The sequence below is a fragment of the Staurois parvus genome, unplaced genomic scaffold (assembly GCF_062004578.1).
Source record: "Staurois parvus isolate SC_StPar_1 unplaced genomic scaffold, SC_StPar_1.0 ptg000162l, whole genome shotgun sequence".
NCBI lineage: Eukaryota > Metazoa > Chordata > Amphibia > Anura > Ranidae > Staurois > Staurois parvus.
Window position 1 is genome coordinate 7,142,717 of NW_028317958.1, and position 58,722 is coordinate 7,201,438.

At 43.1% G+C, this 58,722-nt stretch overlaps 2 protein-coding genes and 1 pseudogene across 2 annotated transcripts in view; all 3 read right to left on the bottom strand.

Moving 5' to 3' along the window:
• PXK (PX domain containing serine/threonine kinase like) overlaps nucleotides 1-5,399 on the bottom strand; it is a 126,719-nt gene extending 121,320 nt beyond the window's left edge. The window contains exon 1 of the mRNA XM_089676028.1: nucleotides 5,233-5,399. Within this exon, the coding sequence (XP_089532154.1) occupies nucleotides 5,233-5,334 (102 nt within the window). The 5' untranslated portion in view covers nucleotides 5,335-5,399. The remainder of the gene's footprint in view (nucleotides 1-5,232) is intronic.
• A 10,374-nt stretch (nucleotides 5,400-15,773) lies between these two features.
• LOC149463047 (hydroxyacyl-thioester dehydratase type 2, mitochondrial-like) lies at nucleotides 15,774-17,426 on the bottom strand (annotated as a pseudogene).
• A 214-nt stretch (nucleotides 17,427-17,640) lies between these two features.
• On the bottom strand, nucleotides 17,641-35,978 carry LOC149463048 (ribonuclease P protein subunit p14-like). The gene is made up of 6 exons (XM_089676034.1): nucleotides 35,878-35,978; nucleotides 30,948-31,028; nucleotides 30,518-30,602; nucleotides 28,270-28,346; nucleotides 18,401-18,495; nucleotides 17,641-17,776 (listed from the first exon to the last, which is right to left on the bottom strand). The coding sequence occupies exons 1-6, from the start codon at nucleotides 35,976-35,978 to the stop codon at nucleotides 17,745-17,747; spliced, it is 471 nt and encodes a 156-aa protein (XP_089532160.1). The 3' UTR covers nucleotides 17,641-17,744.
• Nucleotides 35,979-58,722: the final 22,744 nt, after the last annotated feature.

The window sequence follows — 58,722 nt, forward strand, 5'->3', positions numbered from 1 at the left end:
CACCATAAAGCCCCTTTTGTTTTTAAAAGCCCCAACATTACTTAAAGCAGACTTAAATAAGGTTTTGGTTAAAATGTATGTTTTTTTTTTATCAGGACGAGTAGATTGTCATGAGGGACAAGTAGATTTTTTTTCAAAAATTTCCACATCCCTGTATCCACTGTACCCCTTACAGCTACAGCGCCATTATCCCGTATACCCCTCATAACTGCAATTCAATTATCCTGTACACCTCACAGCTCCAGTCCTATTAGCTGTACACCACATACAACTACAATAATATTTTCCCATATACCACACACAACCCTCAGAGGTACAGCACCATTGTCCAGTATACCCCACACAGCCCTCATAATTACAGCACCATTATCCTGTGTACCCCACACAGCCCTCATAATTACAGCACCATTATCCTGTGTACCCCACACAGCCCTCATAATTACAGCACCATTACCCCGTGTACCCCACACAGCCCTCGTAATTACAGCACCATTACCCCGTGTACCCCACACAGCCCTCGTAATTACAGCACCATTACCCCGTGTACCCCACACAGCTCTCATAATTACAGCACCATTACCCCGTGTACCCCACACAGCTCTCATAATTACAGCACCATTATCTCGTGTACACCACACAGCCCTCATAATTACAGCACCATTATCCCGTGTACCCCACATAGCCCTCATAATTACAGCACCATTATCCCGTGTACCCCACATAGCCCTCATAATTACAGCACCATTATCCCGTGTACCCCACATAGCCCTCATAATTACAGCACCATTATCCCGTGTACCCCACACAGCCCTCATAACTACAGCACCATTATCCCGTGTACCCCACACAGCCCTCATAACTACAGCACCATTATCCCGTGTATCCCACACAGCCCTCATAATTACAGCACCATTATTCTCTGTACTCCACACAGCCCTCATAATTACAGCACCATTACCCCGTGTACCCCACACAACCCTCATAATTACAACACCATTACCCCGTGTACCCCACACAGCCTTCATAATTACAGCACTATTATCCCGTGTACCCCACACAGCCCTCATAATTACAGCACTATTATCCCGTGTACCCCACACAGCCCTCATAACTACAATGCAATTATCCCATATACCTCACATCTCCAATGCCAATAACCCATACACCTCACACAACCCTCATAGCTATAATACTATCACCCCGTATACCTCACACAATCCTCACAACTACAGCACTTGTATCCTATATACTTCACACAACTGTCAGAGCACCAGCACCATTCTCCTGTATACCTCACACAGCCCTCACAGCTCCAGCACCATTCTCCTGTATACCTCACACAACTCTCATAGTTAGGAGTACTGTTGTTCTGTATACCTCATACAACCCTCACAGCTCTAGCACCATTATCCCGTATACCTCACACTACCCTCACAGCTCCAGCACCATTATCCCTCATACAACCCTCACAGCTCCAGCACCATTATCCCGTATACCTCACAGCTCCAGCACCATTATCCTGTATACCTCACACAACCCTCACAGCTCCAGCACCCTTATCCCGTATACCTCACACTACTCTCACAGCTTCAGCACCATTATCCCGTATACCTCACAGCTCCAGCACCATTATCCCATATACCTCACACAGCCCTCACAGCTCCAGCACCATTATCTCGTATACCTCACAGCTCCAGCACCATTATCCCGTATACCTCACAGCTCCAGCACCATTATCCCGTATACCTCACAGCTCCAGCACCATTATCCCGTATACTTCACACAACCCTCATAACTACAGCACTATTAGGGCTCATGTACACTGGTTTATTGTAAAAACTGTTTCTCCTGACAAGAAAAATCAGAGTTAAAAACACGTATTTTTCAATTGTGTTTAGACACTTTTAGACACATTCAGGTTCTTTTGAGCGTTTTATTTATTTCACTGGCCAGAATTTTTATTTATTCTGGCCATTGCAATGAAAAGTCCCTGAAACACTAATAAATCTTAGGCACGTCTAGATACATTTGGATGCATTTAGGCACATTTAGAGTTTTTTATGTCCAAAAGCTCCTCTCCTGAACTCATTCTTCTGCCTCTAAACACTGCTACTCCTACACTCTTCTAAAAGCCTTTGAGTGCATGGAGACATATAAGCTTTTATTGAGGGGGGTTCAAGGCACAGGCAAAAAAAACACACCAAAAGCCCCACAAATGTCAGTTTAGCAGCAATGTGCATGAACCCTTATCTCGTACACACACACAACTCTCACTTTGGTTAATGTACTTTCAGTTTCCATTCTGCACACATCCTGGGCTGATGTCAGCTGTAGTTGGCAGTACATAAGATATAAATCTTGGCTCTGCAATCCCATACTCCTCCTCTAAACCTGAAAATATGGGCCTACTTACCGCACTGTGCTAATGTGCACGCTACAGCAGCACATGGCATTGTATGTTATAGGCGTCGCTACACTGCATCTTAGTGCATGTTAAAAATGCATGTGTTTCATAGACCACAGCACACGGTATTTGCTACCTTTCACTCTGTTAAATAGAAGACTAGAAGCATTTTGTTAGATGTGTACGACAAAAGCAAAAAATACCTGTTGGTCCTGCCAGAAATCAGAGCAGCCCTGTGCACGCTGCCTGCATCATCTCAAGGAACCTAATTAGTTCTCCTTGCTCTTAGATCTTAGGACTGCAGAACAATTATCCTTTCTGATGTGAAGAACAAAATAGGGGGATCGTTTGGGCAGTTCAGCAAACGACAATTGGGCAGGGCTGACACCGCTGAAGCTTCAAAAATGCTGTGTTTTCAACCCACAACAGGATTGAGATGTGGATTACATTTCTGGCAGCAGATCAACGGGTATTCTTCTGTACTTGACAGGTATTTAGAGGGATAAAACACAAGAAAAGTGCAGTATATCTTTGCAATACATGACAATGTTTTCATTTTGCCCTGACACACACATAAAGCAGAACCACCCCTGGGTCATGACATAACGGATGTACTAAGTCTTAGATGATTAGAACTCACACATTAGAGTTTTCACCCATATAAGATATGCACATTAATAAGCCCTGTGATTCTATCGGTGTCCTATGTGGAGATAAGACACACTCTACTGCAATTATCTTCATTATCTATCCCATAGAGATACAAGACAGAGAAAGTTCAAAGTTCTCCCTGTACATAAGTCCTGTTTACCTATAGAGGATCAGTCATTCTCATCTTCATATTTTTTTTCTTATTACAACTAGATGTATTCCAAACACCCCATCGCCTGGTATATATATACAATTGGTTGTAGATGAACCGAGATCACATAAACCATTTATAACAGATTGTAACATACTGCATCATATGTATATCCTATATATACATAACCAACAACATATTCATTACTGGCAGCATCATGTGTATATATTTTACAATGTACCATAAATTATATACCATACATCCCTTGGATATACTAAATACTGTCTGTCATTTGTATATAGTATACTGTATGTACTATATAATGTCCTGCATGATATATATATATATATATATATATATATATATATATAGATATATACACACACATACACACACACAATATATATATATATATATATATATATAAAGCACTGTATGCTATATGTAATTCACTAAATGTACTGTACATCATATGTATATACTATATAGTATACTGGTTGTCATGTATATGTGCTATAGAATGTACTGTACATTTTATATATATATATATATATATATATATATATATATATATATACATATACACATACTATATAAAGTACAGTATATCACATGTACATACAAAATGTACTGTATGTCGTGTGTACTATATAATGTACTGTACACAAGTATATACTAGAGTAATGTACATCATATGCTAAATGTACGTCATGTTATATAAAATATATTGTGCATCATACACACACATACTACATAATACAATGTACAACACATGTATGCACTATAAAGACATAAGCTGTGACAGATAGGTTATGGGGAGCATCCTCTATATACCCTGTGTATACATAATCCTTATATAATTTATTATGATGAAGGGGAGATACACATCACATGCAGACAGAACTACAATTCTGCATCAGAATACCATGTCAGTGATCTATGGTGTGCACCCTCCATGTGTCAGTGATCTTTGGTGTGCACCCTCCATGTGTCAGTGATCTATGGTGTGCACCCTCCATGTGTCAGTGATCTATGGTGTGCACCCTCCATGTGTCAGTGATCTATGCTGTGCACCCTCCATGTGTCAGTGATCTATGGTGTGCACCCTCCATGTGTCAGTGATCTATGGTGTGCACCCTCCATGTGTCAGTGATCTATGGTGTGCACCCTCCATGTGTCAGTGATCTATGGTGTGCACCCTCCATGTGTCAGTGATCTTTGGTGTGCACCCTCCATGTGTCAGTGATCTATGGTGTTCTCCCACCATGTATCAGTGATCTATGGTGTGCACCCTATATGTGTCAGTGATCTATGGTGTGCTCCCACCATGTGTCAGTGATCTAAGGTGTGCACCCTCCATGTGTCAGTGATCTATGGTGTTCTCCCACCATGTGTCAGTGATCTATGGTGTGCACCCTCCATGTGTCAGTGATCTATGGTGTGCACCCTCCATGTGTCAGTGATCTATGGTGTGCACCCTCCATGTGTCAGTGATCTATGGTGTGCACCCTCCATGTGTCAGTGATCTATGGTGTGCACCCTCCATGTGTCAGTGATCTATGGTGTGCACCCTCCATGTGTCAGTGATCTATGGTGTGCACCCTCCATGTGTCAGTGATCTATGGTGTACACTGAACATGTGTCAGTGATCTATGGTGTACACCCTCCATGTATCAGTGATCTGTGATGTACACCATCCATGTATCGGTAATCTATAGTGTGCTCCCACCATGCAAGTGTGATCTGTGATGTACACCCTCCATGTATCAGTGATCTATAGTGTACACCCTCCATGTATCAGTGATCTAGTGTACACACAACATGTGTCAGTGATCTATAGTGTGCACCCTCCATGTATCAGTTATCTATAGTGTACACCCTCCATGTATCAGTGATCTATAGTGTACACCCTCCATATATCAGTTATCTGTAGTGTACACCCCCCATGTATCCTGTACAGGAATGGTAGAGATCACACACGGAGTACACGCAGCCCTCCATGTAGCCCATACACACATACACTCACAGTGTGGGACTGCAGGCTCTGGCTGGCCTCTATGACGGCGGTGAGCGGTACGGTGTCATCCAGAGACAGCTTATTGGACGGCCGCTTCTCCATGAACGCCATCCCGGCAACCCCGAGACAAACCTACTGAGCGCAGGCCCGGCCACTCAGGGGGGCGTGCCTTGGGGGCTGTAGGTGGGGCTACCGTGACATGATGGGCGTGCCAGAAGACAGTGTCACGAGGAAGAGGGTTGTGACTTGCCAATGGGGCGTATACGGGAGGGAGGAGCTGACACCTCAGCTGGGTCCTAGAAAGAGGGTGATTTCCCAAAATCAGTTCATTCGACTTGTATTGTTTCTTGGACTAATAGCAGTGTTGGGCAAAATGCTTCTCCGGAGCCGCGTGTTATATGTCAGCATTTATTCATGATATTAGTTAAAGATGCCCTCAATATATGAAACAAAAAGGACTTTTTGCCACAAAGTCAATAGCTTGATATGATATTTATTTCACATAGAATTCCAGAGGAAAAAAAGCTAAAAAAAAAAGAAGTGCAATCAATTTTCATTTCTTAGGGTAGAAAAATAATGTTCTATTAAAACCAAGGAGTCAGCTTCTTATCCCTCTAGCAGTTCCTCTGCCCAGATAAAAAGAGATTTCAGATTCCACAGTTATTAATGTCCTGTCCATATGAACAATGTGCACCATTTCACACTGCTGGCAAAATCTATGACTGTCGTCTCATAATGACGCTGCAAAGCAGCCTGAGAGATTCAGCCATGGTCAGGGGCGGACTGACAACTCATGGGGTCCCCGGGCAATAGGGGATCATGGGGCCCCTGTGTCCTTGCCCAAACTCAAAAAAGCCTATGAAAAAGGTACCAGGGGCATCTCATGGGGCCCCCTACTGACCCCAGGCCCTCGGGCAATGCCCGAGTTTCCAAATCGTCAGTCCGCCCCTCGCCATGGTACTCTTAAGTTGAAACAAAGGATATAAGGTGTGTTCCCGCCAGCTGTCACCTGTCACACCTCATCTGTTTTCACACTACAGAAAAGTATTATTGGCTACAGAGCATGGGAGTATAAGGTGTACCTATGAGTATATGGATCCATGTAAACTGACTGCCAGGTGGTAAGGCTGCTGAGCCCAGATGTCTGCCATTATCCTAAAAATATAGACAAAATACTAACGAACCCCAAAAAGTTGGAGAGCCTCTATTATTGAAACAGCAAACAAATCTCTCATAGTTGTGATTTGGACTTTTCCTTCCTGCTCCCTTTGACTCTAAACCAGGGGCAGACTGACAACTCATGGGGCCCCCAGGCAATAGGAGATCATGGGGCCCCTGTGTCCTTGCCCAAACTCAAAAAAGCCTAGGAAAAAAGGTACCAGGGGTATCTAATGGGGCCCCCTACTGACCCCGGGCCTTCGGACAGTGCCAGAGTTTCCAAATGGTCAGTCCGCCCCTGCTCCAAACTGATCTACAAGTGTGAGTGGAAGATTTATGGGACAGTATGGTGATGAGCGGTAGGGGAAGGGGCAGGCCAAATAAAAGACCATAAGATATCTCGTCACTGTTTATATACTGAGCATGAATGGAGGTGCTTTTAGGAATATAGCTCCATATGCCCACAGGTTTGATTTAAGTGTACCTGTCACTTTTAAACTGGTATGTCACAAAAAAGGTTGGTAGGGGAGCTAAGCATTGCCCTATTGTTTTCTTGCTTTCGTTCTGTCTTGTACTGCCCATAAACATTTGAGCGGACAAGAAGCAAAAGCACTTAGGCTAGACAAGGCGACTGTAGATATCTACAAAACAGTCACTAAAACTGTAAAGTCTGAGCTTACATTTTAATTTCAATGCTCATGCTGCTCAATGGGACAGAGTGCCAATCAAGGAAGGACATATAATATGTCCAATCAACCGTTTCCCTCAAGAACAGTCAACCAGCCTCATATGGAGGCACCAGCCTGGTCCAGCCATGTTTATGGGCTAGTTATAATGAGTTTTAACTTTCTATTGTAAGCCAAGCATGCAGAAGGCCTGCCTGTGCTACTTTGGCAACCCCATGAGGCTTGGCTGTGGGAAGCTATGGATACCCATGCAGATGCATCATATAGTATTGAAAACCAATCTGTCCAGCTATGTCAGCTCAAGAAAAGGTTTCATGACTGCGGCCACCTAGAATTTTTTCCTTCAAATTCCCTAGTAGTCTCCTAGATTGTAAACTCGAAAGATAAGGGCCCTCGATCCCCTCATGTTTTGCATTGTATTGTATTGTTATTGTTCTGTCCCCCATTGTAATGTACAGCGCTGAGCGAACTATTGGCGCTTTATAAATACTGTATAATAATAATAATATTAGTAGACTGTTTACAAGGGAAGAAAATACTGACCAAACAGAAGCACTGACCAACAAACACTACATTAGAATGGGAAAGGGTTAGAACTTCTGATAATGTTTGTATTGCTGTCTGTGCCTTCCAGTCCTGGTGACAGCCATTCTCACGTCACCCCATTTTACCCATTCACCACATTTCTTGCACAAGTGTCATAGAACAGGAAGTGGTGTAAATCTCCACAGTGGGTCAAAGACACCTCTCTGCTTTCTGGCATTTTGGCTAAGTGGTTAGCACATCTGCCTGGCAGTACTAGGGTCGCCAGTTCAAATCCCAACCACGGCACCATCTGCCTGGAGTTTGCATGTTCTCCCTGTGCCTGCGTGGGTTTTCTCCAGGTACTCCGGTTTCCTCCCACACTCCAAAGACATGCTGGTAGGTTGTTTCCTGTCCAAATTGTCCCTAGTATGTGTATGTATGAATGTGAGTTAGGGACCTTAGATTGTACACCCCTTGAGGGTTAGGGACTGATGTGAATGTACAATATATATGTAAAGTGCTGCGTAAATTGATGGCGCTATATAAGTACCTGAAATACATAAAATAAATTTTGCAGAAAGCTTTTATTCTTAATTAATCACATTTATTAACACCAACAGTAATAATGTGCTACTAATGATAGCAGCTCTACAGCAATAATTCACCTTTTTTTAGTTCAAAACCCCTGATGATGTGGATACATTAAAACCCAGAAATGCATTGCCTATGATTACTGCAATCAAATAAATTTGGTATGGTTTGATCCGTGTACAGGGCTCTGTGTGTCCGATCTCCCTGTGTACAACAAGGCTCTATGATACTGAAGCCGAGCTTAGTATTGAGGCTGAACTCCAGGCAGATATAAAACACATACAAATAGACATTATTCACCACTTGCTGTCTGGAGCAATTTTGCCATTTTCATGGACATGTAAATAAATCAGATTTTTTGCTATAGAGTTGCTTAGATTAGAACCTCTAAACATTCTCTAGTTGCTGAAAGCAGAAGCTCTGAACAATACAATGGGGGTTGTCGCACTTTTCTATATCATGCGATATTTGCACAGCAGCCTATATGCAAGAAAAAATACACATAAAGGAATTTCAGAGCACACAAACACTATTTTGTAAAATCTAAAAGAGGATGTTGTGCTTAGTAACTAGATACCAAACATGTCAAGATTTAAAATTGCACACAACTATGAAATGGCACCAAATTGCAATACTTATAATTGTCCATAAGCGACACTTTAAAAGCATTTATAGGTTACTAATATTAATAATTATTAATAATTATTATGAATAAAATAACCTCATTTAAATCGAAACGAGAACAGTGCTAGAAAACACACACAGGTTACAACAGAGTCCATATAGGATACACATATAGGCAGAAGTTGGTGCTTGGAAGAGAGCCCAATCCAGAGGAGAAACCTTCACATTCCACCCAATATTAAAGCCTCTTACCAGAAGATTTGACCGCCCGAAGGACTGTTCAAATAGCGCTGCAATCTGGCCCAAATGATGTAATGCGAACTCCTGAATATGGACTCCTTCCAACGACTTGGCAGACTGGTCCCGGACTACGTCTTTCTTTTGACAAAATGCGTAGGTTAGTGTCATGCGTGTGACGTTATCACGCTCCTGAAGGACAGCGGCCATTTTGTCGGTTTGAAACAACACAATTGATATGCTGGCTTTTACTGGAGTTTGTGTAAGTGCAATTTTATATAAAAAATTTTGTGCTTGAGTTAATTACTTGAGTCAGCATCTCTTCTCTACATGGTGTTTTGTTGCTCGATGGGAGTTTTGGTATCTGAAGAACTTATGATTTGGAGAAGTGTCTGAAAAGTCCACGATCAGTAGATCACTGGTGCAATGTTGGCTTCTGCAGATATGTCCTTTGGCTTTTAGTCCATATCTCTATACAGGCTGTTTGTAAGACAGAGAAAATGTCAATGGATTACATGAGAGCTCATCAGTGCTCCTGCGGCCCATTGAAACTACAAGTCTGTCTGCCACGGTGGAAGACAGTACTTGTAATTTATTCATTCACAGGAATCTGAGTAAATGACATGGCTGTGTGGGTAAAGCCCTGCACAGCTGAGCTTTTTTCAAAAAGTGACAGTGGATGCGGGAAGAAGAACCTCCACCCATTGTCATGAGGGAATGGGATAGGGGGGAGAGGCGGCAGAAGGTGGAACATGTTACACCCTAAATTCAGGTGGAACATGTAACTTGTTCCGAAGGCGACCTCATCCTCTAAGGCAGTGTTTCTCAACTCCAGTCCTCATGGACCCCCAACAGGTCATGTTTTCAGGATTTCCCTCAGATGAAACAGCTGTGGTAATTACTAAGGCAGTGAAACTGATCAAATCACCTGCGCAAAATAATGCAAATCCTGAAAACATGACCTGTTGGGGGTCCATGAGGACTGGAGTTGAGAAACACTGCTCTAAGGGTGAGCTCTGGCACTTAAACTGCTTTCACTCTGGTGTTCACAGCAATAGCTCACATGGGTGGTGCAATCACTGTTAATTATGCACATCAGACCTATGTGTGCATTTGCACATGAGCTCAGGGGGTCAGAGGTGCTTGATATTTGTTATACAGTGAAGGAAATAAGTATTTGATCCCCTGCTGATTTTGAATGTTTGCCCACTCACAAAGAAATGATCAGTCTAAAAATCTAATGGTAGGTGTATTGTAACACACAAACAGAATAGCAACAAAAAAAGTCAAAAGAAATGCATGTCTAGCAAATGATGCACTGATTTGCATGTTCATGAGGGAAATAAGTATTTGATCCCCTTCACAAGACATGACTTAATACTTGGTGGCAATCCCTTGTTGGCAATCACCGAGGTCAGACGTTTCCTGTAGTTGGCCACCAGGTTTGCACACATCTCAGGAGTGATTTTGGCCCACTCCTCTTGGCAGATCCTCTCCAAGTGAATAAGGTTTGGTGGCTGACATTTGGCAACTCGAACTTTCAGCTCCCTCCACAGATTTTCAATCGGATTAAGGTCTGGAGACTGGCTAGGCCACTCCAGGACCTTAATATGCTTCTTCTTGAGCCACTCCTTTGTTGCCTTGGCTGTGTGTTTTGGGTCATTGTCATGATGGAACACCCATCCACGACCCATTTTCAATGCCCTGGCTGAGGGAAGAAGGTTCTCACTCAAGATTTGATGGTACATTGCCCTGTCCATCATCCCTTTAATGCGGTGCAGTTGTCCTTTCCTATCCTGCAGAAAAACACCCCCAAAGCAGAATGTTTCCACCACCATGTTTGACAGTTGGGATGGTGTTCTTGGGGTCATAGGCAGCATTCCTCCTCCTCCAAATACGGCAAGTTGAGTTGATGCCAAAGAGCTCGATTTTTGTCTCATCTGACCACAACACTTTCACCCAGTCTTTCTCTGCATCATTCAGATGTTCAGTGGCAAACTTCAGACAGGCCTGGACATGTGCTTTTTTGAGCAGAGAGACCTTGGGGGCACTGCAGGATTTCAATCCTTGTCGGCGTAGTGTGTTACCAATTGTTTTCTTGGTGACTGTGGTCCCAACTGCCTGGAGATCATTGACAAGATCCTAACGTGTAGTTCTGGGATGATTAATCACTGTTCTCATGATCATTGACACTCCACGAGGTGAGATCTTGCATGGTCCATCAGACCTAGGGAGACTGACAGTTGTTTTGTGTTTCTTTCATTTGCGAATGATTGCACCAACTGTTGTCACCTTCTCACCAAGCTGCTTGGCGATAGGTGTGTAGCCCAGTCCAGCCTTGTGTAGGTCTATAATCTTGTCCCTGACATCCTTGTACAGCTCTTTGGTCTTTGCCATGATGGAGAGTTTGGAATCTGATTGATTGCTCCTTTGGACAGGTGTCTTTTATACAGGTAACAAAATGGGATTAGCAGCACTCCCTTTAAGAGGCTGCTTCTAATCTCGGCTTACCACCTGTATGAAAGACACCTGGTAGCCAGAAATCCTGCTGAATGATAGGGGATCAAATACTTAGTTCCCTCATGAACATGCAAATCACTTAGACATGCATTTCTTTTGAATTTTTTGTTGCTATTATGTCTCTCAGTGTTACAATACACCTACCATTCAATTTTTAGACTGATCATTTCTTTGTGAGTGGGTAAACATTCAAAATCAGCAGGGGATCAAATACTTATTTCCTTCACTGCATATTTTTTTTTACACATAATTTTGTTTTTTATTCAACTTTATTGCTATCACAATGGGTGATCAAGACCCCTTGTTATAGTTTTGGGCACTGACAGATACTCTTTATAGCAAGGCTTGACAAATCCCAGGCGCCAGGTCGCCATGGTGACTGGAAATTGCATCCTGGTGCCTGGGTTCACACGTGTACTGAAATCGCAGTGTCATTCCACTTTCTGTGCAATTTCAGTACATACAGGTATGATTTTTCCCAGCTCTCTCTCCACAACTGCCTCCCACTGACATCAATGCAAAATGGCCTTCCATTGACTTCAATGAAAAACTGCCTCCCATCAATGGCAATGCAAAATTGCCTCCCATTGAATTCAAATCAAAATCTCCTGTCAATAGCAATCCTATGTGAACACTTATCTCTGCGTGCCACTCTACTCTATCACTTGCAAGTCTGGAACGCACAGCTACAAACCTGCACAGGACCCTTCATAATGGCACTCAAAACGCAATGCACATGGATCACATCTGTGTGAACCACTGCAATAGGAACACATATCTAGCCTGTCATGCAAATCTGTGAGTTTCAAAAACTCATCCAGAGAAGCATATGGGTGAACCAACGCGGCTCCATTCGCTTTGCACTTGGGCGTTTTGGGATCGTGGCAGAGTCACTGTAATTGCAAAACACAGGTTCAGGTGCCATTATTTTCAATGGCAACTAAAACAAGGTACGATTTTGCCGTGATTGTCGCAAGGCAAATCACATAGTGTGAAGCTTGTCGCCCAAAAGTTGCCTTACCCCGGGCGCTGACAACCCACAGTACTCTTAAAAAAAAAAACACTAGCCTTTTTAGCTGGATCCTAGATTCAAAGCAAATTTGTCAAGACCTGCTTTAATGGGAGATCAGGGGTCTATTAGACTTCTGATATCTCCCCTGCCCTCAAAAAGCAGCTGATCAAACTTATATCTGTTTGATCAAATGTTTCCCTGGCTGTACCTGCCAGGAAAACACAGCACTAAAATCAGAACTCATTCATCCCAGAAGTGATGTTTCCCTTCTGTGGGTTGCTGAGCCGACTGCTTAGTGGTCCCTGGATCTCCAATGAAATGAGAAAGCTCGGGATCAGCAGTGGTGGTGGCGGTGGTGGGCATTCCAAGCCCTCTAAAAGTGAAATGGGCAGCTGTAAAGCCACTTGGATCACTTTTACAGGAAAGTTGATCGCTGGCACTAAAAAATACCAGGGTCAACGCTGCAAGCGCAGGCTCGATCCTGATTTAACAGCTTCCTGTCCAGGACATTTATATACATATGCCAGACAAAAAGTTGTTAAATGAGTTCTCTGGTCACAGCACACACTTTATTTTTTGTTTTATAAGATCAGAATTGTACACACAAGTGATTTTCTCCCCCTTTGCTTTTACAGCAATCTGTCGCTAAGATCCTATTGATTCTCTAGTCTATGGTATCACTAACAGACATTTTTTTAAATAAATTTGTCACTCAATGATCTAGATTCATCAGCATTTTGGCTTGGTGGCAAAATTGCTAGCGACAATCGCTCTTAATGCTCTTCTATGACATTGCAGCAATCACTATGCTTAGCTATACAATGGACAGCCCAGCCCAATGCTATAGCAAATCGCCAGAGACCTTAGCAATTAAATTGTTAGCTACTCTTTATTGCTGGTAATCGCAGGCATTAGAGATTTGTAGCAATGGTTAATCTCTGTGAAAAAGAAAAATATTGCGTGCCATCTGCCTAATAGCAATAAAAAAATTATTATTATTTGAAAAATCTCCTTTTGTGTTGTGAGTGCTGTCATCCTGCTGGCCATCTCTTTCCACAACTCCCTGGATTCCTTGCATGCTTTGTACCGTCTGTTCATTTTCTAAGGACTACATATCCCATGATACCTTGCTGTGATTCCTGTACTGACTTCGCCTCTTAAAACTCCTCTTCTTAGCACCTCTGTAGTTCAGAAGGCAGGCTCAGTGACATATGCGACACAGCAGTGGCTGCACAAGGCATAGTGACACAGAATTCAAGGAAGTAAATGTGTGGAGATCTTCAGAAAGTAAGTTTACAAACTTCAAGATCATTCGGGTATGCTAAACATAATTCAAGCACAATATGGAAATGAATATACAATTTCACATGCTGACTAGATGCTCTTTAAAAAAAAATTTTGCTTTTACATACACATTTAACCAACACACAGTCCATCCGGCTTTGGATAAGTGATTTCAATTTTTTTTTAAGTTGGTGTTATATGCAAAACTTGTGTTTCCTGCCTACCAAGCTTTTGCAGTAAACAATTGTATGTAAAGGAAAATGTCATTTAACTGGTGCTCCTGTCTCACAGCAGAAACATATTGGAAAAAAAAAAAAAAAAAAAAAAAAAAATCAGGATCTCATCTGTATGCCTTCCCACATGTATGTCCTACATTACACTTGTTCTTGCAGGCATTCATATTTTGTACAAATCACCAAACTTCCCTCCTTGATATGATGATTAAGGTGCTCACTTCTTTTACTGAGCGACCATAGGTTTTATAAAAAAAAAAAAACTCTGTTGAAATTCCGCTTCCTAAGTCCCATCTCCTTCCCCAGCCTGTGATTGGACATTAATGTTCTGTACACACGATAAGAAGATTGTCTGAAAAATTTTGCAGAACCACTGATCAAACGATTTTCTCTTCGTTGGTGAGCAGGATGTTTTAACCGATATCGATATTATGAACGAAAAAATACGGTTGAACAACAGTGAAAAATGTTGTTGTTTCACATATGAACGACCGATTTTCTATGCGGTGGTATGACGGTCGTACAAAAAAAATATATTAAGCGCTATCACACATGACCGGAAACAGATGACCCGGATGTTTATGTTCGAGGAATCTTCGTAAACACGAACGAAAAATCCAAATGTTAAAAGTAGATTGGCCTAACGAGATAATGAAAACAGAATTCTGCAGATTATATTGTATGTATCACTATTTATGTATATAGGTCATGTAATAACCTATATTATACTCATTGCTGGTAATTGTTGTGTATATCGCTCGTTCTGGCCGGAAGGGCGTGGCTACAAGGTCAAACGCACACTGCATCACTTCCACTTGTACAGAAGACGTCAACACTATGTATTGCCCGCCGAACGATTTTTTTTTAGATTTGTTAATGTGGTCCGTGATTTCTACCAACGAACGAACGCCTCTTGGTCGTCGGATGACCGATCGATCAATTTTATAAGCATGTATTCCCACCTTAAAGAGCAGAACTGATCAGCACACTGATGAAGACACTTTTGTGTTCTCTTCTCACTCAGAATACTGCTGTGCAGGAGATTACAGGAGACATGTATTTAGCAACATTAAAGTGTCAGTTCCCCTTTCCAGAAAAAAAAAAAAAACACTCTACAACCCCACCATCCACACAACCCCCCCCCCCCCCACCTTCAGTTCTAATGCACTTAACTCTGGCGATACTGAACTGGCAGAGAGGTTCTAATAGGTCAACACCGGCTCAGTGAATGCTCTGGTCCATCCCAGAAGCGTTGCACATAGAAGAGTGAGAACAGCAGATATTTCAAATCTTCGGACCACTGCACTGGCTTTACAGGATCTGACAGCTTGGTATCCTAGTACAGTGGGTGCGGGGGGGTCAGGCATTTCATTTTTTGTGTGAAGGAGAACACTTTAAAGTACTTACAAGGAACTGACAAGGGGATAACATAGGGAAGCGTTTTAAACTTTCCATACACTATCTAAAAAGAAAAACTACTGTCTATAAATACACATTCAGGAGTTTAGATGATTTTCCAGTCTACTGACATGTATGCCGTCCACATGCTGAAAATTTCAAGGAATTTCAGGCAGCAGTTAATTGCATACAGGGCCATACTGATCAGTGTTGCCTACAAATTGTCACGTGTGGCCTGCATTAGTATAAGAGTTACGTTGACACAAAAACGGACAGTTTAAATTGAACTGCAATGTATTTCTTTATTATATGTATATAAATAATGATATTGTGCACAAGGCAAAAACAATCGCAAAAAGAAGTTCATGTTTTTATCTCTAATAAAGATCATTTACAGAATTGGCCATCTGTTTGCATCTGTTTCTCATTATCGATAAAAGATTTTGAACATGCCATTATTCAGCAAGGATTTCCGATTAAAGCTCAGACTGTACTAAATGACCACCATGTACAAAGACCCAAAGGTGACACCACTATTACATGGCCATTGTCCCATTTCTGTTTAAAAGGTATGGAGGACTGTCTCACCATGTACACAGATGTCTGTGATCACCTGTGTATATGGTCAGGCAATCCTCCATACTTTGTAAACAGTTGCCTGAAATGAACCTGTGTGAATTACTGTGCTGCAGTGCAATGCATTGCGTTGCCCACTACTGTAACAGTGCGTGTGCCATGCATAATAAATGAAAGGCACTACGACGCACCATGGTTTTCTCACCATCCTACATTATGTTTTACTACATATTACTGTAACACTGACTGAACAGGAACTTCAAAATAGATGTAAACCCAAACGAAATTATATTTTCTTGTTAAAGCACTGTGTACCAGAACACACTGCTATTCAAAAAACTTGTTTTCATCTTTTGTTGCATCTCAGTGCTGTTCATCTCTTCCTCTTTCTATCTACATGCTCCAGCCATGACTGTATGGCATTTCTCAAGGCAGGTTTCCTGACTGTGACAACAGTGAAACATTTCTGCATATTGTGTGTTGAAAGAGCCCCCTGTGTAGTCTCCACTGGAAACCTATGTGGCAGAGTAATGACCGCTGTGAGAAAAAAAAAAAAGAGCGTTGTCACCTTATATGAGGAAAGGCATCATTATTTCAATGAAAGCTGCAGATTTTAAAATATTAAAAGGCCTTTGTAAACTACATTAACATGTTTAAGCTCATATAAGAGTTTAGTAATTGGGTTTACATTTACTTCAATTACAGCTGGTCACACCACGCTGTCTGGTTTCACTAAGTGGAACAACAGGTAAAGTCTGCCATCTCAACACTCTATGCCTAGAAGACAGCCAAGGTGTGATTTTGACCAGAATCAATGGACGAATTTCAACTTTGTCCTTGTTTTGCACTTGACCTGCAGAACAGCTTCAAAATCAATCTCCAGGAACAAGAACTTTTACTGTCCCCTCCATTACAGTCTGTCCGCTTTGCGTTGCAACACAAGATACTCTAATAAAAGCCAAGAATTTCTTTAGAGATGTAATCTGTGCTCTCGCTACAACCTCCTCCCCAGCATGTAATGGAGCTGGAAAGCGAATGTCCTGGGAGAGAAGCACACGGTCTTCCGCGGGTAGTTTAATGCCCAGGACCGAAACATTAGGCCATTGAGTAGAACACCATGAACAACAGGTTTCCCAAACTTTCTGTTTGGCAAACTCCTCATCCAGGTGCAGTGGGTTCATATCTCCAGTAAGTTCAGAGAACAGGGCGATGTCCTTCTGAGTGAAGGTCCTAAGGAGCTCAGCACTATCACAAACCTGCAGGTGTAAAGGCCACCACAAACTTGTACCATTTGTATGATGATAATGGACTGCTGGAAATACCAAGTATTGTTCCTCGGGTGACCAAGTTACAGAACATTTTTCAAAATAGCTAGTCAAGTTATTATCATTCCTGATGTGTGTTCTGCTCTTCTTTTCCTTCTCTGACTTTTGTTTCCTCTACTCAACCTCTACTTACTCTGTATAATTTTTTACTGATGTGATCTTAAAACTCTGCAACAAAGGGCTATAAAGATGTAATCCTATTGTGTATGCTGTATATGAACAATGTACATTTTTCTTGTTCTCATTTGTATGATTGTCTACTGCCCTGCTCTTTGCTCCTGTATTTCCCTTCATTTTTCAATTTAAAAAAAAAAAAAAAAAAAATAGCTAGTCAAGGACTAGTTCTCTGCTGTTACCAGCCAGTGCCAACAAGAAGGGAGAGACCTATGTAAAAAGAAGAAAAAAATATATTTAATAATAAACATAAATCATCAATATGTTTGTATATTTTATAAACACTGCTTGCTTTTAAAGTTTTATATGTAATTTTATATGCTTTTGAGACCTGTCATGCTAGGATTCATATATATGTATACTGCACGGGTGGACAGATGTAGGTGAATTCAGTGTGTCTAATGCAGGAGCTAGATACACTAACAATTACAGTGGAAGAAGCATTGGCTACTTGACTTCTGAAATTTGTCCAGCTCTGGCATTCTATAATGAATTGAAGACATGTAAAGTGGAAACCTAGCAACGTCTAAGAAAATGAAATAACATTTTTGATTGACAGATCCCTTAATACCCACATGCAGATTTATAGCTGCACATAAATACCAGGTACTATTTACCTACTTTCTTGCAAACATGAACTTGGGCAGTAACAATAAATCTGTGGTGTGTGTTAATGAGTTTTTGTTACCATTCCAGAAGCACAGAAGGATCACAGAACAGGTCTGTCCAGTCTTCACAGTTAGAAAGTTCAGTGACAGCAGCTCCTGATCTCAGAGGTGAATGAAAACCCAGTGTTATTGTTCTGTACAGTGACAGCTTGTTAGATAGGTTTACCTGTAAAACACGGATAGAGAACTCCTGGTTCTGATAATGTTGCAGAAGAGTCAGCGAAGTCCACAGCTTCACAAATCCACAGCTTCACAAATCCACTGCAAGAAAAGAATAATATCAACTTAATCAGACATGCAATAAACCATTGAAAATAGATATGGCATTCTAACAATACATTTACAATAGTATGCTGCTAGCAGGTATAGAACTTCAATCAAATCACACAATTCTCCATAGATACGATCTCATGCTTAGTGTAGCATGTAAGGACGTATTTTCAATGAAAGATGAGACCCCCTTGGATTATATGATTTAATGTTGGTAAAATGCTTTAATTCAAAGAGGTAGGATTAGAATCGATTTCCTGTATTAGTCATCTGCAATTAGAGGTTTATTTACATATGTATTTAGTTTCGCAAATGAAATAGTATAAGACCTTTTGAATAAAGATAATAAAAGCATATGGCCCCATGTGATTGCTTTTAAAAAGATCCATCATTATAATTTTAGTTTATAGATCTATTCCCTGGCAGTGATTCTCAACCTTTGAGACTAGGGCTTGGTAAATTCTTTAAAATCTTTCCAAGACGAATATAAAAAAAAGCTTATACTCGCACAATAAAAGTATGAGAACCCCAAATATGTATTGAAATGCTGGAAGCCTCTGGATGAGGGGGTCACTGTGGGTAGAAAGGGTGTTCTGGAGGGGCAAGGGGACTGTGCATCAGACCTGGCAGCCTGTAGGGGATTAGGTTTCTAGAGAAAGCTGGGGTCTCACCTGAAGCTGGGGGCTTTGCAGCTCACTGACTCGACAATGAAGCAGCAACAAACTGGTAATTCATCAATTCTCCTCACTCCTCCTGTCTGTATGTTTTCTGTTAGCACATGAGCCTGAAGCAGAACCTGAAAAGCTCCCAGTGCTGCTGTTTCCTCCCCAAAGTAAAGCTGGGTAGGTATTTTTGAATTCCTTGCTCCCTCTCCAAATCTCAGGAGCTAACAGGAGGCTGATATCAAAACACATTCAGGAATACATGCAAGCTATGTATAAAAAAATACATTTATGTTTAAATACACAACTACATTGTTATTAAAGAAGATCTATCGGGGGTGGGCATGGCTTGACAGTGATCCGAGATAGATGCCTGACTGCAGAGCTCCCGAAATTGAAGAACTTCACTCCCTCGAACCCCCCAGCTTCACTGTGCCCATGGGCAGGAACATTAGGAGTGCCTCCACCCCCTGGGCACCTCATGATCCTGGGACGCCGCTGACCCGCCACATCCCAGAGCTGTTTCGCTCCCAGTGAGCGGAGCAGCAGGCTGCGACCACGCACTCTCCTGAGAGCGGGCCCAATCTTCCTGATGTCAGTGTGGAAGAGACCTCCCCTCCTTCTAGCCAGCAACCCAGCCTGCTGGATCTCCACTCGGTGGCATCTGTGATCCAAGATCAATGCCTGACTGCAGAGCTCCCGCACCCGAAGAACTTAAATTCGCTCCCTCGGACCCCCCAGCTTCACTGTGCCCATGGGCAGGAACATTAGGAGTGCCTCCACCCCCTGGGCACCTCATGACCCCGGGACGCCGCTGACCCGCCACATCCCGGAGCTGTTAAGCTCCAAGTGAGCGGAGCAGCAGACCGCGACCACGCACTCTCCTGAGAGCGGGCCCGATCTTCCCGCTGTCAGTGTGGAGGAGGCCTCCCCTCCGTCTAGCTAGCAACCCAGCCTGCTGGATCTCCACTCCGTGGCCTCCGACATCAAAAATACTTTGATAACCACGATAGCAGACCTCCAGTCTGATCTGCAATCAATTACCACCCGCCTGTTGGATTTGGAAAAGTTAGTGCAGATTTACGCGGACGCCATTCGCCAAGTTCAGCGAACATACAATGCACATTTACCGCACCTCCTTGAAAATGCATAGGCATTTGGAGGATTTGGACAATCGAGGCAGTCGCCATAACATCAAGGTCAAAGGGCTGTCGGAGGTGGTGGAACAGGGGGACCTGAAACAAACAGTATGTGCCATCTTTAAATGATTAATTAGTCTATCTACCCGAGTCCCCGATTGAAATGGAGAGGATCCACAGGGCCCTACGCCCTCGGCCTATGGACGCAGAGCCTCCACGTGATATTGTATGTTGCTTGGTAAGCTTCCCCCTTAAAGAAGAAATCCTACGCAAAGCTACAGAAAGGAGCCGTATTATCTACCATGAAACCGACATTCACTTATTTCAATATCTTTCGCAAATAACGCTACAAAATAGGCGGGCCTTGTGTCCGTTACGGGAAACCCTTCGCGCTAATCGAATAGCGTATCGACGGAAATTTCCATTCTGCCTCTCTGCCACCAACAGGGGGCGCACAGCACTTCTACGGACTCCTGAAGATTTGCTAGCTTTCTGTGAATCGTTAGCTCCTTCACAGGTGGATTTACCTGATTGGTACCCCTTTTTTTTCCCGGCAGAACCCTGGTGTCCTGTCTCCTGCAATCTATCACCTAAGGCACAGTGGAAGAGAACACGCAGACACCGTACTGATCCTCTCTCCCCCTTGCAACGTCCAGTAAGAAGAGAACTGGAACTCCACAATTCTGACATTTGACTTTCTCCATAGCCATTTCTCCAGTGCTCCCAGACCCTAGTATTTGCTTCATTGGCTACCGTATTGACGTTCCTCACAAGGTGGTCCAAACGCACACAGACCACGAAATTGAGGCCTTACTACATAGCTGCCTTGCTTGCATCCCAGCACCGGCCTCCTCCTCCCGGTTCCCCCCCCCCCCTTGATGTTCTAGGGTCCTCCTGAAGCATTTTCAAACATGGACCCACTCATGCTGTGTGCAACATGTTCTCTGATTCCTAATGTTGATAGTCCCGCCCTACCTACCTACCTGTGTATGGGACTTTCACCAGTATATGATGTGAGATATGGTATTGTACCCTCCCCCCCCCCTTTTTTTTTTCTGCATTCGCCTTTTGTCATGTATTGATAAGGTTTAAATGGTTCTCATTGCTGTGTTGTTGGAAACTCACCTCAGCCCCTGGTTGCCATTTGCCTCCTGGCAGCATGTCTCCATTGGGATTGAATATGCAGTTTCTGTCCTATCCATGTATCCATCCATGCCCAACTCATGTAGACTTCACCTCCACAACATCTCCAAAACACGTCCGTTCTTAACCCCGGAAACCACTAAGCAACTCAATCACTCCCTCATTATATCACTCCTCGACTACTGCAACTCCCTCATCGGCTTACCTCATCGCAGGCTTTCCCCACTTCAGTCTATCCTGAACACTGCGGCCAGACTCATCCACCTTACTAACCTCTCCGTATCCAACACCCCTGTCTGCCAATCCCACCACTGGCTTCGATTGCCCAATGGATAAAATTCAAAATACTAACATTGACGTATAAAGCTGTTCATAACACTGCCCCAAACTAAATCACCGATCTGGTATCCAAATACCACTCAAAACGTACTCTCCACTCCTCACAAGACCTCCTACTCTCTAGTTCCCTGGTCTCCTCCTACTATGCCCGTCTCCAGGACTTTTCCAGGGCTTCCCCCATCCTCTGGAACTCCCTACCCTAATCCATCAGAATATCACCTACTCCCCTCGCCTTTAGGCGCACTCTGAAAACCTATCTCTTCAGGGAAGCCTATCCCACCCTCAGCTAATTACTGAACTCCTCCACTCTTCCTACCACTCCATCCCCCACAGCTATTTCCTCCTGTACCACTATTCCCTCCCTGCTAGATTTTAAGCTGCAAGGAGCAGGGCCCTCGAACCCCTTGTGTATTGAATCGTATTGTTACTGTACTGTCTTGTGTACTGTCTCCCATTATGTTATAATGTACAGCGCTGAGCAAACTGTTGGCACTATATAAATCCTGTATAATAATAATAAAAATAATATCCCTCCTTGAGCGGGACTCTTCCCGTTTTGACATTTGCCTACAGGGCTGCGGCGATACCCTACTTTTGACATTCTGCCTGTTGCTGATGTTATTCTCAGTTTTCTAAATGTCCTGTTGCATGTTACTCTGCACTGTTATTCTATATAACCTGGTCTATTTTTATACTGATAGGTGGTGTCTGCCATGGACACTCATCCGCTCTGGCCGCTCCGGCTGTTATTGCCCCCCTTCTCCTTTATTGGATATGGAGTGGTGATGCTTGTGGATGGGGGTCCATTGCAGTTACTTGATGTGTATCTCTATCAATGTTTACGATGTGTCCTGGGTAGGGAGAGGTTTGCTTCCCCTCCCATGCCATTCCTGTTCTCTGTGATATGCCTCATTTTTGCTCATCTCCTTTGGTATCCCTGGGTGTCCCCCCTACACTGTAATCCTTCCGATCTTTCTTTACGCTCCACTAGTCCTCCAGGTCGCAGTCTCACGATCACGTTGTCATTTCTACGAACCCATACAGTGCTCACTTGTGGGTTAGCTGACCTTCCGGTATTTTATTTTCCTTTTTCCCCACTTTCCTTTAAGTGGTGTAGTTTGTCTACTGCCATGTCCGGTATATTTGCTTTCGTTTACCTCTGCTTAATCTTCTAATTCCTTCCTCTAACCCCCCTCCCTTTTTTTTCCCTCTTTCTTCTCTTTCTCTCCCCTTCCGCTCGTTTTCCGGCCCTCGCTGCCCCCCTCAGCTAGTTGGCCGCGCTCTGAATCGTTCTGTACCTGTTCCTGGAGTTGTTCCAACCTCAGTCTAGAATTTGAGGGCTATAATGTCCCACACGACTGCCCTCGCTACTCCAGTGTCTTTGAAGAGTGTCTCCCTGAATGTTAAGGGACTCAATATTCCGGAAAAATTTTTGCAGGTTTTGACTGCCTTGCCCAAGCACAGAGCCAACTTAATTTTCTTACTAGAAACATATTTCTGCTCGGACTCTATACCTAAATTGGCAAACAAAACCTTCACATTGGCATTCCATGCCACAAATCCACAGTCGAAGACCAAGGTAGTGTCCATTCTGATAGCAAGAACTCTCAATTCCAACTCCAGGACTCCTTGATTGACCCAAAAGGTAGATATTTGTTCCTATGGGGTACTTTTGCATCTCAACCCATTACGTTAGCTAATATTTATTGCCCCAACGAGCACCAGGTTTCTTTTTTCCCAAAGATTTGGGATCTTTTGCTGGAAATCCGTGCCGGGTTGTTGATCATGGGTGGGACTTCAATGTCCCGTTGTCCCCGTTAGTTGATTCCTCCTCCAATTCCTGGGCTCTGCCATATAGAGCACTGGGTCAAATTAGAGCACAACTGCAGGACTTAACTCCTCATGACTCTTGGCGTACGCTTTACCCCAAAGATAGGGACTACACTTTTTACTCAATCCCACACCAAAAATATTCTAGGATCGATTACTTTTTTCTTTCCCAGGTAAATCTTCCTTTCCTCCATCAGGCTTCTATTGGACCCATGTTTTTATCGGACCATCAACTGGTCACGATAACCCTGTTATTTCCTGAGAGGTGTACACGTTCCAAGTTCTGGCGCTTGAATACATCTATATTGAAGGATGACGGCGACATGCGTTCTCTCAATTCCTGTCTTTAGAACTATTTCTTGGAGAATGCCACTCCACACATCCTCCTTCCCACTTTGTGGGAGGCCCACAAATGTGTGATGAAGGGTGAGTTCCTATCGATAGCAGCTAGACTCAAAAAGGAACGTCAAACATTGATTCACTCTTTGATTGCTCATATTCAAACATTAGAATAGGACCACAGACAGACCCAGGCTCAAAGCACTCTACAAGAGCTTGAGCAGGCTTGGTCTATGCTACTAGAGGAAATGGGCACTCGTACCCGACGGTGCTACGTGCTTCACCAAAAAGTCTATTATGAACATGGCAACAAGAGTGGGCGATTGCTTGCCCGAGCTGTCCAACCGTTTCACACTTCGTTCAATATCCATCAACTCCGCACTCCGTCGGGCAGTGTTCTTACCAAGAATGAGGACATTGCGCGTCAATTTGAACGCTATTATGCTCAGCTTTATAATTTACAGCCGATATGTTCTGACTCTCCCAAAAAGCATTTTCGCGCTCACTTGAAAACACACTTCCTTTCCACGCACTATCCTCAAGTTATTTGAGCCTCACACTCCCAAGATTTGGAGCACCCTTCCTCTCAACAGGAAATGGAGCTGACTCTTAAGCAAATGAAGCCAGGTAAGAGTCCAGGCCCTGATGGCCTTCCAGTCCAATACTATAAGAGCTTCGCCGGAGTTCTCCTTCCATGGTTGCTCAAAACTTTTAATTCCCTGCCTTCTTCTCACGAATCCATGGGTCTGTTACTTGAAGCCCATATCGCAGTGATCCCTAAAGAGGGTAAGGACCCCACACAAACTTCCAGCTATTGGCCAATATCCTTTCTTAACATCGACATTAAATTATACGCAAAAGTCTTAGTCAACAGGGTTCTAACAATTCTCCTGTTCTTGATTTCCTGGGACCAGGTTGGTTTTATGCCGGGTAGGGGGGCGAGGGACAACACTATTAAGGCGCTTAATTTGCATCACTGGCTTTCCAGTAGCGAACAGCAAGGCTTTTTCCTCTCCCTTGATGTGGAAAAGGTGTTTGACAGGGTGGCCTGGGACTATTTGTCAGCCTTGCTCCAAGTATCTGGCTAGGGCCCCCGCATGTGCGCTAGTATTTTAGCACTGTATTCTACTCCTACGGCTAAGGTTAGAGTTAACGGCCACCTGTCTGATGCCCTCCCCATCACCAATGGCACACGCCAGGGTTGCCCGCTCTCGCCTTTGATATTTTTGCTGACCCTGAATAAACTCAGGACTAACCAGAATATCTGGGGTCTCTGGGTGGGCGCTCAGGAATGTAAAGTAGTGGCCTTTGCTGATGACCCACTTATTTTTCAAATGGAACCTAGTACCTCCCTACCCAACCTTCTCAGTGACTTGGAACTCTTTGGGCATCTCTCGAACTTGAAAATTAACTATGCCAAGTCTCACATGCTGAAAATTTCCCTTCCACCCTCTTTACTTTCTCACTGCCAAGAACACTTTCCATTCATTTGGAGGAGGGATGCCATCACATACCTGGGTATACAGATCCCTTCTGATTTATCTGAACTATATCACAGAAACTTTCGTATGCTATTGTCAAGGGTCCAGGAGGAACTTAAAACCTGGAATTGTCTCAATATTTCTTGGTTTGGGTGCTCGGCGCTGATCAAAATGAACTTTCTCCTATGCTTCCTTTACTTGATGCAGACTATTCCAATCTCTCTTCCACCTTCTTTCTTCGATGCTTTCAAGAAATGCTGCGCTTTATTTCTCAGGAAACATTCTACCCCTAGACTTAAATTTGCCCGTCTTACTCTCCTGAAGCTGAAAGGCGGAATTGGTCTCCCTGATCTACATAAGTATTACCTAGCCTGCCTGCTTACTAGAGTGGTGGACTGGTGTACCAATGCATGTGGGAAGGCATGCATTCAATTGGAAAACTCATTTTCCCATTCTCCCCTGCACTTACTCCCATGGCTTCCTCCCAAAAGCACCCCCTCCTGTCTTCTTGCCCACCCGCTTATAGGCCCTACTTTACTTGGCGCCCGGTGGGCTTGTCGAATCACAGACTTTTCTTCATGCCCTGTTCCTTTGTCGTCGATTTGTGGGAATCCAGATTTCATCCAGGCGATGCTGCCACATTTTTATCTGCCATTTGACCACATGTCAACATTCAAGCGCATCATTTCTTTGTTAGGCAGAGATTCGTCACCCGTGACCAGCTGTCTATTTCGGGACAAGGAGGGCTCCTTTCCTTTCTGTATATATTTGCAGACTGGACATTTTTCAACCCAACTGGGTATTCTAGAACAGTGGTCAAGATCTTGTACACAGTTTGAATCCTTTTGTCTTAAAAAGGCTCCCCAGAGACATTTAGTGTCCACAATTTATTCTTCATTGCTTCAGTCTGCTCCTTTATCTTTGGACTGTGCTAGACACGCTTGGGAGAAGGAACTTGCTCATACCCTTACTGACGAAGATTGGTCAGTGACAGATGAATACTCCCATAAGTGGTCTCTCAATGATGCTATCCAGGAGAATAGTTTTAAAATTCATTCCCGCTGGTATAGAGTCCTGGCTCTTCTGCATAAGTTTGCACTTGCTGTCCCGAATACGTGCTGGAGGTGTGGTAGACAAGAGGGCTCGATGCTCCACATTTGGTGAGCTTGTGATCAGCTTCGTCCTATTTGCCAAAAGGTTCACGAGATAATTGAGTTGGTCACCACATACACATTGGATTTTACTCCTGAACAATATTTACTGCATCACACCTCACTCTCAAAAAAACAATTTGGGAAGTCTCTGGCTATGTGCCTGGTCAACGCGGCCAGGCTCTCTATACCTGTCCATTGGCAAACTGCACAGGTTCCTTCAATCAAACAATGGTTCTTCAGAATCAATAAAATAGAAGAAATGGAGGAGTTGACAGCCTTTATATAGGAGCTGAATTATGTTTCCATCTCTTACTTTGGGAGGATGTACTCAGGTGTTCTCTGTGGGGGCTGGTTGGGGGAGGCTGCAATATGACGCGAGCGGTCATTCCTTTCTTATACCCCTCCCTCCCCATCCTTTCCTCTGATCCTTTTTTTGTTCTTCCCCCCATTTTTTTTCCTCTATGTCTTCCTTCTCCCTTCCCTCTCTTTTACTACTTTGTCCTCTAACTTTTCTTCTCTCCATTCTTGCTTCTCTTTCTCTCGACTGCCGGTTCTTAGTTGGGCAATGTTCCTTCCATGTAAGCACGTGAAACCAGGTTATAACTAGATAGCCTCCTTTTCAGTTGCTATTAAGCTGGTTTTACAGCTACTCCTAATCCATCTCCCGACCTTTGAATTAGGACGTGCTGATACTCTCTCCCTTCTCTTTTTATTTTGTATACAAAACATTCCTTGTTCCTTCATACGCCTGTTTTTTGGCATTGCCATAACTGCTTAATGTCATTGACTGCCTTATTTCTTTTTCTGTACCTATGCTACTGCGTCTAATGTTGGCACTTGTTTTATGCTGTTGAACTCAATAAAAACTTTATGAAATAAAGAAAAAAATTCGATCATTTATATTTTACAGTTCTGTTCCCTGTTTGACAAAATGCATGAAGTACTTTCTCCCACGTTTATAAGTACTTTCTAGCTCTAGTTATAAGGTCCAACTTGTTGCACCCTTCCCTCCTGCTATGGCTGATTCAACATTTATGTAGAGGACGGCTGATTCATAGCAGTAGCTTGTCTCAGCTGTTAGCACTTTCTTGACACAATCAATGGCAAGAGGAATGCAGAGGCTGACATATCCCCCCAGCCGCTGCATTCCTTTTGCTCTTACTTGTCTTAGGAAAATGCTCACAGTTAAGACAAGCTGCAGCTATGAATCCTCCATCACCTTCATAGTTGTTGCCGGATCTGCAGCATGAGGGGAGGAGGCAGGTCAGACCCAACTAGAGTTAGAAACATGGGACTACTCATAAAGAAAAAGTACTGTAAAATTATGACTATAGTTGTTCTTTAAACAGAAGAGTCAGCTACTACACCACACACTTTATGCCCCAGCACTTCTGACTACAGGCTCACCAGCAGTCAGCTTCATAGAAATATTGCATAAAAGAAAGGCGCACAGAGAGATCCACCTCAACCTCCACCCTCTACATTATTATTATTATTTTTCAGCTTTAAAACCTAACCCTAACAGTTAACCCAATAAAGCCCTCTTGCATTAGTATCAGAACTAAAGCCATCTAGTCCCTGATCCCAAAAGAAGCAGGACCAGGTTCTCTGCATGGAAAGTAACCGATTCATGTGAGACAACTGAGGCCTATGTTTGCTTTACATCTTCTTCACATACCTGCTGTTGATTCTCAATATTGCAGACAACGTCCTGTCATCATATTTTAACAAGTCCAAAGGACAAGAGGCTCCCGCCTAGAAAAAAAAACACAAAGAAAAGGATAACTCAGTGGACTGAACAGCAGGAGCAGATGGTTTATATAGAAATAAAAAATCTTGTGAAATTGTCATGAACTGAACTGTATATTAAGTATTTTAGTTTTAGCTAGTGTAGGGAAAAGTTAAAACATCTGTTATGTTTTTATTGAGGTCTCTGACTATGATAGGAAGATTCACCCCTCTGTCATGACAATAAATGAGCGGAAATCCAGAGAAAGAGGTGAGGGAAAGTCTTCGGGTGAGGACACCTGTTCCTGTGGCAAAAATCTCAGTGGAAGGTGTGATCCCTGGGATGGATTTCCTCTCACTTCCTGTTGCATCTCCAGGACAGGAAGTAATCTCCCCAGCTGGACAAATGCAGCAAAAATAACTGGATGAGTTTTAGCCTTGATATTCTTTCCAAAACATATTCTGGCCAGAGATGCAATGTTTTATTCATTGGGACTCATCCTCTGATCTAAGCCGCTGTCTGCTGTGTGAATCCAACTTGGAACTTCATGCAGATAGCCCACAGAAGTGGCTGCATGGAAACAATCACTTGTCAAAATTTCACACGCAAGCAGGTGAATGGATCCGATTGCACAGGGTCTGTGTCCTTGCAGCCATTGTGTGTGCAACCACTTCTACGGGCTGCCTACATGGAGCTCTGAGGTGGACAGCAAACAGTGGGTCAGATTAGGGGATGGGTCTAATCTGAGGCTAGTCACTTCACTGGGAATGTGTAAGGGTTTACAATCACTTTAAAGATTATACATTTTTACTATGAGTTGTGCCTGCTGTGCCACATTTTTTTTTTATTATATCTTATATTTTTTTATCTAGTAGTTTTCTGATTAGCATCCACATTGAAGCACTGAAGGGATAAAGACAATTAGTCCCAAACAGAGTCCCTTGCTGTCAATCAGTCCAACTGACTGATAGTCTTGCGCTGAATAGAACTGTAAAGCTAAGTTCACATTTGTGTGATGTGGGAATGAATGAAAAAAATCACGTGAATTCCTGCAATGAACAAAAAGCGTGCATCCTTTTCACAGGCACACAGCGACACCCCAATGCCCCTTGCTAAATTTGTTTTGGTGAAGTGCGATTAAGGGAAAAAAAAAAAGTGACCACTTTTGTGCGACTTTCGCACATAGAGAAGCTCATTGAAATGAATGGACTACCCTAAACGTGACACATCAAAATATACAAACACCTGCATAGGTGTGAACAGAGCAGTACACACACTGCACTGAGACTATGCGCTACTATATCCATGGAAATGTGGCTGCTATGTTGTATGCTTGAAATAAAAAAAAAAAAATACAGAATCAGAAAACTTAAAATAATTCCAATGATTTGGGCCATACACTGCCCAGACCAACAAATTTCTGCAGAGGTAACACAGGTGTTCCAATCAGCAGTGGAAGGGCAGGAAACCTGTATAAATCAATAACAGGCTGACAAGGTCTGTGGCCGTCTGTATCTGGTTGCATGTAATTGCACATGGAGTGGTTATCTGCTGTTCGGGATGGATGTGCGCTCCAGGACATGGACATTCTGGGGTTGATTTACTAAAACTGGAGAGTGCAATACCTGGTGCAGCAGTGCACGGTAGCCAATCAGCTTATAACTTCAGCTTGTTCAGTTAAGCTTTGACAAAAACCCTGGAAGCCGATTGGTCTCTATGCAGAGCTGCACCAGATTTTGTCCTCTTCAGTTTCAGTAAATCAACCCCTCTGTGTCTACAGCAGTGTTTCTCAACTCCAGTCCTCATGGACCCCCAACAGGTCATGTTTTCAGGATTGCCATTATTTTGCACAGGTGATTTGATCAGTTTCACTGCCTTAGTAATTACCACAGCTGTTTCATCTGAGGGAAATCCTGAAAACATGACCTGTTGGGGGTCCATGAGGACTGGAGTTGAGAAACACTGGTCTAGAGGCACAGATCCATCCCTGCACACATGTAACCGCTTTATATGTAATTACATCCGAACACCAGTGAACACTGTCAGCCTAGTCGGCTGTGTGCTTTTTTTTTTTGGTGACGGGAGATTAAAAATTTTGTCATGTAGGGATGGGAAGAAAAATTCTCAGTCTTCTATCCTGGTATTGGAAGCCATAAAAGTGGACAGTCCATGAAGATCAGACACAACGGGTACTTACCTCTCCATGCAATTCCTTTACAGCAGACACAATCAGTGATTTGTACTGAGCTGCAGTCAGCTTGACACCTTCACGCTGAAATACTCTGCAGACCAAACACAAGTATATCAGTAAGTACACAGAGCTCCTATAATTAGGGATGAACACGGGCGTGGTTGGATCCTAGCCTGAACCCAGGTCAGCAAGCCCATCAGGAACTGTTACCTGTACTGGGCCAATCATCTGCAGCTACGGCATTCCCCACTCCACAGCCAGATGTATACACGCCCCTGGTATATGTGCAGCTGCAGGGAATTACTCGGCCACCGATGATTGGACCAGTACAGGCGACAGCTTCCTGGCAGGCTCGCTCCTTGGGTTCAGACTAGGATCTGAATATGGGCATGTTCATCTATAATTATATTTAGTGTATTGTGCCTGAGCAACTCACAGCTGGATCTTCAGGTACTGAAACTCAGAGGGGTTCTTCAGCACAGTCCTTTCACATGAAATTGGTTCCGATGGAACGGGTCACCCTTCCATGTTTGCACAATCCAGTTATTTCTAGGAATATAAATCACAGGAAAATAAAAGACTTCCACCTAGATATATAGGCTCTCTAATAGAAACTAGCAGAAGTTACAGACTCTCTTTTTGCATGCATGTGCATGATCTAGCTCCCCCTGCAATCTCAGTTTATGAAATCTCCTTGAAAGGCCCTTGTGACATAGCCTTCCCAGGAGGCAACTGTGAGACACAGACTACATCACCAGTGCTTGGAAAAAACAAGGAGTGAAATAAAGAAAAACATGTAAAGAAAATGTTTATTTTATTTAGGACTTTGAGATGCACATTAAGGAAAAAAATATACAGATTTTGCTGCAATATTCATCTATCCATATGAAAGTGGTGTTAAACCCAAGAAAAAAATATTATTTATTTGGCAACTTCCCAATTCTTAGATGTGATGGCTGCATTCGTTTTATTTTCACTGGGTGATCTGACCGGTAAGTCTGTTTTTTCAGCAGTTGTTCTGCAGATGTAGCAGTTAGAAGTTTGAGACAAACCACTTAACAGTGAAAGGGGTGCTTACAATGATCTGGTTTTTTTTATTTAAAAACTTTAAGCCAAAAGGAAAAAAACACCTGTCTGCTGTAAATGATTATAAAATGTAAGCTGGGGTTCGGCTTCAGTTTGTTAGTGTTTAGAAATCTGCTAGTAAATACAACACTCCCCTCCCCCAAGACTGACAATGCTGCTGTCCAAACGTGCCCCATGTGCTCCTTCATTCAGAGTGGGGGCACTCTAATACTTGCCAGATCACCTGAAGAAAATATAGAAAAAAAAGACCAATGCAGCTCATCTAATGAATGGTAAGCTGCAATATATTTCATGTTTGGGGATAATACCACTTTATTGACAGCTGGCATTATACAGCCCACTTCCTGTGAGCCCAGGTTGTCATGGACACACCACCCTTAGGGTGCATCATCATTGCCAGTCCTGAGCTCACAGTACACAGGATGGCGCTCACATTAGATCACTTCCGGGGACCTGGAATCTTTCTTCCATGAACCCGACTCATCTGTACAGGAGAGCGGGCCGCACTGACATCCTCATCCTTCTCTCAGCTCAGTCATCTGGGAAGTACTGCAGCCAGCCAGAGCCAGGAGATGTGTATTGTAGGAGGAGGTCAGCCATGGCAGCCCCTGGCTTTCCTCTATTACATGTACACCAGCCTTTCTTCTCAGCTCTATAATCCAGACAACCTATAAGAATCACCATAACCCTCTGTACTCTGTATGTCCTACACCCCGGAGCCACTACACTCACCATCCCTCCACCTGGACACCTCTCACACCGAACACCAGAGGAAAGACAAACCTGCACATGGCTAACCAAACATGTCTGCACTGCCGGGGCAGCGAGTTCTCCAGGATCCAAGGCGACCGCCATATGTAAGAGGACCAAAGAACCATTCATATTGGCTGCAATGTCCTCCGCAAAATGGAGACAAAATAAGAACTACATATGACCTCTATGGACTGTGTCCTGCGGGCGTAACTTTGTAAATTGTCCCTCTAGAAACTGTGACTTGATCTGCATAGTTCCTACAGCAACAGTATATTCTATGCAGTTCAGAACCAGGTGTGTTACTGACATCTAGTGGACAAATAGGAATTTACACTAGCGATAGAAAACATCACAATGCTATAGTTTTCACTCCTTACATTTCAGAACCATGAAATAAACTGGTTCAATAACCGGCGTGTTACTGCCACCTGGTGGACAGATAGGAAGTTACACGAAACTCATAATACAGAAATTGGTTCAATAACCGGTATGATACTGCCACCTAGTGGAGAAATTGGAAGTTACACTAACGTTACACATCATAATTATATACTGTATTTTTTACTTTATAAAATCATTGAAATATTTAAACTGGTTCAATAACTGGTATGACACTTCCACCTAGTGGAGGAATAGGACATTACACTAAGGGCATAATATGTCACAATCTTATGTTTTTCACTCTTTACATTTTAGAACATTGAAGTAAATTGGTTCAATAAACGGTGTGTTACTTCCACCTAGTGGAAGAATAAGAATTTACACTAAGGCTACAATACATCACAATTGTATACTGTATTTTTTACTACTTACATTTTAGTGGTCTCCAAATTGCAGTGTGGAGGCTGGATGCAGCTTTGCTTGCTTTTATTTGGCCCATGGGACGTTATTCCCTTATTCCCCCCACTGTCAGCAACAGTGGGGCATAGTTCCTGCCCCTGGCACAGACAAACGGGGTACTATTCCACCCACTGACACCAATGATGAGGCACTATCCCTCCCACTGACACCAACAATGGGTTCCTCATTCTAATACAAAAAAGGGGACACTGTTTACTCCCAATGACACCAAGACATTTTCTACTTCCACTTGCCACAGTCCGGTCCTTCTAAAGTCTGAAGGACAGTAAATTGCACTTTGTTTAGAAAGTTTGGAGACCCCTGTTTTAGATCATTGAAATAAGTTGGTCTGATAACTGGTGTTTTACTGCCACCTAGTGGAGAAATAGGAATTTACACTAAGATTATACTACAGCCCAATCATGTACAGAGATTAGACAAAATAATGGAAACACTACATGAATTGCAGGTGTGAAAGTGATGACATGTTTTGCAATGAAAGTGGAAGTGATGTAACATTCTCTTGCTTCTGCTGTGCAATGAGGCAATCTCAGTCTTTACAGGACTGAGATTGAGTTCTGCAGTGACTTTTGCAGCAGTTTTATTATTCCGGGTCACAATTCTGGGCAATGTCCTTTTGTCTCTTTTGGTCAGTTGACCATGTCAACTGCGCTTATACTTATCTGACTACATTTTCCCGGAAACTGTATATGCCATCACAACCTTTAATACTGTACCTCGTTATACCGCAAATAAATTGGCAACTTCAGTCACAGAAGCACCAGCTAAGTGGGCACCAAAAAGTTCCCCTCTTTGAAGCTCAATAAGCTCTGACATGACTCCCTGTTACTAGCAGGGCACGTCGAGAATGAGGAAAGTGAGACTTTCCACCTGTTGGCTAGGTGTCTCATCACACAGCGGAAGCAAAAGAATGTTATATCACTTCTGCTTTCAAGGGAAAATATGTTGTCACTTTCACACCTGCAAATCATGTAGTGCTTCTGTTTTTTTCTCTAACCCCTGTATTTTTCATTCCTTATATTGCAGAACAAACTGGTTCAATAACTAGTGTGTTACTGACATCTAGTGGATAAATGTAAATTCACATTAAGGTTCTAACCCATCACAATCATAAATTTTTCACTCTTACATTTTAGGAGAACATTTAAATAAACACCGCCATACACCTAATAAGAATCTTATGTATGTTTTTAGATTTGCATACTACATAAAAATATATATTTAGGACAGTCTCATTTGAATAAACATTTGTATGTAAATTTGAAATACATTGAATCTTGTTTTCCCATTCCATTGATACTTTCGTCTCTCAAGTCTTCAAATAATATTCTCCTTGGTGCCACCAGTATCTGCAATGTAATGTAATATTAAACATTTTTACTATTTCTAAAAAAATTAGTTTTATATCGTAAACATTTGCCATTTTTAAATAACATACAGTTTTCAGCCTTTTTGCATCTTTTGTTGCTTCTCAGCATTGCTGATTTTCTGCATCTTCTTTGTAGCCCTTTTTCCCTGACAGCCCCATGTCAGCACAGCTGGGTAAGGGCCCTGTCCCCCCATGCTTCCAGGACCTAACTCATAAATCTGAGTCCACCTGCAGCCTTGGTGTTCCTCTTTTTTTCCTCCCATGTGCAGGACCTAGGTGTGCTCCTCTACCTAGCTGGTCTAAAGGGCTGGCTGTCCATCCATGCATGTGGGTTTCAGCTGGACACAGTCTATGGTGTACCCGCTAAATGACCCATAATCCAAGGAGCCCCACTGCTGGTCCTCAGAGGCTTTTATCACAGCTAACAGCCTTGTCTGGGGTCTGCTGGGTCCATGTGAAGTGGGCAGCAGTGTCAGCAGAGTCTCCCCTAGGCATACACACCCGCACAGTGCCAGTGTTTACAGTCAGATGGCAGAGGTTGGGTGAGCTCAATTTAAAAATACTTTGTATTCAAATAAATGCTGCATTGCTGGGTATTGTTGTGCCTTGCTCCCTGCAGCTGCTGTGCATACCCTGAGCTCCTCCACATATTGTACTCTGCATAACAGGTGCACAAAGTAATCTGTTCACACACGGCATTAAGCTGTTGGTGGCTTTTCAGGTTTACTCTACTGTTGTGCCATTATGTCAACCCCCTCAAAAAAACAGCATTCCCAGAGAAGGTAGAGGAGTCGCTTGTGGATGACTACTGTGACCAGCATTGCCTGCTGGAATATAGGACATCCTTTTATATTTGTGCTCTCCAGATTTCTCAAAAAAAAAAAGAGATAAGGTGATGTCAAAATTCCCTTGGATGGTTGGTGTACATTGCAGAATATGATTGTAATTCTGTTGCAGATTCCTATCTTTTTGTTGCTCTTCTTGACAAAACCTTTTCATTATTGTCTGCTCTCTGGTAAGGCAAAGTTTGGTTCATTAACAACCTGGTGAAATCTGGCTGTGGTTGGAAGCTACAGTATCAACCTCCATCTAGCAGTTTACTAAGCAAGCTATTTTCTACTTTTCTACTTCATTACATTTTTTTAAGTTAAGTGGCAGGCAAAACCCTGTGAAAGGATTATCTAGTCTGGCAATGATCAGTCTCAGAGCTTTCCCAAGCAAAATAACTCTCTTCAGACTTTAAAAAAAAAAGGCTGAAGATGAATATGACAAACATGAATGTAGGTGTTTCACTTACCTTGTAAAGGGGTTATATGTTCTAGCAATGAGCAGTCTCAAAGCCTTCTGAGGCGAAACAGCCTCTTCAGACTCTCCAGAGGGGAAGAGACGGGTGAACATGTTGGTATGAATCTTGCTTTGCTCAAGCAACCAAAAATGAGCATGATGACACCTAACATGTTGTCACATTCATTAAGCAGGTAGCCAGTACACTCAAAAGGAGTTGTTTCCACTCACCCTGTGAAAGCGTTATATGTTCTCGCTTTTAGAAGTCTCATAGCTGTGCCAGGCAAGACAACCTCTTCAGACTCTATGAACAGGAAGATGCAGAGAGGTATGACTGCATGTATCCTGCTGGTTTAAGCAGCCATGAATAGAGATGACATCTAACAGGATGTCACATTCAACAAACAAATTGTCAATTTACTCTAAAGGAATGGTTTCCACTTACCTTTTGAAAGGGTTATTTGCTTTGGCAATAGGAAGAGGCCTAGTCTTCCCAGGCAAAACAGTCCTCTTGAGAGTTTCCAAAGAGGGTGATACAGTTTGACAAGACTGCATGAATACTGATTTTTTCAAGCAACCAAGGATAAAGATGATGTCACCGAACAGGTTGTTACATGAGGCTGATACACTCTAAAGGAATGTTTCCATTCACACTGTGAAAAGGTTATATATTTTACCAAGGAGCAGTCTCCTGGCCTTCCTGGCAAACACTCCTCTTTAGACTCTTCCAAAAGGGTCGGATGAGCATGACTGCATGAGCCCTGCTCCAGGGATAAAGAAGTTGACACCTAACATATTATCAAATTCATTGACTATGTGGCTAATACATTCTAAAGAAGTTGCTTCCAATTATTTTGTGAAGGGGTCATGTATTCTGCCAATCAGCAGTCTCAGAACCTTGTCTGACAAATCAACCCTTGCCAGATTCATCCAAAGAACATGTGGATTAACATGACTGTCTGATCCTTGCTTTGTTCAAGTAGACAGTGATTAGCATGATAGTGACCAAGTTGTCAAAACTAAAAAAGCATGTGGTCAAGACACCCTAAAGGGATTGTTGAATTCACCTTCTGCAAAGGCCATCTACAGTTGCAAGAAAAAGTATGTGAACCCCTTGGGATTACGTGGAGTTTTGCATGAATTGGGCATAAAATGTGCTCTGAACGTCATCTAAGTCACAACAATAGAAGAACACAGTCTGCTGAACATAATACTACACAAACATTAGATGTTGCCATGGTTTAATTGCACATAACATGTAAACATTCACAGTGCAGGGAGGAAAAAGTATGTGAGGCCCTAGCTTAATGACTTTTCCCAGAGCTAATTGGAGCCAGGAGTGAGCCAACCTTGACTCCAATCAGTGTGGTGATATTGGATGTGTTGCTGACAGCTGTCCTGCCCTTAAAAAACACACACCTGTTTTGGGTTTACTGGTTTCAAGAAGCACTGTCTGATGTGAACCATGCCTCGCAGAAAAGAGCTCTCAGAAGACCTACGATCAAGAATTGTTGACTTGCATGAAGCTGGAAAGGGTTACAAAAGTATCTACAAAAGCCTTGATGTTCATGTGTCCACGGTAAGACAGACTGTCTACAAATGGAGAAAGTTTAGCACTGTTGCTACTCTCCCTAGGCGTGGTTGTCCTGTAAAAATGCAAGAGAACAGCGCAGAATGCTGCATGAGGTAAAGAAGAATCCCAGAGTGTCAGCTAAAGACCTACAGAAATCTCTGGCACATGCTAACATTTTTGTTGACACATCTACAATAAGGAAAACATTAAACAAGAATGGAGTACATGGGAGGACACCATGGAGGAAGCCATTGCTGTCCAAAAAGAATATTGCAGCACATTTGAAGTTTGCAAAAGAGCACCTGGATGTTCCACAGCACTACTGGCAAAATATACTGTGGGCAGATGAAACCAAGATTGAGTTGTTTGGGAAGAACACACAACACTATGTGTGGAGAAAAAAAAGGCACAGCACACCAACATCAAAACCTCATCCCCACTGTAAAACATGGCGGAGGGAGCATCATGGTTTGGGGCTGCTTTGCTGCCTCAGGGCCTGGACGGATTGTTGTCATTGATGGGAAAATGAATTCCAGAGTTTATCAAGACATTTTGCAGGAAAACGTACGACCATCTGTCCGCCAACTGAAGCTCCGCAGAGGATGGGTGATGCAACAGGACAATGACCCAAAGCATACAAGTAATTCAACAAAACAATGGCTGCAACAGCACAGAATACGCCTTCTGGAGTGGCCCAGTCAAAGTCCTGACCTCAACCCGATTGAAATGCTGTGGCATGACCTTAAGAGAGCGATTCACACCAGATATCCCAAGAATATTGCTACACTGAAACAGTTTTGTGAAGAGGAGTGGTCCAAAATGACTCCAGATCGTTGTGCAGGTCTGATCTGCAACTACAGGAAACGTTTGGTTGAGGTTATTGCTGCCAAAGGAGGGTCAACCAGTTATTAAGTCCAAAGGTTCACATACGTTTTCCTCCCTGCACTGTGAATGTTTACATGTTATGTGCAATTAAACCATGGCAACATCTAATGTTTGTGTAGTATTATGTTCAGCAGACTGTGTTCTTCTATTTAGGCTTAGATGACGTTCAGAGCACATTTTATGCCCAATTCATGCAAAACTCCACGTAATCCGAAGGGGTTCACATACTTTTTCTTGCAACTGTATTCTGGCAATGTCCAGTCTTCCTTTTAGGGCCAATATAACTGGTCTCAGAGCCTTCTCAAGCCAATCAATCCTCTTCATTCCCTTCTGAACAAGAAAATGATTGTGAGTCCTCCTTTTGTAAGGTTGATGAAATTATGAAATAGAAGCAAGCTGTGCAAAGCTGTTGAAGTATTTCAAGTGCCTCTATGGTTGACAATTCCCCTATGGTGACTGAATCATTCTACAAGATTGGAGCATGTTGTTACAACAGGATGCCAAGGGTTTTGAGTCACCCCTTTGGTCGGTGTGTCCCTTATGGGACTGGCCAGATACATGACTTTATCGTTAGAAAACACTGTGGCCTTCAAGGATGTACTCAATCACTGCATTGTCCTTGATCTTAGAAGGTGAAGCCTAAATGAATAGTGGTCAGTTTGACTTCCTGCCTCAAGATGAACATCTGTTGAGTTAAAGGAGACTGAAGTTCAAGAATCAGTTTCCACGCTCACTCCAGAGAGGGTAGCTTCTGCATTTCTGGCTGGGAGGCAAAGAAAAAGCTAGCTCATAATCCAAGAAGTCAGAGATGAGCTTCATGTCAGGATTTCTGATATTTTGCGGATTGTGCTATCCATACATGTCTTATGGGCACTTGGTGGCTCCTCATTGGACATAGGTACAGGTTTGGTGATGGACACATTGTAACCCAAGGCATGCATTTCAGGAAATATTTGGGAGATCTTTCATCCTTCATATCTCAGATTGGACCGCATAAATTGACTTGCTCCATCAGGTCAGGTAGGCTCAGCTAACTCTCACCTCCTTTCAAGTTGGGTTTCTGGACTGGTAGCAGTCAGAGAGCCTAGTTCAGAAGATATGGATTACACCCTGTATGAAGGCAAGCCTAAACTTGTGGTTGGAGAAGCAGAATCTTTTGCGATGTTATTCCCATCTGACGACCTAGTGGTGATGCAGTAAGACACCAGCAAAATAGTTGGAGAGCCCTAATTCTGAAGCAATGGGCTCAGGACCTATGGCCTTTTTAAGCTCCAAGGAGCAGGGCCCTCGAACCCCTTGTGTATTGTACTGTATTGTTACTGTACTGTCTCGTGTACTGTCTCCCATTATAATGTACAGCGCTGAGCAAACTGTTGGCGCTATATAAATACTTTATAATAATAAAAAAAAGGGTCCAAGATCGTGTCCAACATCCTGGAGTTAAGAATGGAATTTCAGGCTCTCCTAGCCTTCAGTCACCTCATCGAGGGTGGACCTATCCTGGTGATGTTAGAGAGCACAACGATTGTGGCCTACATCCGGAAACAAGGGGGTGCTCAGTGTCTCCCTCCTAAAGGAGGTTTCTCTGATTCTAGAGTCGGACAATATCCTGCAGCTATCTGCGGCCTATGTGCCCAGTCAGAAAAATCTTTAGGCAAACAATTTTTCCAGGTCAACCGTGGACGACAATGAATGATCCAGACTGCCGTAAGTCTTTTAAGAACAAATGGGCTTGGTAATCTCTTCCAGAGGCAGACCTGTTCACGTCCCCAGTCAGCACCAAGTTGCTGAAGTTCTATTCCAGGGTCCAGCATCCAGTAGCAATCTGGGCGGAGGTGCTAATCGCAGAGTGGATCTCCAGGACAGCTTATACCTTTCTGCCTCTCCCTCTGATTCTCAGCTTCCTGCGGAGGATGTGGCAGGGGAAGGTGATAATTCTGGTGGTGATACCAGATTGGTCAAAGGGGCCTTGGTACCCTCTGCCCCTTCTAATGAGGTCAAGGATCAACTCCCTCTGCCACAGGGATGTATTTACCACAAGGCATTTGACTAGGGTGGCATTTTTCAGGGGGGCAGCACTGCCCCCCCCAGATGAAGGGAGGGAAGAAGGCACACACGTGGCATGAGGACCAGGTGGGATCTGAGGGAGGCTGTGGGCTGCTTGATGGTGTATGCAGAGCCCGACTCTCATTCCCGGGGATGTCTGTAGCTGTGAAGGTGAGTGTCTTCTCTTTCTCGATGGGGGGGTGGTCACTGTATGGGGGGTGTCTTGGGTGGGGGGGCAGGGGTCAATTTAGTCAATGACAGGCTCTCTCTGCAGGGGGGTTGGTGGTGTTGATTGGTGCCAGGCTCTTTCTGCGGAATGGGGAGGGGTGTTGGGGGGCCAATTTTGGTGTTGCCTAGGGCAGCACAAAACTTAAATACACCACTGTTCTGCCGGTAAGATCAGATCTTCTCCAAAGTTCCATTCATTCAACACCTGACAGGCTCAAGCTCATGGCTTGGGTCTTGAGAGGCAGAAGCTAATAGATCTCGGATGCTCTGTAAAGGTTGTGAATACTCTTATGAAAGCAAAGAAGAACCGAATTAACAGTGGCTATAGTAGAATATGACATAAATTCACAGGACTGCAGCTGATCAATGTTTAACACTGGGATCATCACAAGTCTGTCACATTCTGAAATTTCTGCAGGTGGAGCTTGACTTAGGTTTATGCGTAACTATGCGATGGGCCCACATTTCAGCTATCTCTGCCTTCACCAGCATACAGTGAGCATCCAACACTCAATTATACAAGCTGAAACATGGTTGAAACCTACCTAAGGGATTGTAGTTTGTGAAAGGGGATCTCCCATTGGTGTTGGACTTGTTTGTATCAGATGGCTTCAATCAAAGTGGCCTCCTGTGGTACCTCTTGCTGAAAATGGCTTTCCTGGTGGCAATTACATCAACCAGAAGAGTGTTCATATTGGCGGCCCTGGGGTTTAAATAACCCTGTCTTACATTCATCCTAGGGTGTACTCATGCTGATGTTTAATATCATGCCTAAGTGGCCTTCAGAGTCCATATCACACAAAAAGTTGTCCTTCCTACGTCCCTTTTGGGATATACCCAAGAAGTTAGCCCATCAGATGTAGGTCAAGCTTTAAAATGTTACATCAAGGCGACATATGGCATCAGGAAGTCGGAGCACTTGTTTGTTATTCCAGGTGGAGCATGTAATGATTTCATAGCTTACAACAAGATTATTGGCTCCTGGTTGGTGAAGCTCATCTCCTTGGCCTACAAGTTAAAAGGGTTGGCTGTGCCAGGGGGATCACATCACTGTCCACCCAAAAGGTCTCGATCTTGTGAGAGGCAGCAGGCTGAGTGTTCCCAGACACTGTCTGTAAGTCAGCTACATGGGGGTCAATATATACACGTCCCTGCCTCATTACTGTATATAAGCAGTTTTAATGACAGCTGAGTTTGGCAGAGGCATGCTGGCTTCTGCTTTTTAGCCAGAACTGAGGAGTGTGAAGCATTATCCCTCCCCTGTGTGGCTAGTTAGTTGCCAGCTGTGCTGACATGGAGCTGTCAGGAAAATGGAAAATTGAAGAAAGATATCGTAATTTTCCTTTCCTGACAAGCTCCACGTCAGCACAATTCCCACCCAGCTTGGTAGGACTAGTTACAGAATGCAGAGGATGCAGGCGGGCTCAAATTTGTGAGTTAGGTCCTGGAAGCATGGGGGGTGGGGCCAGGGGCAGACTGACAACTCATGGGGCAATAGGGGATCATGGGGCCCCTGTGTCCTTGCCCAAACTCAAAAAAGCCTATGAAAAAGGTACCTGGGGCATCTCATGGGGCCCTCTACTGACCCCGGGCCCTCGGTGGGGCCCCTGGGTGGGGCTCTTACCCAGCTGTGCTGACATGGAGCTCATCAGGATAGGAAAATGATGGTAAGTATCTGTCATTCAGTTTTTCGTTATCTGTCTACATGTACTCCAGCGATAGCTGTATGGCATTTCTCAGGATGCTGACCGCAATGTACCATGCCTGTGCAATGTGCGTTTTAACAGTCTCAGTAGTTTAAATTGGATTAGCATGTGACAGAGTGACAACGCAAGAGAACAGCTGGGAGGCAGAGACAGCATGTTGTCACTCCGTACCTGAAGTGTCTGAAGAAGGACTGTCATGTCAGGATCACCAGATAGTATTTTAATGAAAGCTGCAAATTTAAAATGTTTTTTAAAATATTTTTTAGTTTGATTTAACCTGTTAAAGCTTGAGATTTTAGTGATTGGGTTACATGTACTTTAACAACAGGGAAAATTGGCCTATTGCGTAAAACTGTGCCTGAGGCACACCCCTTTTGATTACGTGCTTGGCACGCAACGTGTCAAGAAGGAGCCGTACGTCGTGACGTCACGTCGCCGGAGCCGCACGAAGGACATTTTGGAGAGTGGCCACATGCATTGTTTTACAGATCATTCATTTTTAATGAATTTCATGATATTTATGGACTTTATTGTTGGATGATCATCTACAATTTGGATTTTAAACAATAAAGACCTAATTTTCTACACTATGAGGCATTTTGAGACATTTTATTATTGGCTCTGACCTGAGCTAAAGATTGCAGAGCACCCCAGAGGAGGCGTGGCTGCAGAGGAGGCTTGTGTCCAGAGGAGGGATGCTGGTTCCAGGCTGTCTGGCAGATCTACTTAAAGGGGCTCCCTACAGATCCATATGCAGCTTAATGCACATAATTTATGTGCATCTGGTAAGTGCGCATTTTGTACAGTCTCTCACACGGATCGAATCACTCGAATTCACTGGAAGCCACTAAAGTATTATTTGTTGATGGAGCACTAATTTGCTGACCTGATCATGTCAAGCCTGCACTATCTTTGAACACTATTTTGGATAATAGACTATTCATATAAACCACTTTCTAGTTTGGCGCCTGATATAGCGCTGCATTTACTTTTACTTATATTTATGCTATAACTGTGATCATTATTACTGTTTTTTGAGGATACTTTTATTGATTACAAAATACTTAATTTACTATTTTTAACACTGTACCGTTTCTATATTTATTGATGTTCACTAGGTTTTAGGGTTCCTACGTTGGTGCATATGCAGCTTGTGATATTTTTACTTTATTGTGAGCGCTCGCTGTATCTTCACCAATGCTGACAGCTACCTCTGTGGACTACAGAACACCTCCATGTTATGGAGAAGAGGAGAGGGGGATATGTTCCCTAGTCCCATCCTAGGGTGACAACGCTGCTCCATTGATAAAGTACAGAAATAAGTGTTGTCACATTAGAAAAGGAAGTGTGATTCCAGCAGGATCAATAGGTGAAAAAAAACCTGAAGAAAGAAAAATAATACAGCCACCACATCCAAGGAGCTGCAATATATTACATTTTTGTTCTTGGATTTAAGTAAACTTTATAGCATTTCATTAGCATTAGATATCAGTTAGCCAGATGTTCACTTTTCTACCATCGTACCCAGCTGAGTGTACTCACCTCTCCTTCACTCCTCCGCCTTTTTGTTCATCCACCAGTAGCAGGAGCTTCTGGTTAGGGGGAAGCATGTGACTCACTTCCCCTCCCACATAGCATGCTGATGTTAGATGATTGGCTGGTCAGGTACCCAAAACTCTCTGTGAACAGTCCATGCTGCACTTACACCTAAAATACATTGTCATCGAGGGTATCAACATCAACACTGGTAATATAAAATCCAAATCAATAGCAATAGCACCCCAAAGCTGAAGTTTAACAATTTACTGAAGTTCAATTCAGACTGACTTTTGTGGACAGGAAAGACCCATTACTCTGGGTAGCAGGTAGAATATGCAGTCTGTCTGTTGCCTTGATAAAGGGTAAATCTAGAAATGCAACGCCATATCTCAATGTTCAAGTCCAAAAAAAGATTTATTCCAAACAAACATACAAAATACAACACGTTTTAGGGAACTACTCTCAACCCCCTTCATCAGAGCTAAAACATGAGCTAAAAATATAGATTACAATTTTTTTTTCTTGTGTTTTGGCCCCTATAAAGAGGGTGGCGTGTACCCCTGAAATGTGTTGGATTTTATATACACTTTAAGTTTGGAATAACCCTATTTTTTTTATTTGAATCTTATAGTATGGGGCTTCATTTCTAGGTTTACTTATCTCCATTACCAGCCAAGATGATTGTAGAAACCTTTCAGTGCACAGAAGCTGCCCACATACTATTGCCATCCCCCACAGTCACACCACCAATATACTGTTGGATGACATCATTCATCCAAGTTTCATGATTCCAGGGCCTCTAAACCAGCTGTTCAAAGCACACTGAGAAAGGGGCCCCGCATTGTCCCTGAAACATCCGTCTCCATGGAACTTCAGTACACTTTTGAATCTTACCTTTGGAGCAATGGCTTTTTGCTTGTTTATAGGTAGCCATAAACTAGTGGATGTGTATGGACTATATTTGGAGGATATTATTAAATGAACTCCTAACAATAGATAAGACAAATCTGTTGTTAGATTCCATCAGCTATGAACAACTCTGCTATTAGCATAGAGAAATATATCAGCTTCTTCTATTCTTTACTTTTTTCTTCAATAAACATGAACTGTTTAAAAATATATACAGTGAGGAACAGAAGTATTTGAACACCCTGCGATTTTGCAAGTTCTCCCAGTTAGAAATCATGGAGGGGTCTGAAATTCACATTGTAGGTGCATTCCCACTCTGAGAGACAGAATTTAAAAAAAAAATTCAGGAAATCACATTGTATGATTTTTAAAGAATGTATTTGTCTTGCACTGCTGAACATAAGTATTTGAACACCTGAGAAAATCAGTGTTAATATTTTGTACAGAAGCCTTTGTTTGCAATTACAGAGGTCAAACGTTTCCTGTAGTTCTTAACTAGGTTTGCACACACTGCAACAGGGATTTTGTCCCACTCCTCCACACAGATCTCCTCTAGATCTGTCAGGTTTCGGAGCTGAGCAACACGGAGTTTCAGCTCCCTCCAAAGATTTTCTATTAGATTTAGGTCTGGAGACTGGCTAGGCCACTCCAGAACCTTGATATGCTTCTTACGGAGCCACTCCTTGGTTATCCTGGCTGTGTGCTTCGGGTCGTTGTCATGTTGGAAGACCCAGCCACGACCCATCTTCAATGCTCTGACTGAGGGTAGGAGGTTGTTGCTCAAAATCTTACAATAAACGGCCCCATTCATCCTCTCCTTAATACAGTGCAGTCGTCCTGTCCCCTTTGCAGAAAAGCACCCCCAAAGCATGATGTTACCACCCCCATGCGTCACAGTAGGGATGGTGTTCTTGGGATGCAACTCATCCTTCTTTTTCCTCCAAACACGACGAGTGAAGTTTAGACCAAAAAGTTCTACTTTGGTCTCATCTGACAACCTGACTTTCTCCCATGCCTCCTCTGGATCATCCAGATGGTCATTGGCAAACTTCAGACGGGCCAGGACATGTGATGACTTGAGCAGGGGAACCTTCCGTGCAATGCGTGATTTGAAACCATAACGGCGTAGTGTTCTACCGACAGTGACCTTTGAAACTGTGGCCCCAGCTCTCTTCATGTCATTGACCAGCTCCTCCCTTGTAGTTCTGGGCTGATTCCTCACCTTTCTTATCATCAGCGATACCCCACAAGGTGAGATCTTGCATGGAGCCCCAGTCCGAGGGAGACTGGCAGTCGTCTTTATCCTCTTCCATTTTCTAACAATTGCTTCAACAGTTGATCTATTTTCACCAAGCTGCTTGGCAATTGCCCCGTAGCCCTTTCCAGCCTTGTGGAGGTCCACAATTTCTCTGGTGTCTCATGTGTGAGACTTTTTGGCAGCCTAGCCACAAACAGGAGCCTGAAATCCAATGACCACTGTGAAAGCCTGAAGGTGCGTAACTTCCTCATTTCACTTCCTCACTATCTATCACAGTTTTGGAGGCCCTGAAATTCCAGGATAGCACCAACCCCCCCCCCCCCCAATGACCCCTTTTTGTAAAGTAAACACCCCAAGGAATTTAAAAAGAGACATGGTGGGTATTTTGCAGATGTCATTTTTTCTCACAAGGTTTTGAAATATAAAAAAGAAAAGAAAAAATATGTTTTTGTTTTCTTTCTTCATTTTCTAAAAACTTGTGGCAACAAACGAGATCTGCAAAATACTCACCGTGCGTCTTATCAAATTCCTTGGGGTGTCTACTTTCCAAAAAGGGTTCATGGGGGGGTGGGTTGGTGCGATCCTAGCATTTCAGGGCCTCCGAAACTGTGATAGGTAGTCAGGAAGCGTAATGAGGAAATAAAGTCCTTTAAAAGCCTGAAGGTGCTTATTGGATTTTGGGGTCCTGTACTTGGCTAGACTGCCAAAACGTCTGTCACATGTGGTACCCCCATACTCGGGGGAAGTAGCAGAATGTATTTTGTGGAGTAATTCCACATATACCCATGGCATGTGTGAGCACTAAATCATTTAAGTGACAATTGTGTGTAAAAAAAAATATATATATATTTTTTGTTGTCATTTTCCAAAAACTTGTGGTAAAAAAAATAAATTCTTCTATTGATTCAACATGCCTCTCAGCAAATAGTTTGGGGTGTCTACTTTCCAAAAAGGGGTCATTTTGTGGGGTGGGGGCATTTTATGTCTAGCATTAGAAGTTTATGCCACCCATCACTCACTCTAACCACCTGAAGATCAAGCCTTTTCTGACACTTTTTGTTCACATGAAAATAATCTGTATTTTTTGCTAGGAAATTAATTTAAACCCCCAAACATTATATTTTTTTTTTAAATCAAACACCCTAGTGAATATAATGGTGGGTGCTGTAATCTTTTATGTTATATAGTACTCGCAGCAATTTTTCAAAATGCAATTTAAAAAAAAATACACTTTTTTTTACTTTTAATGCACAAAAACACAATATATTGGCAAATTATTTGGTAACATATAAAAGATGATGGTATGCTGAGTAAATAGATACCAAGCATAACATGATTTAAAACTGTGCATGCCCCCTGCAATGGCGACAAGCTGCATAAGTTTTTAATATCCATAGGCAACGTTTTAAAAGCCTTTACAAGGTACCATTTTAGATTTACAGAGGAGGTCTAGTGTTAGAATGACTGCCCTTGATCTGCCGTTCATGGCGATACCTCACATGCACGGTGCAACCGCTTTTTACATACCGGCACAGGGTCAACGCTTGCACACAGGTATGCACGCGCGGGGGGGTTGGCGAGAGTACTTTTTTTTTTAAGTTATTTTGATTTTTTAAAATATTTTTACACTGTCCCTTTCATTTTTTTTTCGATTACTTTTAATGCTGTCACAGGGAATGCAATTATCCCCTATAACTTGGGCATTGTCATATATTCTTTTTTGCGAAATCTGGGGTCTGTCAGACTAGATATCTCCTCTGCCCTTACATTATCTAATCAAACCAAGAACGGTGTGATCAGATGCTTTCCCAATTTACAAATGGCGCTGTTTATATTCTGCAAAACTGAAGTGATGAAATGCTCGTAGCTTCCGATTTCTTAGACTATAGAGATGATTGGCACCTTTCCGGTCTCCAATCAGCTCTATGGTCAGCTGGCAGAAATACCGGCTGCATTCTTAGGTTCCCCCGATGGCTCGGGACTGCCCGAAAAGGCCGTGGAAGGCAGCAGGGGAGGGGGGGCATCATCTCCCGTTGCTTGTAAAAGCAATCTTCCAGCTAATTAGCCACTAGGATTGCTTTTACATGAAAGCCAATCGCCGGCTGAAAAAATGATACCAGGATGATGCCTGCAGCTGTAGGCATCATCCTGGTATAACCATTCAAAGTCCAGTGATGTACCACTACGTTGTTGGTCCTTGTTGGGTATATATGCTATGTTCTTTTTTTTGTATGCAGCCTGCATTATTATTGCTCATTTATTCACTTTCCTTTTTAAGTGGGGGTAAAGGTTAGGGATTAATTATTATTTATTATTTAATTATTTATTTATTTACTACAGATACTTATATAGCGCTGTCAATTTACGCAGCGCTTTACGTATATATTGTATTGTACATTCACATCAGTCCCTAACCCTCAAGGGGCGTACAATCTAAGGTCCTTAACTTATATCATACATACACATACTAGGGCCAACTTAGACAGGAGCCAATTCACCTACCAGCATGTCTTTGGAGTGTGGGAGGAAACCCATGCAGGCACAAGGAGAACATTTATTGTTACATATTATTCATTTATTTTATTTATGATTATTTGTATTTATTTATTCAATTAGTAGTAATAGTATTATTATGACTACCCTACAAAGAAATAATAAGACAATAAATACAATATTAAGCCCAACACCTAACCCTTAACCCTAAACTTAACCCCAAACCCTAACCTTAGCTATAACTATTTTACCTGAACAAAAAAAAAAAAAAATGAATAATAAAAAAATAAAAGCTTATGGAAAAGCTAAAGCTGAAAAACCTAGCAACAAATGATGCAAGAGATTATTTTTTTTTCTCTATTGGCTAATGAAAAAAAAAACCCGCCAAAGCTCAAAAATGTTTGAAAAACGCTGTATGAAAATGCAAAAATTGTGCAATAAAGCACTCAAAAAACCAATTTGTTATGCTCAAGTGTGAATGCAGCCTAACAGTCAGAGGCTGCAGTGCTATAGATGTCACACTGCAGACATACAGCTATGAGGCTGTATGCACAGGAGTGCCTAGGCACACTCACATACCTGGAAGCGCACAAGACAAACAGGTATACTTTTCAGGGTACAACTTAGCAGGGGTGTCCCTAGGGTTGGTGTCACCCGGTACGATAACACTTGGTGACGTCTCCTCCGACGATCCTCGCAGAATGGATTGGATCTGCGGATCCATAATGCTCAATCCGCAGATCCGATCCACCCTGCAGGGATTGTTGGCTTACATTACAACTTACCTTTTCGTGGAGCGGGTCTGGTGTCACCCCATCCGGTAGGTGTCACCCAGTGCGGCCCGCACCCCCCTCACCTGCCTAGGGGCGCCCCTGCAACTTAGACACAATAAACGGTTCTGAATGTTCTCTATACCATATAAAAATCTTTAGCTTTTTAAGTTCAGGCCTACTTTAAACACAATACATTTTGGTTACACAAAGGAAGGAAATATGGCTGAGGTTTCGAGTCTGGATGTGTATTGTCAGTATTCTGCGCAGTCTAGCCAGTCCGGCTCTGCAGTGTGTAGTCATTATGCAAGCTGACATTTGCACAGACATGTAATAGCAATATCTGACACCAGTTCCCATGTAATTATTTCTTGTTATGACACAAAACTCCCTATCTGAGCAGTTTAATCCATGGATTTGCCTGTCTGACTGGAGTCTTGTGTAACATTTACAATCCCATTCCACACTATTTTTTTTAGATCGATTTTAAAGGGATAGTTCATCTTTTATCAAAAAAGCTTCCTGTGCAGGTTAGGGGAGACCAGGGGCGGATTGACCATTTGGAAAGTCGGGCACTGCCCAAGGGTCCGGGGTCAGTAGGGGGCCCCATGAGATTCCCCTGGTACCTTTTTTCATAGGCTTTTTTGAGTTTGGGCAAGGGCACAGGGGCCCCATAATCCCCTATTGCCCGGGAGCCCCATGAGTTGTCAGTCTGCCCCTGGGGGAGACTGTAGATAAAAACAAACTGTGCAGCTTTGACTAAAGTTGAAAAATGCCCTTGCTATAGGTGTAGGCCAGACATGTCCAAAGTCCGGCCTGCGGGCCAATTGCAGCCCGTGTTCCGGTTTAATACGGCCCCCACAGTTAATTTGGCAACATGTAAAAAAGAGAAAAGCGCCTGTAAGTGCAATATGTGATACATTTATTGAGGATCATAATGAGAAACACATGATGAAACAAAACGAAAGGCTTAGGCATATGTGGTGACAGCGAAGGACATGGTGGCATCCTCGATGTATACGCCGTAGTAAGCGCTGGAGGAGACTCGGGATGTTCACAGGGAGCCGGCCGGCATGTGGGAGATCCAAAGATGGCGTCCAGAGTCCACCCTGGATTGCAACGTTGACGCCAGCGTGATGACGTAGGGATGTCCAGCCTGCAATGTGACGCGTTTTGGAGCATGCGCGAGGCCAATGAAAGGCAAAGGTGCACTCCCTTCTCAAGCATTGAAGGAAATCAGTGAAAGTAATTTTGCTTTTTTTTTTTTAGGTGGAGAAACAAGTACAGATTTCAATTATGTCATGACCAGTATCAGTCGCTCCTTTATCCATTCATTTTTTTTTACGCAAAATGGTCGGCCCTCACGCATGTTCACTTCATCAAATCTGGCCCTCTTTGAAAAAAGTTTGGACACCCCTGCTGTAGGCTATTTATGTACCTCCCAAAGCCTGGCTGAAAAACTCTTAGAGCTGGCATGATCCCATTCTGCCTGGTTTCTTGGACATTGCTAAGACACTTCCAGTTGATCAAACCCCTTTGAATGCACTCTCATTTACCTGTCACAGTAGCCCGGAGTTCAGTGATGTTGCGATGGAGGTGATAGTGGACCACACGTGCTAGGGTTTGGTAGCTTGCTGTTGTCATGGCAGAGCTGAGCAGTATTGGCTATGAGTGTTTTAGCAACAAGGCAGGGTGGGATGATGCCATCTTTGTGAGTTTTTCGGACAGGCTTCAGAGGTATATAAATGTTCTATAGCAAGGAGCAAGTACATTATGGACATTAGATGACTTTGGATCCTTTCAGACGGGGCGGACCCGTTCAGTGGATCCGCTTGCTCAGCTGGGGATCTCTCCGCTGATCCCCACTGAGCAAGCGGATGACAAGTCTGTGTCTTCTCTGCTGCTGCAGAGCAGACACAGAGCTGGTCGCTCTCCTGAATGGGTGGTCGGATGAAAATGAACTGCCTGTCCGTTTCCATCCGACCTGATCCAACGGACTGAAGGGGAATTGTATCCCCAGCCGTCCCTTTTTTGCGGATCAGATTGGGTTGGATGTTGGCGGGTGTAAACAGACATGTGTCCCTTTACACCTTCTGCTCCATAGAAGAGAATGGTTCTGATCAGGTCCGCCTGAAAAACGGGCAGGTAGACCCGATCGGAAGTCTATCTGAAAGAGGCCATGGTCAAAGCTGCAGAGTTTGTTTTTTTTTTTAATCTACAGGCACAAGCAGGGTTGGACTGACAACTCATGGGGTCCCCGGGCAATAGGGGATCATGGGGCCCCTGTGTCCTCACCCACACTCAAACCACACCCAAAAAAGCCTATGAAAGATACTAGGGGCATCTCATGGGGCCCCCTACTGACCCGAATGGTCAGTCCGCCCCTGGGCACACCTTACTTGCATAGGAAGGTTTTTTTTTTTTTTGGTACAGGTGAACTAACCCCTTCAGGTTTACTTCATATGTGCAGCTGGGTGGGGAAAGCAGTAAAAACAGGCAGCTGATCCCTGTTTTTGCTGCAAACCTATTACTTCACTGTGTGGCAATTTTAACTCAGCATGTGAAGTTTGACAGGCAGTACTGGTTGTCAGACTGGCCCACTGAAGACAATAGACCACACCGCAACCTCATTGCAACTGCAGCTATGGTGGTTGCGGCATGGTAGTACAATGTAAAATCCCTATTGGGGTAGAAACCTGCCCCCTGGGGATCAAAAACAGGTGTGCAGGAGGTGGCAGTGTTGCTTCTAAATTGCCTCTAAAAAAGCAATGCACTGGGGATTGTCTTTCAGAAGGGCGGTAAAACCTGACTCTGGCGTGAATGAGCCCTAATATTCAGAACCTTGTGAAGCTCAATAAATAACCAATACTCCATATTTATTAGAATAATTATATTAAAATATTTCAGGATACAGGCGTACCTCAGTTTACGAACGCCTCGGTTAACATCATTTTCGTTTACGAATGAAAATCTATTGAAAATAATGGCTCGGTTTATGAATTTTTTTCGCAATACGAATGAATTAATTGGTTTTCAATGCATTTACGATTTTTTTTAATCATGTCCCTGTACAGTACTATACCTTTAAAGTGCACTTCATAAAGAGTTTTGAACAGATAAAACTTTTTTGACTTTTTTCTGACCTCCGGAATGGATTAATTGGTTTTCAATACTTTTATACATTTTTTTTTAATAATGTCCCTTTATGCCTTTAAAGTGCACTTTATAAAGAGTTTTGAACAGATAAAAGACTTTTTTTTTAACTTTTTACGAATTTTTCGCAATAAAAAAAGTCCCACAGAACTATTTAAAATTGTAAACCGAGGTTACGCCTGTATTTGTTAACAAACATATATTTATTTCTATTTTGTGGGGAATAAAATTGCAATGTTTGTGCCCCATACACCATCGTATCTCCATGCTGCCATAATAATATTTACTGGATAGAGTTTTGCTCCCTAAGTAGCAGGTGTGAAATCTCCATGAGAATATTCTAGTCCTTCAAGTCATTGCTGAGCAGACCTTTACTGAACTTTCTGGGATTTAATTAGACTGAAGCCTGCTTCCGCTCCACATGTTCCTCAGGAAAGGGATCCCCTTCCTTTTCTAAATGGCCTGTTTTGTGCTTATTTTATTTCCATCCAGAATATGAAATTGATATAAAGTCATCTTGGCAGCCATGACGGTGCAGACTGGCCGTGAGCGGTATAAACTCATTGTATTACTGCCCTCCTGCTGCCTTGTTTCCTGTTTTTACCTTGTGTCCTGTATATCGCTTAAGATGCTAAACCCATTTCCATTCCAAAAATGCTATCCATGTAGCAATTCAACAAAAGAACGAAAAAATGAGAACATTGCTCAGGGCATAATCTACCTTCTGTATTAGGCTCTACCACATATACCAATATTCTGAGTGTAATTCAATTATTTTGCCTTATTATTTGTGGTTTAATGTTTTAAATATTTGTTTCTTGAACACTCTAGCAAAAATCTGCATACAACATTGAAGCATATTCAGAACTGTATAACCTCTCGCCATCCATGTAATGCAATGTGTGTCAGCTTTAACTCCTAGGGAAAATATCACCAGCACACCGAGGATCACCAATATGGGTCCAAAAGTTTTAATGAATGATCACATAGTTACAGCAAGGCAACGTTTCGGAGTCTCGCAGGACTTCTTCATCAGGCATGTGACACACTTCATTGGTCACTTGCCTGATGAAGGGGTCCTGCGAGACTCCGAAACGTTGCCTTGCTGTAACTATGTGATCGTTCATTAAAACTTTTGGACCCATATTGGTGATCCTTGGTGTGCTGGTGACATTTTCCCTGGCTGATTCTGTTCCAGCCGACGGTCTCTGCAGCACCCACTTATACACACAGCCATTTTTAACTCAGGAACGTGTGTGTTTGGATTGTACATTTGCAGCTTTAACTCCTACACGCCACTCACAAGCATCCATGGATGGCCAAAGTTTCTGTGCTGAGAGTGCTTTCACTGCACGCTCCCAGCACAATGACTGCACTGTCATAGACCGCTCCTGATCATGTGACTACTGCGACAGCCAATGACAGTGGTCACGTGATACGGGAATCCATCCTGCCCCCGGTTAAAAGGGCTAAAAGGCAAGGTGTTAAAGCCCAACTGCAGCAAAAAAAATATTTATTTTTCAATCCAAACAACTTTTATTGTCAAGATAATAGAAAAAATGGAACAGTACATACAGAATCCACAATGACATTACTGCAAGAGCAGGATTACACATAAATAGAAAAACGTGGATATGCAGATCCCATAATAAACAGAATAACAGAAATGGTAATCGAACAAAACACAAGGATCCAAAACTTTCTTGACAATACCTTGCTTTTTCCTTTTTACATTTTATTCCTTCCTATCCATATGTAAACACAAATGGGGGAAAGGACCAAAACATGCCTTCAAAAAATAAAAAAAACAAAAAAAACGCATCAATAACAACCTCTGGTTCATCAAAAAGAATGGGAGACACACAGGGGAACACAAAATGTATTTATTATAAAGTGGGGAAAGGATAGAACTTCTCTCAATTTATTTCTTTTAAATACATTTTTAATGAAGATTTTAAATATACATAGAGACAGTATAACACAAGACAATAGCAATAGAGTGCAAATAATCTTGACGGGAACAGTCACAGAGCTGCCACTCTCAAAAACAGAAGCAACTGTAACTGACCATCATTTAACAACTGGATACTTCTCTACAGCTAAGGAGCCAGTGTGTGAAGCTGAAGTGGTCATTAAGCAGGTGAGAAATGAGGAGGAAGAGCGATTTCATCCTGGACTGTTCATCCTCACATAGACAGTGCTGTAAAAGTTAAAAAAAAAGCTAGATAGAAATACAGAGACAAGAGGCTTCGGAAAGGGTTTAGCAAAGCCTGCAACATCCCATGTACTACACTTTCCTACTCACATTCAGTTTGGGACAGACAGAGAGGAAGAAAGGCTCTAACCACACTGCTATGGTACCTATTTTGGGCAATTCTGGATTTTCAACCTGGCCCCAGCAACAGCCCTTCCAGCAGTGGGAAAATAAAGGCTTTACATTTACTTAGGATTTCTGAACATGAATGTGAATCTGTAGTTTATATCACAAAGGATACAAACTCCCACCGTTGGAGATCTTTTATTACTAACAGATCACTTCCTATATAAAATATAGGTCAAGTTGGAGATCCACCCAAAAGGGGAAGTTCTGCTTTACGTCTCCTCTCCTGCTCCACTTTTGGCACATTATTTTTATTTTTATTTTTTTTGGGGGGGTACCTGGTTTTGACAGATACCCGCTCCCACTTCTTCAACTGCCTATGTGATCAGAGAGGAAGTATTCCTCCTCCGCCCCTGCAGTCTTCTGGGACACTTGACAGGTCCCAGAAGACTGCAGGACCATTCACAATGTGCAGGACAGTTCAGGCATGTGCTGTGGACCCCCGGCTGTGAAGTCTTTACAACATGCTCCAGGAGCCAACCCAGAAACTTTCATTTATATGCATCAGCGGAAGAGGGGCTTTGATTCAAATATGGACCTCCAGAACTGGCAGGAAGTCACAAACAGTTGTTGCTGCTCTGCACTCTTCTACTCCTGAGGAATTTCCTGACTATTACATGTTTATGGACTGCCTTTCATGTCTCATGAAATGCTACTCAATTGATGACCCATGTGTTTGTTTGGACCAGACTTTGTACAACAATGCACACTGATGTATGAGAAAGGCCACAACTCAGTATACGAATCCTTCCCTGGGTGGTGCTCTTAATTGTCAAGCGCTAGAGGGAGGTAAGGACATGTATAGTTGATTTATTTCCTCCTCTGGTTTACATAAAGTCTGTAAACTACTCTGGAATTACTTCAATATTTGTCCTTAATGAGTTATCAATATGCTACAATCTCATTGTAAGATGGAGGTCACCGTGAATTACATTGTGTACAAGATATCCTCCTCTGGACTACACATTATTATCCATTTGGGGCTTTTACCAATCATATTTTCTTTTGAGTGGCATAATGTGATACAGGAGATATCTACTGTTGAAGATGATTTAAAGATATTTGAATTCAATATGTTGAGCAGTTATGGTCAATCTACGAAGAGTATATGCTAAATGTTTACAATATATGGCTTTGATTGACAACCATTGGGAGGAATAAGCGAGACTCTTGGAGTGTGGTCTGTTTTTATATTTATATGTTTTTGTATAATTAAAGGAGTTGTTCATATACTTTGACTACCAGCCTTTTTGACTTATGCAGGCCATAGACGGGTCGTTTATCGGCCGAATTTTCGTCCGCACGAAAAATCGGCCAATATTCACGCCGTTAGTGGGGCAATGCCGTCGGCCGTTTTTCGTGGATCTTCTCGTTTCTTTTTATCGGTCATGCTGGAAAATCCACTTGTAAGCCAATCCTAGCAACCAATCACCTGCTGGGACACTTGAAAAGTTAAATCCAGTAACTCCCATCCTCCATCCAAAGCTGCTGTGTCTCCCGCCCTCTGTCTAGAGCTGTCCTTCCTCCTGCTCTCTGCGCCTTGTGTAACCGAGTAAGGTAGGAGAGTGAGGGGACTACAGTGAGAATGGGGAGCCAGAGCTGTGGAGGTCTGTAATGTCAATGGGGGGGGCAGAGTTATGGGGGCAAAGCTGAGGGGAGCTACTCTGTGAATGTGGGGGCAGAGCTTCAGGGGGGCTGCAATGTGAATGGGAGGAGCAGAGCATAGGGGGCTGCAATGTGAATAGAAGGAGCAGAGCATGGGGGGCTACAATGTGAATGGGGGGCAGAGCTGAGGGGGGCTTCAATGTTAATGCAGGCAGAGCTGAGGGGGGCTGCAATGTGAATGGGGGACAGAGCTGAGGGGGGCTGCAATGTTAATGGGGGGCAGAGCTGATGGGGGGGTGGAATGTGCATGACGGAAAGAGCTGAGGGGGGCTGCAGTCTGAATGGGGGGGCAGAGCTTTCTGGGGGGCTGCAATGTGAATGTAAGGGGCAGAGCTTAGGTAGGCTGCAATGTGAATAGGAGGAGCAGAGCATAGGGGGGCTGCAATGTGAATGGGGGGGCAGAGCTGAGGGGGGATGCAATGTTAATGGGGGGCAGAGCTGAGGGGGGTGGAATGTGAATGAGGGACAGAGCTGAGGGGGCTGCAGTGTGAATGAGGGGAGCAGATCTGAGGGGAGGTTGCAGTGTGAATGAGGGGAGCAGAGCTGAGGGGAGGTTGCAATGTAAATGGGAGACAGAGCTCAGGGGGGCTATAATGTAAATGGGAGGGGCAGAGCTGTGGAGGGCTGTGATGTGAGTCGTCAAACAAACAAGCTATTTGGACCTCTGTTAGCAGAAAATTTTATGAATCGGACCTCCATGATTTTTAATTCAATATCCCTGACTTAGAGCATGAATTAAACTTCTCCAGCAGATAGGATAGTTTTCCAGACTCATTGGTGATGTCAGCGGTCAGCTATTCCTCCCTTTTTCTCCACTCTCACACTCCGTGGCCTGGTCCGGTCCTCCAGCTCTCCACACAGCCTTCCCCTCACACCCACCTTCCAACTTTCCAACTTTTCCCAGCTCATTTCCTGTTATCGGGTACCCAGGCTTCTGTATGTGGCTGCCTCTGCCCACATGCCAGCAAATCTGGGAAATGTAGTTCTTCTATTCACTCTCTTCCAGCAAAGATCTTCGGTACAGCCTACAAAGTCCATAAAGCTTTTCACTAGAGTGTGTCTGCCACTGAGTTGAGGGCACTGCCACTTTGTGTCTCTTTTAACATCCTGCAATCTGAATTATAGCAGGGTGTTACATTTATTATGATAAAGAGTAGATACGTTTATATAGTCTTATAAAAACAACTGGCCCTTTGGGGTCAACCATAATGGTGATGTGGCCCATGAAGGGATTGAGTTTGACGCCCCTGCTTTACACTATTAATATAGTAAATAATTTTTAGAACTCTATACATTGGAGCAAAATGAGAGAAAATTCAGGCAGAGAGAGGGACAGTCCCTCCAATTAAGGAACAATTGGCAGCTATGGGCTATTACTGTATCAAACTAAAAAAGTAACCTCCAGTTTGTAGATAATGAAATTGGAGGTAAATAAGACCAGCTGTAATCTGATGTACAGAGACAGACAAAGTGCCTGTCTTTGTACTCTGTGTATGCTGCTGCTACCACACCCCCACTTGTCACTGGTTGTTAAGGACACTGCCGGCTTCACAGCCAACAACCTCTGCTACTAGTGATGCTGACAGTGGGCGAAGCCTGCTGGGAAAGCTGAAACACTAGTAACCTATCAGGTCCACACTATCCTTGTGATTGGCAGTGGGGAGGGGGGGTTCCATAGCTAATAGCAAGCTGTCTATTTGCTATGGATCCACCCACTGCCTGTTGTAAATCACAAAGGAAGCCAAGCTGATGGGGAACTCGTGTCTCTGAATCCCCATCAGTCTCTGCCCACCCAGCTACAAAACTCCACCGCTTAGCTGTCTGACTTCTGCATCGAGGATGGTGTCTGTATAGGAATCAATAAATACACCCATAATGAGAAAAAGGAAAAAAAAAATAATTTCTTAGTTTTTTGCATTTGAGCAGATTTTTTTTTAAATCAAGAAATGCAGATGTACAGCTTCCAAACTAAGTTACAAACGTTTTAAATAATAATAATAATAATACAATAACAACAATATAATAATACAAGATATTTTTATAATCAGCAAATGCAGAGGTATGGCTCGCAAACTAAATTACAAATGTTCTAACAATAATAATATTGTTAACAGGGGCGGACTGACAACTCATGGGGCCCCCGGGCAATAGGGGATCATGGGGCCCCTGTGTCCTTGCCCAAACTCAAAAAAGCCTATGAAAAAGGTACCAGGGGCAGTGCCCGAGTTTCCAAATGGTCAGTCCGCCCCTGAT

Bases quoted from the DNA above. Each gene is read 5' to 3' on its own strand.
- LOC149463048 (XM_089676034.1), bottom strand. From the start codon at position 35,978: ATGTTCACCCGTCTCTTCCCCTCTGGAGAGTCTGAAGAGGCTGTTTCG. The intron at 31,029-35,877 runs GTAAGTGAAACA...CATGGAAGGGTG, and splicing joins ACATATAACCCCTTTACAAG to ACCCGTTCCATCGGAACCAA. The intron at 30,603-30,947 runs GTGAGTTGCTCA...TTTGGTCTGCAG, and splicing joins CAGTACCTGAAGATCCAGCT to AGTATTTCAGCGTGAAGGTG.